Below are 72,089 nucleotides of genomic sequence, written 5' to 3' on the forward strand. Positions count from 1 at the left end.
CAGTATATATACAGTATTGAGAAAGCTACCTGAGAATTAGAACAAGATATGAGATAGATGTATCCGAAACTCGTCTTAAAAGGTGAAACTGTTTCAGTATTTATTCAACCCATGATATTGAAATTGAAATGTGATATCCTGAGCTAGGTCACTGAAGAGAGGTTGTTACTTCAGTCATTTATTCAGCCTATATCTGTTACAGGATGATTGCAAGCGATTTCGAGGACGAAATCATGTCTTAGAGGGGGAGAATTGTAAGGTCCCATAAATATTGAGTTATTAATTACGGGATTAGAGATTTAAATTTCAAATTTTGGAAAATATTAATTGGAGAAATTATGGAAATTAGAGATTTAATTTCGGAGCTGAAAATATTTAATTTGAGAATTTACGGATATGGAGATTTAAAGTCCGGGATTCTTAAATTAAAAGTTAGAAATATTTGAATTAAATATTTATGGGATTAATATTGAAATTACGAGTTTGAGAATTAAAGAGGATTTAATTTGAAGAAGAAACTCGAGCAGGGACCGAATTGCAAATATTGGACAATTCGGGGACCAAAGTGCAAATATCAGATTTTGAGTGGGGCACTTGTCATTTGGCTGTATATGAACATGTATTACTTGGATAATATCATATTTTCAGCAGCAAAAGCGTGCAGCAAGGAAGAAATCAGATTTCCAATTCAATTTTGATTTTTAAACTTCAATATCTCAAAATCCGGCTGTCCGATTTCAAAACCGAGCGTAGTTTTGGAATCCTTTCAAGAAGAGATATCCATTGATGTAAGTATCTCTAAGATTCAGTAGGTCTCGAAATTATGATGTTATGATGTTGGGAAAAATCAGAATTTGAGTATGTGTTAGTGTTCTTGATGATATAAGCTTTCCAATATCGAAGCCAGAACGAAGAACGGACAACGTATGCAATTGTTATGATTTTCAGAATATATTTCAAATGCTTGAACCTTCTGATATGCTGGTATATGTTGATATATAAGCTGATATGAAGTGGATATGAGTTGTTATGATTGATAGTTTTGATAGTTTTAAGTTTCGGTTACCGAATTTGTACCGTTACGCCGTCAGTTTACGTTTAATAAATTTCTGGAAATACATGCTGCTGGATTTAGAAATTAAGTGATGAAATGATATTGATATGAGTTATATATCAATGTTTAGATGATGTTTGAGTTGTTAGAATTATCGGTTTTGAACCGTTACGTCGTCGGTTTGAATTTCGATCAAATTAGAAAGCCTTGAGTTGTTGAGCTTTGGAATGAGTTGAATGCAATATTGAATGACTTGATATGAATTTCAGATTGTTCAAGAATATATCAAGTTCGAGTTTGCACCGATTCGAATCAATTGAAGATTGGTCAAGGTTTGAGTTGCTAGCTTTGATATTTCTATCATTCTATCTAGTGAGTTGATACAAGTTTGGTGTGTATTGCAGCTTGAGGATTGGAGCTACTTAGCTATCACGATTGGAAGGTATGATTCGACGATGACCAAAGCAGGGAATGAGCATCGAGATGTGTTTGATCTCTCGATCCCTTAAATCACACAATAATTTCTATTTTATGTGTTTATTTGTTTGCTATTCTTTATTGGAGTTATGATCTTGTGGCTTACTTGTTAGGCTATATTATGAGGTGATTGTGTATTGTGTCATCTCGTTGTGTTTCTTGCGCCTAACCTTTTTCTCCGATTTGTCCTGATGTCGTTGATGAGTTTTAAACATCGATATCGTGTATCAGTGATGAGATTCGAGCATTGATACCTAAAGCCGGGTTTATAACATCAATGAAGAGTTTTAGCATTGATGGTGAGTGATGTGTTTTAGCATCTAAACCGGTGTCGCATTTGAGCCTTATTCCTTCTTAGCCATTTAATTTATTCTGCATTTCATAAGGTGTTATTATGATTTGAAATGCATGCTATGGCTACTTGTGATTATTTATATGATTCGTCTTTCATACTAAGTTTTTAGACTTACCGGTTTTTCGGCTGTTGCTTTGTTTTTGTGTGTGCATTGCAACAGGTGTTTCAGGGCCAAGTTATAGGAGGCCATGAGCATTGGGAAGAGTTTAGAAGTGGTGCTCCGGGTTGTGTTTAGCTTCTTGTGGGAAACTTATTTTTAAACCATGTTGAGTTTGGATGATATCCAACTTTTGTATTGTATAGCTTTGCATAGTTTAGAGTTGTTTAGATTATGTGTTGTTGGAACATGGTTTTGGGTAAGTGTTTATAGCATTTGGTTGTTTGATATTCAAGTTGAGATTATCACCATTTCATATGAGCTTGGGTTCTTGTTAGCAACAAAAATCAAAACAAGAGCTGGACTGCAAAATTTTCGAGCAGACATGCCCGCTCGATCGGTTGAATTGCACCGATCAAGCGAGGCCAGTTTTGCTTCAACCCGAGAGCAGGGTTTTTCTTGGTCGCTCGATCGGTCAAGTTTAACCGATCGAGCGAGGCTCTCTTTAAAATTTTTTTTTTGTTTGGCTCTTGTGCTGCTTCTTTTAAATGCTGTAATTGTTTAATTATGGTATTTTTATTAGACGAGCCCCGGGGTACCACATCATCCAACATCAACTCACACCAAAAATTTGCGATTTTAAACGTCAAACCCTTGCATCTCCTTAAACTTTGACCAAGGACATCCAGAATGCTTCACGTATCACAATTTTATATCCTACTCATGGAAACATAGAAAATCATACAACAATAACATCAAAATAAATACCTAGATTTCATATCAAAATATTTATACTCTTGAATGATGGTTTCAAAACATTAAAACTTGTCTGTTCTTCGTGGGTTGGATTTTAACCTGTTCTTTGGGTCGTTTCTAGCCTCAAACAGACAAGATCGATCAAAACTTGGTGCAGTGCGTGAACGTGAAAAAGGTTTGGGAGAGGGAGAAAGACTATGCAATCAGTTTTGAAAAAGAATAGGAATTAATTAAACGCTTACTCTGCTTATGACTAATGGGCTTCCGAGCCGACCCATTAGACATCAAGCCTTAATTTTTAAATTTTTTCCACTCGCCATAAAAATAAAATTGCACCAACATAAACTTATGCACACATGATATATATATATATATATATATATATATATATATATATATATATATATATATATATATATATATATATATATATATATTTATCTCGTTCGAAGGCTAGCCCCGTCCCTTAGTCCAGAATTAAGTCCAACCTAAAAACATAATACTAGGTGCAAACATTAACCCTTGGCATAACATGTCATCAAAAATTACACATAATCATATATAAATTTCATGTATAAAATCATATAAATCAATTAAATCATTGTGATAAAACTAGTGGACTTTTGGACCTTACAAATCTACCCTCCTTAAGAGAATTTCGTTCTCGAAATTCGACTTACCAAACAGCTCAGAATAACGAGTTCGCATATCCTGCTCTGTCTCTCAAGTAGCTTCCTCAACTAGTTAGTTTCACCATAGAACTTTCACCATCAATATCTCTCTGTTTCTCAACCTATGGACTTATCTGTCCAAGATTTGAACAGGTATCTCCTCATAGGACAAATCTGGTGTCCACTCCACTGGCTCGTGACGAATCACATGGGAAGGATTCGCAACATACTTTCTTAACATGGATATATCAAAGACATTGTGTATACCTTCCAAGTTTGGAGGTAAATCTACTTGATAAGCTTGAGCCCCAAATTTTTCTAGGATCTCGAAAGGTCCTATGTATCTTGGACTCAATTTTTCTCTCTTCCCAAACCTCATAACACCCTTCCATTGTGACGCTTTTAAGAACACATGGTCACCTACTTCAAACTCCAAGTCTCTACGTCGTTGGTTGGCATAACTTTTCTGTCGACTTTGAGTTGTTAACATTTCGTCCCTGATCTTGACTAACAAATCCACTGTCTGAGCCACTATCTCTGGCCCCACCCAAACATAGCTCTCTTTCCAACTTCATCTTAATGCAAGGGAGTCCTACATCTCCTCCCATACAACGCATCATAAGGAGCCATGCCAATAGTTGTTTGATAACTATTGTTATAAGTGAACTCCACTAAAGGCAACTTCGACTCCCAATTACCTTCGAAGTCGATCATACAAGCTCTCAACATATCCTCAAGTATTTGAATCACTCGTTCTGACTGTCCATCTATCTGTGGGTGGAAAGATGTACTGAAGGCTAACTTCGTACCCAATCCATGGTGTAAGCTTCCCCAAAAAATCGAGGTAAATCTAGAATCTTTGTGTGATGTTCTGTATTTTTTAAATATTTATTAAGATAATTGCGAAAAAGGGTGGGAAATTTTTTCAAAATTTAAATAATGCAGGGAGTGCATTGCGCTAGTTCGATCAACCATTCATTATTTGAAACATGGATGCAACCCTACATTCAAGACCATCTAAAATACGGCACGTCAAAACCTACAACTAACATCTTAAGGGGATAGGGAAATGCGAGTTCAAATAAATATCTACGTACATAAAATACATTTAAAATAATAGAGGAACTCACTTAACATTTTCAAACTAAAATAAACATTAAAATATTAAATACTTGAAATCCTCAAAACTCATTAAAAAGACTGACAATAAAATAATCAAATATAAAATCTTTAAAAGCTAAACATAAATAATTTAACAATAATATATCATAAACATAGGAAAATATTTAAACCATTAAAAACATCGAAACTATGAAACTGCTGTGCCATGCAATGCCTTCGCCACTTGGACTCTTCCGCTGATCTACCAAAGCCTTTAAATCAAATCTGCTAATCCACCTGCACCATTCAAGTATAGTGAGTCTAAAGACTCAACAAGATTAAGAACATGCATATCGTAAACATCATGGTTTCAAAATACTTTAAACTTAAAAAGAACATAAATGTTCTTAACATGATACCTTGAACTTGAAAGTCTTTAACGTAACCATCATAAAACTTTAAACTCAAAATCGTAATCATGATTTCAAAACTCTTAAAAGATGCAAAGAACTTAATCATGGACACCTACATACGTAACTTTAAAAATTTTGGAATAACTTCATGCATATCTTAAAAACATTACGCCTTAACATATGAACTTAAAACCTCATGAATATCATGAACTTGACAATACCACATAACATGAACATAATCATAACAACTTAACATTTTTTTTGATAATGGGGGGGGGGGGGAGGGGGGGGGGGTTTGGGGGTTTACAAGGTCTTGAACACAAGACCTCTCCCAATTGTGGGAGATTGGTATAAGTAATTGGAAAGGCCCCTCCGGAGCTTATCCCGAAGTGCCAGTCCCGTGTCTTTCCATCGCTTAACTCATAATTGGAAAGGCCCCTCCGGAGCTTATCCGGAAGTGCCAGTCCCGTAGATTTGGAAAGGTCCCTCCGGCACCCATCCCAAAGTACCAATCCCGTATTTGCCACCACAAAGACACATACGACATAAAAATATTTTCATGCATCACATTTCATTAATCATGCTTCATCTTAATATCATTCATTCATGCTTCATCATCTTTCATTTCATCATAACTTATCATTTCATTCATTATGAAGCATCAACATCATTGTCTTATCATTTCATCCTTCTTTCATCATTCATACGTCGTAACTGTAACATTTCGTGATCGTTAAAACCTTACTCGATAACTTTATGCATGTCGTAGATGATAAAAATCATACTTTCATATTGAACATATGTTTCATGAATAAAAATTATACATGTACATGCATCACATAACGTAATCGGTCCGCATAAGTAATTCTTTTTGTTCTTGAACTTAAAACTTGAAACTTTTTGCATAGGAATTCTTGAACATACTTAAAATACCTTAGTACATCATAAAGATGCATTTAGAACTTAAAAAACATGCAAGGAAGGGTTTTGGGACAGAACCATCCTCGCTCGAGTGGCAAGATCTCGCGCTAGAGCGAGACCTGTTCTAAAATATCATATTGCAGGTGCTCAAACTATATTTTACATTCTGAATTTGGAAAAGTGGTAAACATGAAAGTTTTAGCTCATGATCTTGGCTTTCCAATGGCTTAAACCTCACCTTAATTGAATTTCTCAGTAAAAGGTTATGCTTATTACACCAAAATGTGTCACTGCCGAAAATACAAAACACTCGACACACTTCGGGGGAATTTTGGCCAATCTTTCAAAATGATTTAGACAAAACTCAAAACATTAAAGTTGTAGATATATGAGTTAAATTTCAAATAAAATTAACCTCATCTCATTTGGATTAGTACACTAGTCCTGATTTCCAAAATCGTGACGAGTGTCGCTAATATGAAACAACCCAGCACATGTAACATTTCAAAACTTTAACTCAAACTAACTCAACACTTCAAAATATGATATTTTCTACTACTATTGATATATAATTTAAATAAAACATCCCTTGAACCTCAAGAACACATCAAAACTTAAAAAAGAAACATGTATCTCTTGAATCAAACTCAAGAACTTGACAAGAACGACTTATACTTCACGATTTCATACCATCACATAACATGCTCTTCAAACCCTTAAAATCAAAACTTTATGCTCTTTAAATTCTTGAAAATCATGCATAAATATCTCAACATACATCTTTTCATATCAAAATAATTATATCTTGAATGGTGGTTTCAAAACCTTTAAAATTTGTACTTGCCTTTGTTCTTCGAAGAACGGAATCAACATGGACTTGTAGAGATCTAGCCTTACTCAGACGGAATCGAGACGTGCTAAAAAGGCAGTCAAAGGAAGATGACATCCAGGAATTTTTTTAGTTGTTCCTAAGCTCAAAATATAACTTTATATGGTGAGGAGACAACAAAAACCGAAGACAAAATCAAATAAGAAATGCATCAGAAAACAAGTGCAAAACCATCTTACAAGAAGACTTTGATCTAGGCTGAAACGTCCACCAAAAATAGCGATTATAGCTCAAATCGAAGGAACGGATGTAAGGAAAAGAACACTTTAAACGGATTGAAGTTTGGACATCGGATGAAAGAGATATGATCAAAATACAGCAGCTGCGCAGAGGGAGGCGAGCTTGAATGAAATTTGGAGATTGGGAAGAGGAAGGAAGAAGATATAGGAAATTTTTGGGATTCTTGAATCTTTGATGGAAGCTTACGAGAAGCTCTTGAAGTTGGGATTCAGAAATGAGAAGGAAGGAAGAAAGAAAGAAACGTGAAGAAGAAAGAAGAAGAAATGGAGAAGAGACAACCAAGTAAATGAGATGGGGTAGGGAAAGAAATAATAGGCGCTGGTTAGGAGGACTACATCAAACATAGTCTGTCTAGCACGCCTTAAATTCGACTAATAAGATTTTCTCCTCTCGATGATTAAAATAAAACCATAACAATATTATACTCAAAATAATCGTAGAATCATTTAACACAATAATAAACGTATATTTTTAACATTTGAATCATCAATATTTTACATCACATATAAATGAAATAAATTCATTTAACACTTAAAGTCTCTTTAATACTCGTGAATGGATTTATGGAATTTTCTGGGTATTACACTCTGTCAGACACAATTCTTGCTGAAACTCCATGCAATCTGACTATTTCTTGAATGTACAGCTCGACATACTGATTCATGGAAAAATTAGTCCTAACTGGTAGGAAATGAGCTTACTTCGTCAATCTGTCAACTATCACCCAAATGGAATTCATCTTTCGTGGTGTGACTGTCAATCTTAGAGAACAAAGTTGACACTTTAGCAGCAAATGTTCAATCTCTCCAGACATCTATAAGCACCAACTTTCAAGGGATTTCGAGACAGATTAAAACCTTGAAATAAATTTCAAGACAGATTTCCAGCACATTCCAATCAACCAGCAGCAGGGCATCAGGGACAGTATAGTCATCATCCTTCATCCAGTCGCATTCACTACAATCAAGGACCTCTCTATCGAAGATAAATTTTGTTCCGCTTGATTTATTTTATCTACACTTGTATGCGGACCCATTTGATTGAAGCACTCCATACTCTGTTAAATATTTTATCACGTGTGTTTATCAAAAAAGGGGGAAAATAGTTCAGTTTATCAGTTCAGTCAAATGTATTAGTTTATCAACATAATTCAGTTTATTACAATGAGTTCAGCATATCAAAATTGAGTTTTAACTGATGACAAGGTTGCGTAATCTAAGTTTTGACAAACACCAAAAAAGGAAAAATTGTTGGAAATTAATTTTTGGTGTTTTGCGAATAAAAAGCGCTAAACTGATTTGAAAATAAAAAGTGTTAAACTGATTTTGCGAAGAAAAAATGTTAAACTCGTTTTACGAGATAAAGTGCTAAACTGATGTTATGAGGAAAATCACTAAACTGATATCATAAAGTACCAAACTGATGTCGCGAAGAAAGGTATCAAACTGATATCGTGAAGATAAGTGCTAAGACTAATATGCTAAAAGCACTAGAGTGATATTACGAAAGAAGGAAGAATGGAAGTAAACTGATAACAAAGCACTACGCTAAACTGAAGAAGTGATAATACAATTGGAAGTGCCCAGGAAGTAGACTGGTCGATCGAATGCCTTACATATTACATCAGTCCACCATCGCGACTTGAAATAGATAAGTTCTTCTATACTCTGACACCACTACAACACAACGCGCAATTTCAGAGAATGTTGGGTGCAGATAATGCCAGTGATAACGAACAAAGCAACGGGAATAATTCAAAATTTATCTGAATCAATTCAAAATTATGACAGTTGGGATTTGAGCCTATAAATAGGCAAATTGATCAGTTGAAGAATAGATTGCTGCTCGCGCATTTTCAATTATCTTCACATTCAAAGTTCTACAAGCTAAACTGATCAAAGAACTCAAAGCACACTTTTACAGTTGTTATTCTGATCAATTGAGGATCAATTTGTGCAATTTGAATCGATTTGTAATACTTATTCATCTTATCAGTCTAGGATTGATATTGCATTGTAACTATAAGTTCTAAGATAGACAATTGAGTATATGTCCTAGTTTTGGAGTGGGGTTTTACAAGTCGAGTTGTAAAATTCAAAGTCTTCTAGTGATATCCTTCCAACTGAAAGAAGGGGTGACGTATGATTGATTGAAATATTCGAACATCCATAAACATCTCTCTGTGTCTTTCATCAGTTTACCTTCATCTCATCAGTTTTGCACAAATACTTAGATTAGATGTTTAGAATCTGCATTTTGACATATTTTCGCACATTCATTGTTTGTCAATTTGCATAAAACATCAAGATATGATAAGAATTCAATCACTAATATGATTGAATTCACATATAGTTTAAACCGAAAGTTTTGAAGTGTATTTAACCCCATTCTACACTCTCAAACCGATCTTATCAGAACCAATAATTGTATCTTGTAGGACTTATCTTGAAGATTTCGATATTTTGTCATGGTCGGCGGTATCTAGAGTTACGAATCACAATGATCTGAAAATGTTCAATCTTATGAATGAATATTAAAATTTCAATATGTTAACAAATAAAAAAAAGTCAATGACAAATGTGTAAAATGTTTCACAATTTTTAAGTTTTTTCTTCTTCTAAATGTATGGTCTATAATCAATTTAGGTTGTATCTGAATTGGGTCATTTGAAATTTATGAACTTCAAATTTATTTTCGTTGTTAAATAACTTCAATAATGAAAATTCAAATCAATCTCCTACTTATTTTCACTTACCACAATGAAGTTTAAATGATTTCGATATTATAAGAATTTAAAATCCATCGTGATTATCTCAATTATATTTTAAATAAATATGAAGTCGAATTTGATTTTTTTTTGTATGTAAGTTATTTAAATCATGAAGATATATGTAAATCCATATATTTCAAATCCTTTCATTCAAACTCAATTTTAATTTATTTGTATTTTAATTATTTATTATTCAAAAAATAATATTATTAATTTTTGGTATTAATTATATAAAAAATCTCATACATCGCACAAATAAAATAGTAGTATATTGTATACTTGAAAAATAAAAAAACCAAATCGAATAATAATTTTAAAAGATAAGTACAAAAGCAGTGATTTCCCTCAATAATTGGCATAGCTTTATTTTATTCAGTGAGAAAAGGGACATTTAGTAAATGAAGTATACTCCAGGGTTGTTTTTGCAAGGTATAATAACTCCCGCAACTTCCTGCGAATTTCCTCAATATTGAGAATTCAATCTCAACCGTTCCTTCCAAATCGCGAAACCCTAGGCCGCCCACTATAAATTTCACGTTCAAAATCAGAAAATACGTTAGAAATTAGAAAAGAAAAGGATTTCAATCAAAGAGCGTGAATTCCTCTCTCTAATCTTCATCCCCTCCCCGTTTCCAAATCTCCGGGTGTTTGTACTTCTTAATTGATGGGGGCGATGGCGAATGATTCAGCGGCTTCATATGTTGATTGGAAGGAGGTGGTGGTGTCGAGCGAGAAGGGGCGGCGGGAGGTCCATTACTACCTCAAGCGCTACGGTGGAGGAGCGGATCTGGTGGTGGTTGGAAAAGAGAAGAGCGTCAGGCATATGTCCTATTATTATGCGATGAAAGATAATAAGGCCTCGCTTTCGAATTTGAAGCGTTGTTCCATCTTGAAGCTGAGGTCCAGAAGAGAAGTTATTGATTGGCTTGAGACAATTCTTACAGGTAATTGTTAAATTTTAGGCTATGTTTTTTCGTTTTAGGGTTAATGGGGATAACAGTTTTTTTCACTTTTTCTTGTTTTCATGGTTCTTTCTGCGTTTCCGCTATTTATTGTGATTGTGAAATCTGAATTTCGTATTGGGGTGGTAAAATTTTTAATATGTTTTTTCCAAGATTCGATTTTTCGGTGTTTTTGGGTTTCTCTAACTAGATCTGTGCTGGAGACCGTGCACGTGTGGGAGTTTTTTTAAAATCACTTTGACGGGATGGATTTCGTTTTGGATTCGTAATGATCTACAAATGAAATTCTGTAAAAGTAGAAACGATATTCTTGTCTCAAGTCGGTTTTAAGCGTTATTCTTTTTCTGTGCGTGAACTAAATTTTTTGAGGATAAAAATGTTTTTTTTAGCATGGAGGGACTCGCTTTTAAGATGAGGAAAGAAACACACGGGAGAGTCGTCAGTTTTTTCACAGCCAGGTTTTCATATTTTTTCTCAAAACTTTAGAGCGTTATTTTCTTGGATCCAGCAAGCACTCGACGGATGAGACATTTTTTTTTGTATTTTGTGGAATTTTTTGGGTCCTTAATCATCTCGTTCCCGTAAAATTCTTTTTCTCAAGCTCGCAACTCGCTTTGGTATACTTTTGCTGATGTGGTTTTCTGATCTTTTTAAACTTGAACCGTCTATGAGATTGGGTTCGAATTTTAAATTTGCGATCTTCTTATCACTCCTGGAAATGAATTTTTTTTGTTAATTTGTTTCTGATTTTATATGGTGCTTAGCTTCTCTTAGTTGTTTCCCGACCCAGATATTTTTCTTCGGGGAGGCTGAATGTTGGCCAAAAAAACCATTTTCTTGTTTTAGAGGAGACTTTTTTAGCTTTCATTGTAGACACCAGTATCGCCCTGTTTCACGAAATGTTTTATTTTCCCATAGATTGATGTTAAGCTGCAGTCAAATGTACTTTCACCTGGAATTCATTTGTTATTTTTGCTCGATTAGTTGTATTGCATTTTTGCGAGGGTTATTCAATTTTAGTTTTATATTTGGATTTTTTTTGGTACTTCTGCTGGGCATGTTTGCCTTTTTCTCAACTCTTTTGATTTATCTGGCTCGAGGAATAGTGGAATACTTAGTCAACTTATAACGTCTACAAGGTTCTTTTTAGGAAAACCGTGTATTGTAATGTTTGATGGAGGTTTTTAATGAGAATCTTTTGCAACCTTTGGTCATTTTTCTTCTTTTTGTAAGGACTCGTACCATTTCTTGATTACTATGATTTGATTTGCTATTTTATATATCACTATATGCTTTCTTATGACGCTGTCAAATAGTGTTCCTCATGCTTCCATACCTTAGTGTTGATTTGGGTGTTGTTCTTTGTGTTTTTTGGGAAATCCAGTTTCAGGTGAGCGAGCTGATGGTTACTTTGGGCAGTTTGGAGATGACCTGGAATGCAAATTGGACCTTAACAATATTAAGGTTAGAAAAGATACTTTTCTTTATTTTCTTCAGGATTCAGTTACTTTCTCCTGTAACACGCCTGGATGAACAATACGTTTTATATCACCTTTCTTGTACAATCCATTCGATTACCTTTCTTATTCTGAAACATATGTAGGATGCCCGAACACACAGTCTGAGTCGGTATAGGACCGAGTTCATGTGGATAGGTTCCCCATGGACTTGCCGAAAAAGACGGAGTCACTATGAATCATTCTGTCGCAATGGTGTTCTGATATCTGTGAGTTTCTATCAGCGCTAATCCTCTTAATTGGTTTCTTTGTAGTTTTTGGCTTGAAATTATTTTATGTGTGCTTTCTTTGTATCTGTTTTCATGTTTATGTGACTTGCAGGTTCAAGACTTTGTATATGTATTGGCAGAAGAAGGCAAACGACTTGTTGCTTACTTGGATGATATGTATGAAGACCCTCGAGGCAACAAGATGGTTGTGGTACGATGGTTTCATCGAATTGATGAGGTTGGTTTTGTTTTGCCTCGTAATTATAATGACAGAGAGATTTTCTTTTCTCTTTGTCTTCAAGATCTCAGTGTTGAATGCGTAGATGGTCAAGCAACGGTCCTCAGTCCAGAGCATTATGAGAAATTTATGAACAAAGACTCGCGCATGGGGTTGGAGCCTTTTGTGTGTTATAGACAGTTTGATAACGATGATGTAAAGCCATTTGATGTAACAATCATTAAAGGCTATTGGAAACAGGAACTGTTGATGCAAATGTCTTCTCCTTCAGTACTTGAACCAATTGACGAGGATCGGGAAGTAAAATTTTCTCTTGATGATGACACTGTTGGATGTAGACCCAACAAGAGAATTCGCTTGTCTAAAGAGAGTGAAATATTTTCAAACCCTTCTAACAAAAGAGAGCAAGCTGAAATTCCAAAAGTTTGCCCTGGAGGTTCTGTTGATCATGAAGGAAACTTGAAAATTGACAGTTGGAAAGAAGGTTGCTCGCTTGCATCTTTGTCCAAGCTAGATGATGCTATGGTACCAAATTGTGGGCAATACTTGACTGTTGGTTCACGAGTCGAATTGCTCTCTCAGGATAGTGGGATCAGGGGTTGTTGGTTCAGGGCATTGATCATCAAGAAGCACAAAGATAAGGTGAAAGTGCAATATCAAGATGTAAAGGATGCAATCGATGACACAAAAAATGTTGAGGTGGGTATGATGTTTTTTGCTCCTCCGTTTATAGTAAAAGCACGGTTGCCTTATTTATTGCATTTTCTAATGTTTTGCTTTTGTCATTTTGTAGGAGTGGATCTTGGCGTCTCGACTAGCTACACCTGACGTTTTAGCTATCCGGATCTCTGGAAGGGCTATTGTTCGGCCGACCCGGTTGCCTGATGAGAGAAATGGTTCCTGTGTAATAAATGTTGGAAGCGTTGTTGATGCTTGGTGGCATGATGGATGGTGGGAAGGAATTGTTGTCAAGAACAATTCCGTGAACAAGTTCCATGTTTATTTCCCAGGTGCAGATCTTTGCTGTATTTCTAAAATTGTTCTCTCTCTCACATTTAATCTCGGACCATTCTTTTTGGACTTAACTGTTAAAACAAATCCTGATTAATTTGCAGGGGAAAAGAAAGAAGAGATTTTTAGTGTTTCTGACTTGCGGCTGTCACAGGAATGGATTGATAATGGGTGGAAAAGTATCAAGGACAGGCCAGAGATCATCTTAACATTGCTTAAGAGAGAAATGCTGTTAAGTTCAAACAAAGATGCTGACGTTAAACAGGAGGCTGGTTCATTTGGTAAAGGCGATTTTTGTCCTCCAGTGGATACCAATGATTTACCTAAACACGTTTCAAAATTTTGTGGCCCTACTATGGAGATCCATGATGTCAAGATGCCGAATGGTTTAGAAACTATACGGGATCTCTCAAAAGATCTTTTGCTTACTCAATTGAGATGGAAATCATCTGGTAAGAGAAGGCGTAGCCGGAGCCCAATTCATAAGTTGCGCGATGTTTCAAATTGTGATTACTCAGGAATGCATTCGTTTGAGAAATTCTTTGTCAATCCATCCTTGAAGTTCGATCCAGACAACTGCAAATATGCCAATGATTCTCACTTTAATTCATCAGTTGTCTCCCCCATGACAAGCTTGGTTATGTCTAGATGACTTTTGAAATCTCGTTACCTCATCCATCTGTACATTCTCGCAAATTACTTAGGATAGGAAGGTGAGGCGATGTACCAAGTCGCCCCATTTGTTTACCGTTAGCTGTGATGATCTTGGCCGGAGGAGCAGTTTTTGTAGTAGCTCTTAGATGAATTCATGTGTGTAGTTGAAAGTTTCTAGGATTGTATATATCCGATCTATTTGCTTAGAAGAACATTCATTTTTTAACATCCGTGTTTTTGTTTTTTTACTGGTGACTTGCGTGTATAGCTAAACTGATTTTTAGTATTGTATTGTTGTAGTTTGTCAATAAGTATGTTCCAGTTGGTTTTGATGGTGTCTGGTTATTTATATATATGTATAAAAGGACAGAAGTAAATGGAAGCTATCTCACAAGTGACAAGCTGTTCTTTTGATGCTTTTCATTACAAAAATACTACTCAATGCCATGTAAATTTTTTTTTTCCCGGGAGTAATATCATGTAATATTTATTAGGTGTCAAAGAGAGGATTTGTGGACATGTTGAAAAAATCCCTGAAATTCAAGGTTTTAGCGACTCGACTAAAATAGGCATATTTAGACCCGTTCGGTTAGAGAAACCGAAGACCAAAAGCATTTTTTTTAAAAATAAAAGCACTTTTTTGAAGTGTTGCATTTGGTTACAAAAGTCATTTAAAAAATGTTTTTTTAAAAGCTAGAATTTCTAGACTTTTGCTTCTAACTATGGGCCAGTTTAGATAAAAAAAAAACATTGGTTTAAAAAAGTATTTAAATAAATCCAGTTTTTAAAAGTGCTTTTATTAATAATAATAAAAAAATAGAAACGGTTTTAACGTTTGGATAAATGTTGAAAAAGTGGCTTTTAAATAAAAACAGAAGCAAAAGCTAAAAGGCCAAACACCTAAATTTGAAAGGAAAACATTTTTTTAAAAAAAAAAGTGCTTTTCTTTGGTTGACTTTCATAATTAAACACATTCTGTATTGAAAAACTTGATAAATATTTTAATCGACGATTATGGAGAAACTTGATAAAACCAATACTGATAACAAGTTGGGACACCAGCTTTTCTCGGTTAGATTTCATCATTCGCCGAATAAGGATAATCATTCCCAAAACCTTGAGAAACTTGAAAAATCATATTTTTGTTTCTGTGACTAGTATATTTTTATTTGGGGAAATTGCATAAGCTACCCTCGTGATATTCTAAGTTAGCTTAAACCTGTTGGAAAAAATGTTGAATGAATTGTTGGAATAAAATGACATGAAATGAGCTTGAATTACTTGTCCATTAAGCTTGTATACTTGTCCAAAAAGCTTGTCCCAATTGATCCAAAAATTTGAATTTGGTGAAATAATTTGGAGGAAAAGTTGTCCCACATTGAAACATGTTCAATGTATTGTTCACCTTATATAATCCAACATTGGATTATGGGATTGTACCCTTAGGGCATCGATATTTTGTAAGGGGGCAAGACGCTAATCGATGCAACAAACACACACGCGCGCGCGGCCGGCGGGGCGAGGCGAGGTCTTGTGTTCAATTATTTTTTTTGGATAAAATTTGGTCAACCGACCGAGCGCAACCCTCGTCTGCCGAGACAGTAAGTTTCATAAAAGTGGGTGCTCAGTCCGCTAAATTTTACTGACCGAGCGCACCATGGATTGAGCGAGACAGAATGTTTACCAGAAGAGGGGCGCTCGATCGGTCAAAAATAACTGACCGAGCGCGCCTCCTACAGTCTGAAAAGCTGCGTCTCTTTCTGGGCTTTTTTTGTCATGGGTTGCATCCTTACGCCATAAAACGTGTTTTTTTGGAATCATAGTATAAATATATGACTGTTATAACGCAGAGAATGATCTGAAAAAAAAATCTGATAACGTATACATCAGATTTCTGCAAAATCTCTTCCTTACTTTCTCAAAAGAAAAGTTGAAACTTATTTTAGTTCGACGAAGATCGAGATATTTGTTGTGCTGCTATATCTCGATTGTATATTCGTTGTATCTTAGAGACGATTTCCGCCAACGTTGAGCATTGTTAACGGGCAATTTCGTCTTGCGGATAGAGAGATTCTCTCGCCTCGACTTTGTTCATTTTTGTTGCTGCTGTTGTTGTTGTTGACGCACTAATTTTCAGAATTCGGAGTACTCCCTCATAACAATCGCAAAACGAAATTTCTTTGTATTTCTTGGATTCTGAAGATGTCTACTGTTTCATTCACTCCGCTTGCTTCCGCCCCTGCACATGGAGAAAAGCCGCCAAAGTTTTCTGGTGCCGACTTCAAACGTTGGCAGCAGAAGATGTTGTTCTATCTGACAACACTCAATCTGTCTAGATTCCTGAAGGAGGATCCCCCTATCGTCGTTGAAGGCGATTCTGACACCCAAAGGAGGACCGCTGTTGATGCATGGAACCACATCGATTTCCTATGCAGAAACTACATTTTGAATGGCCTTGATGACACTCTTTATAGTGCATATTCATCAGTCAAGACGGCCAAAGAACTCTGGGATTCCTTGGAAAAGAAATACAAAACTGAAGATGCCGGCATAAAGAAGTTCGTGGTTGGCAAATTTCTGGACTTCAAAATGGTAGACTCTAAAACTGTGATGAGTCAAGTGCAAGAGATACAAATCATCTTGCATGACTTATTGGCCGAAGGAATGGAAATCAATGAACCATTTCAAGTCGCGTCTATCATTGAGAAGTTGCCTCCGATGTGGAAGAACTTCAAAAACTACCTTAAGCACAAACGTAAGGAGTTGAAACTTAAAGATCTGATTGTGAGACTTCGCATCGAGGAGGACAACAGGAATACCGAGGCCAAGTCACATAAAAAGATGTTGGAAACCGAGGCCAAAGCAAATCTGGCGGAGTCTAGTACAAGTCAAAAGAGGAAGCGCTCCCATGATGGAAAGAAAAAGGGGAAAGCGAAGAAATTCCAAGGAAGTTGCTACAACTGTGGCAAACCAAATCATATGGCAAGGGACTGCCGACTTCCTAAGCAAAACAACAAAAATCTGAAACCAAGGCAAGTGAACATGGTTCACGAAAGGTATGTTCCTTTACAAATTTATGATATTGATTTAAGTGCCGTTATTTGTGAGACCAACATGGTGGATGATCCAAGAGGATGGTGGATCGATACCGGCTCTACGAGCCACGTTTGTGCCGATAGAGATATGTATTCCACCTATGCCACCGTTGGGGATCGAAAGTTGTTCATGGGAAACTCCGCAACATCTGAAGTTGTTGGAATGGGAAACGTGGTGTTAAAAATGACCTCGGGCAAAGAGGTAACGCTCAAGAATGTGCTGCATGTTCCAGAGATTAGAAAGAACTTGATTTCTGGTTTACTCTTGAGCAAGGCTGGATTTAGAATGGTATTTGAGTCTGATAAGTTTGTGTTGACAAAATCCGGTGTATTTGTTGGTAAAGGGTACTAAGATAGTGGTCTCTTTAAATTGAATGTAATGAATGTTATCCGCCCTGAGGCGAAGAATAAAGTTGTTGGTTTTGCTTACTTGCTTGAAAGCTATGAATTATGGCATGAACGATTAGGACATGTTAACTTCAATACGTTGCAACGACTTGCAAATTTAAATGTAATACATACGTTTAAAATAAATCCACAAAACAAGTGTGAGATTTGTGTTGAAGCGAAAATGGTTAAAGCTCCATTTCAAAATGTCACGAGAAGTACTACGCCAATTAAATTAATACATACTGATGTATGTAATTTAAAAATGGTACAAACACGATATGGAAATAAGTATTTTATAACATTCATTGATGATTGCACCAGATTTTGTTATGTATATTTATTGAAAAGCAAAGATCAAGCAATTGAAGCTTTCAAGAAATATACGACTGAGATTGGAAATCAACGAAGTTCAAAGATAAAAATGATTCGAAGTGATAGAGGTGGAGAGTATGTGGCTCCTTTTGAAGAATTTTGCTCAACTTCGGGCATCATTCATCAAACGACAACCCCTTACTCACCTCAATCCAATGGCATTGCAGAACGCAAAAATCGAACATTAAAGGAAATGATGAATGCGTTGTTAATAAATTCTGGATTACCTCAAAATATGTGGGGTAAAGCAATTCTCTCAGCAACTCACATTCTAAACAAGATTCCAATCAAAGAAAAAGATGAAACACCATATGAACAGTGGAAAGGTCGCAAACCTTCTTACCAATACCTCAAAGTGTGGGGGTGTTTGGCTAAAGTAGAAGTACCTAAGCCAAAACAAATAAAAATTTGGCCTAAAACGGTTGACTGCATATTTATTGGTTATGCATACAATAATAGTGCATATCGATTCATAGTGCATAATCAACAATTCCTGATGTAAATGAAGGCACAATCATGGAATCAAGGAATGCTGTATTCTTTGAAAATATTTTTCCATGTAAATAAAGGAAAGAAATAAGTTCGAATAAGCGAACTTATGAAAATACAATTGAAACTCCACAAATCAAAGAAGAACCAAGACGCAACAAGCGTGTAAGAGTTGAAAAATCGTTTGGTCCTGATTTTCTAACATACATGTTAGATAATGAACCAAGAACTATTCAAGAGGCTTTATCGAATCCTGAGGCTCCTTTTTGGAAGGAAGCCATACAAAATGAAATAGATTCCATCATGCATAATCATACATGGGAGTTGGTTGATCTCCCACCGGGATGTAAACCTTTGGGATCCAAGTGGATTCTTAAAAGAAAATACAAAGAATATGGATCTATAGATAAATATAAAGCTTGACTAGTAGTTCAAGGTTTTCGACAAAAAGAGGGATATGATTTCTTCGATACCTACTCTCTGGTTTCTAGAATAACATCCATCTGTGTTCTCATAGCTATTGCAGCATTGCATGATCTTGAGATACACCAAATGGATGTTAAAACAGCGTTTTTGAATGGAGAGTTGGAAGAAGAAATATATATAAAACAACCAGAAGGGTTTATTGTACCCGGAAAAGAAGGAAAGGTGTGTAAACTTGTCAAGTCGTTGTATGAACTCAAACAAGCACCTAAACAGTGGCATCAAAAGTTTGACACTACAATGTCGTCAAATGGTTTCAGAATAAATGAGTGTGACAAATGTGTCTATATTAAAGGTACTACAAATGCATATGTAATTGTTTGCCTTTATGTAGATGACATGTTAATCATGGGAAGCAACCATGAATTAATTGTGAAAACCAAGAAAATGTTGAGAAAACATTTTGATATGAAGGATTTAGGATTGTGTGATATAATTCTAGGGATTAAAGTCTCTAGACTTCCTGCTGGAATTATGTTATCCCAAACTCATTATGTAGAAAAGGTTCTTGAACGATTTAATGCCACAAATCGTCCTCCGGCTAGAACACCTATGGAGTTGGGTACACATTTAGCCAAAAATAGAGGAGAACCTGTTTCACAAGTGGAATATGCAAGGGTGATAGGAAGTTTAATGTACTTAACTAATTGTACCCGTCCTGATCTTGCATATACTGTAAACAAACTTAGTCGGTTCATAAGTAATCCAAGTGAGGATCATTGGACAACGCTAATGAGAGTGCTTGGATATTTGAAATATACTTCAAGTTATGGAATAGTGTATACAAAATATCCTGCGGTCCTAGAAGGATATTGCGATGCAAATTGGATTTCTGACACGAAAGACTCCAAGTCTACAAGTGGATATGTGTTCACTATCGGTGGAGGAGCGGTGTCATGGAGATCTTCTAAACAAACTTGTATAGCTCGGTCGACTATGGAGTCCGAGTTCATTGCTCTAGATAAAGCTGGAGAAGAAGCCGAGTGGCTTCGAAACTTTCTAGAAGATATTCCATGTTGGAATAAACCGGTGTCTTCCATTACGATTCATTGTGGCAGTCAGTCAGCAATAGAAAGCTCACAAAGTAGTATGTACAATGGTAAATCTCGACATATTCGTCGGATACATAATACCATAAGACAATTGATCTCGAATGAGGTTATTTCGGTTGACTATGTGAAGTCAAAGGAAAACCTTAAGGACCCGCATACAAAAAGTATAAATAGAGATCAAATGTACAAACTACTTAGAGGAATAAGTTTAAAATCCACAAATTAAAATATTTATAGCGGTAACCCAACCTTGAGAATTGGAGATCCCAAAACCTTGGTTCAATGGGACAACTAAGTTATAAATATTAGTTTGAGTGCTTGGAATTGTTACTTGCTCATTCCTGAAATATCCAAGTATAAATGACCTGCAAAATGTGGTGAGGTTAAGTTTTCTTTTAATGATTCCTATACCTATGAGGTGGAGTAACGCATTATACTCTTGATAGTAGATCACCTATATAAGTGCAAAGTATTGGCCGCTTTGATTGCAACACTTATGAATCTAAGATATGGTCCAGGGCCGAAATGGACACAACGTGAGAACAAAATATGTTAGAGTATTGTTATGTAAGTATTATTGTCTTGGTTTACATAAACGTTTGATTAGTTCAAGATATCGCGTCACTATGCAACTAGTAAATTCGATAGTATTTTACTAACAATAACTCAAAATGACTTTTTAGTGAGAATGCTAATATACGTTAAATTCATTCATGTGGTGGATTGTTGGAAAAAATGTTGAATGAATTGTTGGAATAAAATGACATGAAATGGGCTTGAATTACTTGTCCAAAAGGCTTGTATACTTGTCCAAAAAGCTTGTCCCAATTGATGCAAAAATTTGAATTTGGTGAAATAATTTGGAAGAAAAGTTGTCCCACATTAGAATATGTTCAATGTATTGTTCACCTTATATAATCCAACATTGGATTATGGGATTGGGCCCTTAGGGCACCGATGTTTTGTAAAGGGACAAGACGCTAATCGATGCAACAAACACACGCGCGCGCGGCCGCCGGCTCGGCTCGGCTCGGTCTTGTGATCAATTATTCTTTTTGAATAAAATTTGGTTCAAGAATAATATTTTATTATTTTTGTGAGTGCGATCGATCGGTTAAAAACAACCGACCGAGCGCAGCCCTCGTCTGCCGAGACAGTGAGTTTCATAAAAGTGGGCGCTTGGTCCACTAAATTTTACCAACCGAGTGCACCATGGTTTGAGCGAGACAGAATGTTTACCAGAAGAGGGGCGCTCGATCGGTAAAAAATAACCGACCGAGTGCGCCTTCTACAGTGTGAAAAGCTGCGTCTCTTTCTGGGAGTTTTTTGTCATGGGTTGCATCCTTATGCCATAAAACGTGTTTTTTGGAGTCATAGTATAAATATATGACTGATATAACGCAGAGAATGATCTGAAAAAAAAAATCTGATAACGTATACATCAGAATTCTGCAAAATCTCTTCCTCACTTTCTCAAAAGAAAAGTTGAAACTTATTTTAGTTCGACGAAGATCGAGATATTTGTTGTGCTGCTATATCTCGATTGTATAGTCGTTGTATCTTAGAGACGATTGCCGCCAACGTTGAACACTGTTAACGGGCAATTTCGTCTTGTGGATAGAGAGATTCTCTCGCCTCAACTTTGTTCATCTTTGTTGCTGCTGTTGTTGCTGTTGACGCACTAATTTTCAAAATTCGGAGTACTCCCTCATAACAAAATCCCCCCGTGAAAAAAAGTATTACCAAACACCTCCCTGTGTTTTCTTATTCCCAGCTCACGCACCCTCGCCAATATGTTTGTACACCACGCGCGGATTCTTGGGAGTTTTCATGGTTTTTTATGTGTATTTTGTCTAAAATGCCCCCTCGTTTAATATACAAATACAAGACTTCTTTTTCATTCTGCAGATCTGATTCCACCTTTCTAAAACCCTAGATTGATTGAATCCAAAAACCATGAATCCAGATGTTGATGTAAGATATCCCCGGACTCCACCTTGTAAGTGCAATGTTAGGGCAGAGATAAGAGTTGTTCAAACTGAAACCAGACCATCCAAGGGACGCCTATATTATTGTTGTTCTTTTAAAAAATATGGCTATTTTCGATGGTGTTTGCCTGAAAGTGTTCGAAGTGCTGGTGTTGAAGCTTCCTCCGAAGTGAAGTCTGAGATGGACAGTGGGAATGCATCGGCCTCGATGCCAAGGCCAACAACCGAGGTGAATTCTGAGACGGGAAGTGGGAATACATCGACCTCAACGCCAGGGGCAGGGCTAGCAACCGATAGATCACCCGATAATGGAAATGATGAAGTGATACTTCAATTCAAGATTTTAAAAGTCCGATCCAGTACCGAATGCAAATGCAAGCATTGATGAATTTGTGTAATGGGTGCTACTTATTTACTATTAAGGTTCCTTGTGGTAGCTTGTTTGTAATTTGCATTTATTGTACCTTGTGTTAAGTTGCTGGGATTTGGGATATTTCGAAAGTTATGTATTTTTGATTATGGAAGATTTGAATTTGATGTAATCTGGAACCTAAGTATTTGTATGTTATTTCCTTTTTAGTTAAGTAATTTGCATCTTTTATAAGTATTCTCAATTTGAAATGCAACTTAGTATTGTGTGCTTTAGTTTAGTGTTTTTTCCATTGAAAGTGCACTGGTTCATTATCACAAAGTAACATAATAATCTGGAATGCAATAAAAGGTGCACTGGTTCATTATCATTATGAATGCAATAAAAGGTGCAGTGGTTCAGTGGTTCATTATCATTATTACAAAATAACATAACAATCTGGAATGCAATAAAAGGTGCACTGGTTCATTATCTCAAAATAACACAATACACTTTGTTTGGTTCATTATCACAAAATAACACACTACATTAACTTGCAAGTTTTGACATTAAAGTGTTACAGCAACGACAAAATGAATTGCATCTGATGTTCCCTGATTCAATCCTTTCTGAAAATGAAATGCCCACCCCTTTCTTTTGCTCTCTTTCTTATCTTTTCCAATGCTTTTGATACACTTAGTTTCTTTGCAGGTGTATTTTGCAAGTTCCCTCGACATGATGCATTTGCCATTGCACTCACATTAGCACTTCCCATTGCACTTGCTGTTGCAATTGCTCTTTCATTTCCCAGTGTTCTTGCACTTGCGGTTGCACTTGAATTTTCATTTTTCTTTGCACTAGCACTAGCATGAGAAATAGTATGATTCGATGGTTGTGCTATGCCGGAGGACTGTTCTTGTTCTTGTTAAGATGATGTAGGTGGTTGTGAGACTAAATTGGATCGTGACTGAAATGGATCTGAAGAAAGTGATTGATGTCTTGACACTGGGGTTGAAGTTGCTCCTATCTGACTCCCAGTAGAAGTTGTGCCCTATAAATATTTTGGAAAATGAGAGTTATGAGATTTGTAAATCCATAATTTACAATATAAGTACCTGAGTAAAAACTATTCTGGGATGCTTGGATGCATTTTTCTTTCTTCCCCTGCTTTGAATTCTCGATGACAAAAAATGAAGAAAAATTAAATCAGCAACTTATTCATTACTCAAGTGTCAACAAACACAGACACAATCTCATACCTGATTACACCTAGACCTTTCATGCGTTGGATTTGTACAGCTAGCTTTATTATGGCCTGTTTTCAAGCAATTAGAGCATGTGTGTGTCAAACCTTGTCTTGTAGAAGTCTTTTGTACCTCATCTATTCCATTTTTTCCTTTTTTTCTTAGGCCTTCCAGCTCTTTTCTTTACCTCAGGTGGCCCGAGAGGCTCATATTCTGTATTACAGTAATCATCTTCACCTGGTACTGCATGAATCATGTAAGAATATGTCCTTAAATATGCCTCTTTTTGTAGTATTGGTGAACAAATTCTGAAATCTGCATCCGATGTTCTCTGATTGCTGCACAGGAATGTGCACATGGATAGCCACATAGTTGAAACCTTCCACAACTGCATTCTTTTTTGGCTAAATCAACAACATTTTGTCCATTTGGAGTCTGAATCTGGTACTCCATCATTCCACAGAAGACAACAACACAATTTCTGCCTTTTTTTCTCATTCTCATTTAATCTTTTCACAATGTTAGGACAGATATCACTTACGTAGTTCTTTATTCCCGTCCTCTTCATTTGAATTCTTGACATTAATTTTGTTCTAATCCATTCAAACATAGAGATTATGGGCATATCTCTTGCCTCCAAAATATAAATATTAAAAGATTCAGTCATGTTATTAACAATGACATCAGAAAATGAAGAAATAAGAAAATGAGACCTGGCCCAATGAGCAGGTGGGATTTTGTTCAACCATTCAGCCGCAGTCTCGTAATACGGAGAAGTCTTTCTATCAGCTGCTTCTATTCTTTTTATCCGCATTGAGAACTCATTTTTATTTGATGTGCTTGCCGCTGCCCGCAACATTCCTTTCAATTCTACACCAGGATGCTTTCTTGCAAAATTCTGGTACAAATGGCGTACACAAAATCTATGTTCACACTCTGGTGCAAGCTCATTAAGCGCCTCTAACAGCCCCTTTTGTTTGTCACTCATGAATGTCCATCTTCCAAATCCAATGTCTTCCAACAACTCACTAATGAACCATCTCCAATTATCAAAATTCTCCACTTGCACCACTGCCATTGAGATTGGGAAAATATTATCATTTCCATCTCTGCCAATAGCTACTAGAAGCTGTCCACCATAGTTTGTTTTCAAAAAACATCAATCAAGACCTATAATAGGCCAAAAACCAGCTAAAAACCCAGACTTTAATGCTTGAAGACCAAAATACATTCTCTGAAATGTAGACACAGTAAATGAATGATCCATTTTCACTAAAATCTTGCTACCTGAATTATATTTTCTAACAGTCTCATAGTAATCCCAAAGTTTTAGATATTGATCCTTGAACTTTCCTTTAAGTTTTTCTAAAGCAGCTTTCTTGGCCCTGTATGCTTTATATTTTGTGACCTCTACATTACATTTTTTTCCGGATAATTATTTTCAGTTTATCTACTGGAATTGTAGGATTTTCGCACACAATCATTTCAATCCTTCTAGCCAAATACTTATAGGTTGCCAACTTATTGCTACTGGCCCTAACACATGTATGTTTCCCAGTAAGAGTTTTTATTTGAAATGTTGGTCCTCCCATCACCAAACTGGCATGTAATCTCCATTCACATCCTTCTTTGCACACTGCAGTAACCCTTCTTTTCTCATTCTTTCTAAATACTAACTCCACTCCTGATCTCATAGTCCAATCGCAAGAACACTTCTAAATTCATGCACATCTTTGAATTTCATACCCACTACCAGTTCAAAACTTTTCATGTTCATTCTCTCAGAAAAAATGTGATGTTTTGGACAAGAATCATCATCAGAACTTGCCAAACTAATAAGTTCATCATCTAATTCAGTTTTACTATACCAACACTCTGTGGCCACTTTATTATGTGGATCCGATTGTCTTCTTCTAGCATCTCCTACTTCAATCTCTATAGAAGACTTTGAACCAACATCATCATCAGATTCATGAAAGCTACCATCTAATGAATCTTCATTATCTCCAATGGAAAAATCATCAAGTCCAATGTCATCATCATCTACTGGGTCACTCCCAAATGACTCACTTCTCCCCCCTTCATTGTTATCACTTGCATTTTTTACCTGTGCTCCAGACTTAGCATGATCACTTGGATTACATCCAACACCAATAATTGCATCTTTCAGTGGGGCACAATTATTCTCTTATGACCACAATGTTATAGAAACATGATTCTTAAAACAATTACACATCATACGAATCTCTGCATCACCAATAATCTTCACTATTTCAGAAGTACATGCATTTATGGGTAATCGAAAGAAAAAAACCACATTCATTTGTTGCCCTCCAGCCGCTTTTAACATATCAAACAAGTCATCGAGGCAAAACCTATCAAGATCAACATTTGGAATCACAAAGTTCTTACCACCTCTATATGAGTTATTATTCTGCCCATCAAATCTTCCACCATGCCACAACTCAATCCTAACTGTCGAATCCATGATATCCCTATACTGTAAAGAAAAGAAAAAAATATTAGCTTACGAAGGAGACCTACGATAAACAGTCGCAAAAGATCATTCCCAACTCAATCGAGGGAAAATGTTTAAATTACAACACAAATTTTATAGGAGAAACAATAACTTATTGAGACAATATACGAAAACCTACCTAGCACAGGTCGCTAAGAGAATTCAGTTAACATGCGACCCGGAATTTACTTTACCAGCTTCGATGCTAAGTTTCAAGAAGCTTAGGGCAAAAACTTTTGCAGCCGAGAGATTCTAACATAATGAAAATGAAATAATTGAGCTTGTTATTTATGAGGGATATTTTAGACAACACATTTTTTTTGACTAAAATAATGATTGGGGTGCGTGCAAGGGGTGGTTCTACTAAGGAGCAAGGGGGGGGGGGGGGGGGGGGCAAGCTGCCCCCCCCCTCCCCCCTCCCCCTCCCCTCCCCTTGATTTTTTTTAAAAAATTATTAATATATTTTAAAAATATTAATATATGATCATAAATTAGAAACCAAACACAAAAATATAAAAGAGGGTCAAAAAATGTAAGTTAATTTTTATTGTTTAATGTGTGCAAAGTGACCTAAAAATTTGTGGTTCATAGTTTTTAAAAAATTGTAGCTCAATCACTAAGTTTTTAAACCTAAACACAATGAGTTTTAAGATTTTAAACCTAAAAAAAAATTTGTTGAAGCAAAAATTGTTAGCTTACAAGCTTCTAAGTTTGTCTTTTATTTTACCAATCGCAACAACTGCATTGAAGAGAAAATTTTTTGCTGAAAATATTTTTACGAATATTAATTAATTATATTGAAATATATATATATATATATATATATATATAATATTAGTTTATCGAATGAAGTATTATTAGTTATTTTCAGTATATATCATGTCGTAAGGGTAAATTGTAAATAAAATTTGAAATATAAAAATATTATTAAATTTACTATATTTAACTTTTTTTATGTGATGATTAATTATGTGTGTGTATATATATATATATATATATGTGTGATAATTTATTATGTCCGGCTGCCCCCCCTTAAAAAAATTCCTAGATCCGTCCCTGGGTGCGTGAGCTGGGAATAAGAAAACACAGGGAGGTGTTTGGTAATACTTTTTTCACAGGGGGGTTTAAGCTAACTTGGGATATCATGAAGGTAGCTGATGCAATTTTCCCTTTTTATTTTTTGTTTTGCTTTATGTGTCAATTATCGAATATTGTAGTCCATTAAGTTGTACTTATTTTAAAATTGTTTAGTAAGTTTTTATCGAAATTCTGATATGATATCAGACATGCTAGAATTGTCGATCAGCATTTTGCGGTGCATGACATTTCATCCTTCCTCAACGTCACATCGACAACTTAACAAAAATGATTGAAATAAAATAAAAGTGTAAATACATAAATTGAAACTTTAAATTGGACGATAATAAGATCAAAATAATAAATATAGAAGTTAGGTGATAAAAATACAATTCCTCCAACAACAAAAAAAAAAAAGTAGGGGCAGTGTTTTGGCTTCATTTGTCACTGCTCGTATATTTCAAAAGTTGGATTGGATAGATGGCTAGTATTTGTTTCAAACTAGCTTTTATTTTATTTTTATTTTATTTTTCTAGCACAACCTAAAGACGTGTTTGGAATAGTCAACCGAAATTTATTCTTTTAAATTTATTCTCGAGATATATGTCACGGTTGCTCTATCCATGCTCGATATTTATGAATCAACTATAAAATTGTTGTGACCTATAATGTCAAATAACGCTTACATGTTTAAAATTCATTGTACAAATTTCATTAATTCTATTATAAATATTGAATACTACCTTCAAAGCAACAATTTTGATTCGTTGATGTTATTTTATTATTAAAATAAAATATGTTATAGGATAACTATTCTTGATAATTTAGTATAGAAACACTTGTGTGGGCTACTAGAACACTAAGCCTGATTGGATGAATCCAACAAGTCAGTCTAGCAATCGAGGGTTTTAGTCTTAGAAGCAACATTAATACAATAATTGTCTGTCAAGCATGTCTAAACTGAGGGGCCTGCCTCCACAAATTGTAATTAAAACATCTTAATTTGTCAACTTCGAAGTTTCCAATTTATTGACAATTTTTTGTTCTTTCAAACTTCTCCGTTTTCTCTTAACGTAGCAAGGATTGGTTTTCTATATATGTCCCTTCATGGTGGAGTATATATATCATAGATATGCATGTATTAAAATTAGTAGGTATTTTTGTGAGCGGTAGTATAAAAAGTAATAATGTTTTATGGCTCGAATCGAGAAAAACATTTTTTTAACAAAATTGATTGATAAAACCGTCTCACAAAAATTTTCGTGTATATATATATAATAAATAACGTTCCGATCGTATATATGGGAAGAATGTAATATATATATATATATAGTCCCTTGTGTCATTTTGGTGGGCATGTCGGGTATCAAATCCTTTTCATACAGAAGTGCCAAAAGTCTTGGATATAATTCATGCGCGCAACGATCACAAGATGAATATGGTGAGCCTTTTGGCTTTTTAACTTTATAGTTTTGTGATATTTCTGCTGAAGTTTTAACAATGTTTGGATGGCTAAAGAATGATGATCAGCTCGTTCCCGCCGCCGCGTTAGTCGGTGTGGCGTCTTCTCCGCAACCTACCGCTACCAGCCTTGCAGCTATTGAATCATTAGCCATACCTCGAGTGAGTTTTGTTTTCCTCTCCATTTTTCATTCCCGTTTTCTGAGTTATTCATCAAACGATCGATTCGTCGCCGAAAAGATAAAATTAAAATTTGCTTCCCACTTGATTAAGTATATCAAAATATTGATTGTGGCTTGAAATTAGGTTCAAGAAGTGGTGTTCTTTGTTGATTTCCGGTGCGAAAGTTGCCGACGGAAGGTGGCTAAAATCATGTCCAAAATAAATGGCAAGTATTGCTTTTTTTAACCTGTGCATCGATATATATATATACTTCAATCCAAGGCTCTGTGCATGAATTCTTCAGCCATTTTCCCTCACGAATCAAGTGTTGGAAACTTATGTTGGCAAAATTAATGAATACGGCAGAGTTCTATGAAAATTAATTTTGTTTCCCCTTCTTAGTTTAGAAGCCCACTACGTTTTGGGGATGAAATATTCAAAATTTGATATTTTCTCTTTGCTCATTTTATAATTAAGTTTATTAGAATATATTTATTTTCGCTCCCTATTGGATTTTCTCGCTGCGTCCTAGATTGTTAATTTGTATCTTAATAATTATTTTTTAAAATCTATTGCTCAAAGTTAAAAGAAGAAATAAGGAATTTTGTCTTCTGATGTATTTCTAGTATTTAGGTCATTTTCAACCACAAACACCATTTTAGTACAAGTTCTGCAGTAAAATAGTATAATTTTTGCACTAAACACAACAGTCAACATACATCTTCAACTCATTTACATCAAATCTTACACAAAAAGAATATTCTCGGAATATTCTCTTTATTTTACATATAACAATTCTTATAATTTATTTAATATCTTTTTACAAATTTAACAAAATAATTAATATTTTTATTATATAAATAATATTTTATTATTAATAAATTTAAATAATATACTAAGACACCGTTCTTTTCAACGTATTACTAATATATATATATAAGTAATGTCATCTCATCTCACGTTATTCTCATCATATTATTTATCCATATATTAACTATTTATTTTACATAAATCAAATCATTAATTATTTATCTCACATCAATCAAATCATTGCATTTAAATTACTATATTACCCTTTATAAATAATATAAATTTTATTTTATTTATTATTAAAATGACAAAATAGTCATTTAATATTTTTATATAAAATTTAATCAATCAAATCAAATAAATCATAATCTATCAATCAAATTCAATATTATTTTAACTATAATTTCTTATTTATTTTTATTGCATTATACTACTTATATATATATTAGTTATACCATACCTCAAACCAAACGGTGCCTAAAATTATTAAAATTTAAATTGTTTAATATTTATTTAGATAAATAAATATTAAATATTTATTGATTAAACTAACTGAATTATTATAATAAAAATTTTTGTTCTAATATTTAATTATTCAAACAATAACATAAATATTAAATTATTAAAAAACAAATAATTAAAAAAGTAATAAAATAATTTTAAAAATTTTAAAAAAAAAATAAAAGGGGCTGCGCCAAATTTGGCGCAGGAAAGGAGGGGGCGCTATTTTGTGCAACAAAATAGCGCCCCCATTGGAGCAACTCCTGCTGCGCCAAAATGGTGCAAAGTTGGAGTTGTTCTTAGAGATCAAACATTTCCCCACGAATAAATTCACCAGTAGCTTTATTCTCACGTGAAAGGTAGCCATAATTAATATATATGTATGTATGTATGTATACCGGCTTAAAACATAGAAGATATAACATGCAAATAAAGCGAATTACGTCTGTGTAACCTTAGCACCTCAAATTAGACAAGCACGTTAATCAATCAAATTAAGTAATGTAATATTCTAATTTAATTTTCTCATTTTTCAGCAGATATTCAATCTGTGGTTATTAATGTGTTGGAGACGAAGGTGACACTCGTGTGTACTTACTCAACTAGTGCCAAACATATAGCTAAATCTGCCCAACAAAGGTCGTCATGGATGCGGCTGTTTCGTTATTCGTGTACTGCCTAGTTAATATATATGTATGAATGTATATATGTAACCACGGTTTCACGATTCAGGTGCATGCATGTAAATACAATAAATGAAAGGCGCGTTAGGAATGGCATTCATGTTGTTGGGAATTCAAACATGTTTCCGTCCCGATCTTGCTTCCGTAGACTCTCTTAAATCTGCACTAACCTGTGGAACACAAAAACACAAAGAAACACAGGCAATAACGTGAATAACAAAGATTCCGGGGCTCAGACGCTACGGCTCTCCGATCTACCGGCAATCCATGGCGAAGACCAAAAAGGTTCTCTCACGCCTATACCACGCCCACTGCCCCTGCAGATAGTAGGAACGCCCGAACGCCCCAAACGCACACGAATGAGAGAGAGGGCAGCAACACGCACAAAGCAAGGAAAGAGGGAAGAAGACATTCAGTCACTAAAGAGGAAGCTCACAAAGAAACCTTCACTTTATCTTGCTCTCACCCAATCTCTCGGCCGCCTCACTCTCTCTCGGTGGCTTTCTCACTCAGCAGAACGCAAGGAACACACTCAGCAGAAGGAGGCGCACTCTTAGCAGATTAGGGAGAGGGGAACAAATAAGGGGCCAAGGTAGTGGGCTGGGGTAAATTATAATGAAGTTGGGCCAAAGCCCAACAATCTCCACCTTTTGGCTCAACACCGGTTCACTGGTTCGTAGAGTCACCTATAGCCATCATCATCGCCCCACACAGAAAACATAAAGTCAGTACAAGACATAATATACAGCAAACACAAAGTAAGCTACACGAAAGCACTAAAACAAAACACATTTGTTAAAAAAAATCAAAGTTTAACAAATGCTCCACCTTGTTTGGAGCTGAAGCAAGTTCTGGAAAAAATATCCAATCATAACTATTTCACACAGAAATATAGGAAAAACAAGCTCGCAGATTTCACCCAAAAAAAAGCAGCTAATCATCACAAACACAGGTGAATCACACAGAAACACAAACACAAAGCAACAGATTTTCACACAGAAAACTGGTAACACAGCGGAAATTAATATAGCCTCAAGCATGGAAACACAACAGTAACCAAAAAAGCCACAAGGATGGAAACACGACAGTAACCAAACAAGGTCACAGAGATAGAGACACAACAGTAACCAAACAAACAAGGCCAAGGAGATGAAAACACAAAGTATCCAACATGCAAGGCCAACAAGATGGAAACACAACAGTAACCAATCACACAGAATAAATCCTAGGATTCTACCAACACATAATCACAGAACATAACATCCGCACCAAGCGGGTACGCTGCCAGGGACGGACCCACCATAGGGAGAAGGTGGGCCACGGCAAACCCCCCCCCCCCCCCCCCCCCCCCAATCTCCACCTTTTGGCTCAACACCGGTTCACTGGTTCGAAGAGTCACCTATAGCCATCATCATCGCCCCACACAGAAAACATAAAGTCAGTACAAGACAGAATATACAGCAAACACAAAGTAAGCTACACGAAAGCACTAAAACAGGACACATCTGTTAAAAAAAATCAAAGTTTAACAAATGCTCCACCTTGTTTGGAGCTGAAGCAAGTTCTGGAAAAAATATCCAGTCATAACTATTTCACACAGAAATATAGGAAAAACAAGCTCGCAGATTTCACCCAAAAAAAAGCAGCTAATCATCACAAACACAGGTGAATCACACAGAAACACAAACACAAAGCAACAGATTTTCACACAGAAAACTGGTAACACAGCGGAAATTAATATAGCCTCAAGCATGGAAACACAACAGTAACCAAAAAAGCCACAAGGATGGAAACACGACAGTAACCAAACAAGGTCACAGAGATAGAGACACAACAGTAACCAAACAAACAAGGCCAAGGAGATGAAAACACAAAGTATCCAACATGCAAGGCCAACAAGATGGAAACACAACAGTAACCAATCACACAGAATAAATCCTAGGATTCTACCAACACATAATCCCCCCCCCCCCCCAAAAAAAAATTTGAATTTTTTTTTTGGTATATATGTTTATATATATTTATTTTTAAAAACATCATATATATAAATATTTGGCCGCATTTTTAAATGAATATTCTGTATGGCTTATTGGTAAGCCGCTTTTTGAAATTCAAACCTGAAATGAAATGTCCAAGTTCGAGTCTCGATCCCAACCTTTCCTTTCCCTTTTACCTTTTTTATATTAAAATATTTTTTTATTGAAATATGTAAATTATTGTTTGTTTTCTATATATATATTTATATATTTTTTTTTCATTTTCAATCTAATAAAAAAAATTGAGCTATTCATCGTGAAAAGTGAAAATTTATATTCTTTTAATAAATGATTTAAATTATTTAATTATTTAAATCTTTTAAACTCTTTCTCTAAAATTATATAAAATAAAAATTTGTAATTATGAGGTTGAAGATATCAAGAAACCAAATATTTAAGGTGCTCTTCTTTAATACATAGTATAAATAAGTAAATTTGATTTTATTTATATATTTTTTCATATTTTTTTCAACTAACCATTATAGCCAGAATAAAATGATAAATAACTTTTAAATTTTTGGTTTTATATAATTTTAGAAATGACAAATAAAAATGTTAAAAATTATTGAAAATAAAAAATATAATATTTATATATATACTAAATATATTATATTATTTTGTACTCACGCAGTACATGTGTATGATTATCCTAGTTATGTATAATATTTGAGCACTTTATAGTGATGACACAAATTTTTTTTTTCTTTAAAATTTATCTTTACACTACATAAAGAAGAAGATTTAATTTTATTCATATATATTTCCATATTTTTTTAACTAACCATAATAGATAGGATAAAATGATTAATGAATTTTAAATTTATGTAATTTTTATCTTTTCTGTTTTTTTCTTTGTTTATATTTTGTAGCGGCCCTCCCAAAGGCGAGATCCTAGATCCGCCCCTGTACGCTGCTAAAGCAGTAAAAGAGGTTCCAGTCAATATACCAGAGCGAAACTCTACGTTAGAGTTTCAGTTCCCAGGAACTAGAGAAGAAGACACACGTCGGACAGCACCCAGCGACAGCAGCACACGATGGCTCGGGACGGCGGACGGCTTCAACCCGTAGCTCTAATACCACTGTTGGGAATTCAAACACGTCTCCGTCCTGATCTTGCTTCCGATTCCGATCGCCTACTTCCTCTTAAATTTGCAATAACCTGTGGAACACAAAAACACAAAGAAACACATGCAATAACGTGAATAACAAAGATTCCGGGGCTCAGACGCTACGACTCTCCGATCCACCGGCAATCCACGACGAAGACCACAAAGGTTCTCTCACGCCTATACCACGCCCACTGCCCCTACACATAGTAGGAATGCCCGAACACCCCAAAGGCACACGAATGAGAGAGAGGGCAGCAACACGCACAAAGCAAGGAAAGAAGGAAGAAGACATTCAGTCACTAAAGAGGAAGCTCACAAAGAAACCTTCACTTTATCTTGCTCTCACCCAATCTCTCGGCTGCCTCACTCTCTCTCGGTGGCTTTCTCACTCAGCAGAACGCAAGGAACACACTCAGCAAAAGGAGGCGCACTCTTAGCAGATTAGGGAAAGGGGAATAAATAAGGTGCCAAGGTAGTGGGCTGGGGTAAATTATAATGAAGTTGGGCCAAAGCCCAACACATGTTACTATTGATATTGATGTAGTCGCGCAAATGATACCTCGATTGGGTAAGAAGTGACCGGGAAGCATAATTAGGGGCAAGGACCGGAAGATAAGGGCGAAAAGATATCTGATCCACTTGAAATGGGGCCGAGGACGTACTTGGATATTTTGATTCGACCCGGATCACCTACATACTAATCAAAATTTAAGCGTGCAATTAACATAATCAGATAACCATGATCAGAATAAACTGCGTGGAATCTTCAACAAATACCAACCCGACAGTATGTACAACCGAAACAAAACTGAAAACCCAAGTAAATATCAATTATACAACTCAATCGAATAAATAAATACCGACATTATATTTCTACCAAACTATCGGTAACCTCTATGATCCCAGGCCCGGGTCACCGACCTGCCACTGATCTATCTCTTGGTCAACCTGCAAACTGTCATGTCAAATGGGGTATCCAAGATAAAATTAGGGACGTGAGTGCTAACGTCCAGTACGTAAATATGAGTATACAGGTTCATGCAATGCATGCAACATGAAAAATGAATAATCTGGTAAAAATGGATCAAACTCTGGAATATCAATGCTTAGAACGTATGCGCCACTAGTGTGACGTCCCGTATTTTAAAATATTTACAAAACTAGATGCGGAAAAAGAGTGGGAAAAATTTTCAGAACTTTAAACTATGCAGGGAGTGCATCACGCTACCTCAATCAACTACTCAATATTTGAAACATGGATGCAACCTTAATTGCATTCAAATACCATCTAAAATACGACACGTCAAAACCTCCTACTAACATCTTAAAAGGATAGGGGAATGTGAGCGACAGTAAACAAACTACTTATATAAAATACATTTGAAAATAATCGAGGAATCCTCACAACAATATCAAACTGAAATAAACATTAAAAAAATTTAATACTTGAAATCCTTAAAACCCATCAATAAAGACTAAGAATAAAATAATCAAATCCTGAATCTTTAAAGACTGAACATAAAGTAATGTAACACCATAATATAATTTAAACATATGAAAAACTTCTTCCTTTAAAAACGTCAGATCTGGAGAACTATCGTGCCATGCAATGTCTTCGACTCTTGGAATCTTCATCCATTCTATCAAAGCCTTTAATTCAAAACTTCTCAATCCAGCTGCACCATTCAAGTACAATGAGTCTAAAGACTCAACAAGCTTAAACATGCATATCGTTAACATAATAACATCAAAATATTTTAAACTTAAAGACTTGAACATAACCTTCAAAATTCTTTAAAATGAAAAGAACTTAAACATGGAAATCTTGATACTTAACTTAAATAACTTGAAAATAAACTTCATGCATTATTACATAACATTACTACTCTGTTCCTTGATGAAATATATGCAATTAAAATTATATGAAAATCATGAGACGTGAAATGGCATCTTAACATGAACATAACATAAAAACTTATCATTTTGGAGTGATGAAATATGTGTATTGTGGTAACCGTCATAATGAGTCATTCATAGTTTTCTGTTGTACAACAAGCATATGGAATTACGCCTGTAAAATTACATTCTTTGGATAGCCGCTCCGGGGCTCATCCCGAATTTCATACCCCGTGTAACCATCCCGTGAGCCATGTTTTGATAGCCGCTCCGGAGCTCATCTCGAAGTGCATACCCCGTGTAATCACCACAAGAGCATAAATCATCAAAATATTTTTCATGTACCATATCATATCATCATGCTTCATCATAACATTATTCATTCATGCTTCATCATCTTTCATTTCATCATAACTTATCATTTCATCATATCATTTCATTCATTATGAAACATCATTGAAACATCGTAATTCCGTCTTAACTTTCATTTCATGAACATAAATCTTTACACGATAAATTCATGCATATCGTAAATAATAAAAATCGTACTTTTATATTGAACATAGGTTTCATGAATGAAACTTAGACATGTACATGCATCACATAACGTAAGCGGTTCACGTAAGTCGTTATTTTCGTTCTTGACCTTAAAACTTGAAATTTTTACATAGGAACTCTTAAACATACTTAAAATACCTTAGTTTATCACAAACATGCATTTAGAACTTAAAAACATGCAAGCAAGGTGTTAGGGGAAGAATTATTCTCGCTCGAGCGGAAGAAATTCGTGCTCGCGCACGCCTTGTTCTACCACAACATATTGCAAGCGCTGAAACTCTATTTTGCCGTCGGAATTTGAAAAAGTGGTAAACATAAAAGTTGTTGCTCTTTGTATTATATTTAAAATTCCGCTGGTTTCATCCCAATTGAATTTTTCAGTAAACAGTTATACCCAATCTACCAAAATGTGTCACCGCAAAAAATACGGTACACTCGACACATTTTGGGACACTTTTGGCCATACTTCCAGATGGATTTTGAGAAAACTCAAAACATAAAAGTTGTAGATATATAAATTATATTTCAAATAAAGTTGGCCTCAAGTCATTTGGATTAGTACACCAGTCGTGATTTTCAAAATTGTAACAGGTGTCGCTAATCCGGTGCCACCGAACACATGTCACATTTCAAAGATTTATCTTAAAAGCTATCTCAACACTTCAAAATCATGAAAATCATACATTTTTATACTATAATACTTGATTTAACTTTCATCAAAGCTACAATAACACTTCAAAACTAAAAAGAAACATGAATCTCTTGAATCAAAGTCAAGAACTTGACAAGAACGACTTACGCGTCACGATTTCATACTATCACATAACATGCTCTTTAAAACCTTAAAATCATGAAAATAAAAACATCAACATGCATTTTATATTAAAATATTTATACTCTTTAATGAGTTTAAAAATAGTAAAAACTTTCACTTGCCTTTGTTCTTCGAATAATGGAATCAATTTGGACTTGTAGAGATCTAGCCTTACTAAAACGGAATCGAGACATGCCAAAAAGGCAGCCGAAGGAAGAAGAAATCCAGGAAATTGTTGAGTTGTTCCTAAGCTCAAAATAACACCTTTACATGGTGAGGAGACACCAAAAACCGAAGACAAAATCAAGGAAGAAATGTAGCAGAAACCAAGTGCAGAAAAAGCTTACAAGAAGGCTTTGATCTAGGTAGAAACATCCACCAAAAATAGTGATTCATAGTTCAAATCGAAGCTACGGATGTAAAGAAGAAAACACATCAAACGGATCGAAGTTTGGACTCCGGACGAAGGAGATATGATCAAAATACAGCAGCTGCGCAGAAGGAGGCGAGCTTGAATGAAATTCGGATATTGGGAAGAGGAGAGGCGGCTGCTAGGGTAAGGAGAGAAGAAATTTTGAGGAATAATAGTTACACGCTCAATTAATTTGTACCTAATGGGCTTTGAAGCCGGTCCATTAGTTGCGGCCACAAAATTTTAAATCATTAAAACATCACCTCAAAGCATTTAATTAAAAATAACCTTTAAATCATAAATAAATAAAATAAAACCATTTAAATTTCATTTAAAATCTTATTAATACTCGTTACTGGATTTATATATTTTTCGGGCGTTACAGCTAGTATGCACACTCTGCCCCCGAAGGATCCAGGTGGGGCCACACATACTAACTCCGATCTTGGACTATTACCGTCTTGGGTAAATGTAACACCCCAAATTAGCCTAATCAAGATTTTATGAGATTAATAATGATGATCGAAGATTAGGAAATTCGAGGATTTAATTGGTATTCGATAAGGGACTGAATTTCAAATTGGGATTTTTCAAGGACTAAAATGCAATTTTTAGATTTTGACTTGGTCAATGGATTTAAAGGTTAACTAAGCCATTTTCCTTCCATTATTTTTTCTCCCATTCTCCTCCAAATCGATCCCTCCTCCATTGAAGACGATAAAGCGCCCCTTTAAGCTTTGTTATTTCTTTCCGAGCTCGATCCGTCCGTTAGAAATTCAATATGAAGACAGATTAGCGATCACGGTTGCGAGAGCTTCGTTCTACCGTAAGTTTTTCTACGATCAACATTACTTCGATTTTTGGATGCCGTTAGAATTGGATGATTTTTGGATATGTCGTTCTTGTGCTAAGATAGATCGTATATTCGAAGTCGAATCGAAAAAAGAACGTCGTTCGGATTTGTTATGATTTTTGGAGTTTTAATTCGAAAAGTTGGGTTTTTATATTTGTTGGATTTTGTTGTTTTAGAGGAATTATTGATGTTGGGAGTATTATTGGATCGTTCTATTGCTGTCTGTGATTTCAGATAGTTGAATTTATAGTCGTTATGCCGTCGGTTTGAGATTTTCGGATTTTAGGAATTGGAATTAAGTTTTTGAATGGTTTTGAATTGAACGGATTGATATTTGAATTGTTTATATCTCCGTTGATATTTGATTGAAGATCGTGGAGTTCAGAATTGGCAGATTTCGAATCGTCGCAGAACTGATCGAGGTTTGGTATCGAGTCGATCTCATTCTTGGAGTTGAGTTGTATGTATTTTTATTGGAATTCTTGTTATTGTAGCTTGATCGAGACTTGTCGGATTTCAGCTACATCAAATCGTGGAAAGAGGTATAAGATGACATTGGATGGAATGGGATGATTAACTCGAATCCGGATTGATTCGAGTGTCTTAAAGGAATCACATACTTGCATGTTTTGATGAATTATTTGAAATTTATAATTGAATGCATTACGATTTGATATGCATTCATATTGATCCAATCGATTTGTTTCATGATTGATTAGATGTTCTGGGGGTTATAGTCGAGTGGCACTAGAAGGCGATGTACTACATTGGACGATCAACTCTCTATTGAATGCTCCAGAGTCTGGAGGATTAAAGTATACATCATCCACCTCGGAAGGGAAAGTGGGTGAGATGGTTGTGATATTGTATATCCTCGGGATCCCAATTTGAGAAAGAAATTCCTTTGATTACCTGATTGGATAACCTTGGAAACCAAAGACATGCATTGCATTTTATTGCATATCGAAATGAGTTATTGTTATTCATGTTATTGATACACTATGTGAAAGTGCATGTTATGTTGTTGATGTATTTTTTGATATTGCCTGGTTTGTCTCTTTTACTGAGAATTATATTCTCACCGGATTTATCCGGTTGTTGTCTTGTCTTTATATGTGTGCTTGACAACAGGTGGAACAGTTTCGAGTCAGAGGCAGCATGACTAGACTGGGATTGTGACGATAGAAGTGAGGGCTTGGTTTAGAAGTTTAACTTTGTTTTCAAACGTGTTGTACTTGTTGTATTTTGGTTGTAGAACTTAGAGTTGATGCATGTTCTACTAGATTGGTTTTTATACAACCTTAGAACTATCATGTATTGGATTTATGCATGTTGTATGTTGATATTTATGATTTGAGGTTGGAATTGGAATGTATGTTCTGCTGCTGAAGTTTTATTTTTCTGGAAAATAGCAGGGCACTGACCCCGTGCCTAGGTCCGGGTGAGGGTCCGTGTACCTGCGCATTTTTGAAATGTTCTGGACTTGTTCATGCACGGACCCAGTGCCTAGTTCCGTGCATGTGTCCGTGTGAGTTCGAACTAAGGCAATAACCTGGTGGTTTTGAAATGTTGGGCACGGACCCGGGCACGGAGTCTGTGCATTTTTATTTTCCGAAATTGGTTCTTGTGAAGTTTAATGCACGGACCCGGACACGGAGGGTGCACGGGATCCGTGCATGCCTTTTTATAAAAAAAAATTTACTTTACCTTTTGGTCTGGGCTTTCATTCGATTATTGTTTGTTTAGTACTTGATTAGATGATTAGAATCGGGTCCTCACAATAAGTGGTATCAGAGCGATAAGATCTTGGACTGAATTTAGAAGTGAGCGGGGTAGATCGAGTCCGCATGAATTTAATTCTCGCATGTGATTGAATTATTTAATTGATTATTTAAATTTCATGTGAGCATGCTTTATTATTCGGAAATTATTTGAATTACATGAGTATGTGATTTAAATTATAAAGCATGACTTACATGAGATACAAACTGTATTATTCCTGTTTAAATCCGGATTCCATCGAATTGCTTGAGTAATCAGAGCAGATGTTTTTGGACACCGAATGTTTGAAGAATGAGGTATTTGTGTCCTAATTTTCTTGAGTATCGGATTTGTCCCCTGGAAGAATTTTTGAACAGGAACCTACCAGCATCGAACCTCGATTGGATAGAGTAGTGCTGAGACTGATTAGGTAGATGTCACTTTGATCGATGGAATCTTTACTGATGAGGATTCAATCTTTTAACCCACCGACTCTGAAGAGTACTGAGAATGTCGTTGAATGTGTAAGATGATTAGAAGAAAGCGAGCAGATGTTTTGATTTTCGGGGATTCACCGATGACCGTCGAATTCGGTTAGCGATGTAACAACTTTAGGAGTTTGTTTAAGTTGGTGGATTTTGAAAGAAAGAGTTAGAGAATCAAGAGATCCTTTTCAGCCGAGGAGAAAGCAATTCAAGAAGTAGGGGAGCAGTTCTTTTAACTCCAACGGATCAAAACAGTTTGGTTCAGGACAGAGTTCTGAATTTTTCTTTCCGGAATGTTTTGCAACAATTGTGGAGGTCGACACCTCACTGAGCATTGTCTGGGAATTTATGGTAGTTGCTATATCTGCCATAAGACAGGACACTATGCTAGGAGATGTCCTCAACGAGGTACTGAGCAATCTTTGAATGTTCACTCTTTTCAGCCACATCAACAACAGAATCTAATGGGAGGTAATCAGAACTTGAATCAACCTCCGAGGCAGCAGGCCTCAGTCTTTGCTCTTATCGGAGATCAGACTCAGGCTGCACCTGACAACGATATAGCAGGTAACCGTTGATTTTGGTTTTCTGCTCTTATTCTGATAGGTTCTGTTTTGTTCCTTACTTCTTATTGAGGAATTTATTTTGATGCATCTCTGCCTGTTGAGCTTTTGGTTATTGTAGTTGATACTCTTCGTTTGAGAGTAGGAATGGTTTTCTTTGAGGTTAGTCAGGAATTTTGAACTTCGAATTGATGGGAATAAGATTGAATTGGGCAGTATGATACTTTTGTTATCAAATTTTTATTGTATTGTTTGTTTAGCTGCTTTAATTAGTACAGGGCAACCGTGTAAAATTTTCAGAAAGTTGTCAGAATCAGATCTTAGATGATAGAAGAGTGGGAATCCTTTGGTTAAAATTCTCGATTCTAGGATTTATTTGATATTTGTTCTGTCGAATGACCGTTTGTTACAGAAATATGCGGAGGAATTCTAGATGTTTACAATTGATGTCCTGAATTGTAACCCGATCTGGTTGATACACCAGTGGTTATAGATTGTTGGCGTTGTTCAAGATGAACTTGATTCCGATTCAACATTGAATTGAGCTCAGAATATCATCAACTGAGAATTCGTGAAGAAATATTACTTGGACCGCCTTCAGAATGAGGTTTGGCCGTTTTGATGTTGTCATGCCTTTTGAATTGACAAACGTTTCAGCAGTGTTCATGAATTTCAAAACCAAATCTTTCAGAGTTAGTTAGTTGAATTCATAACTGTTCTTATCGATGATTTCTTATCCATTCGGATCGAGAGTTGTACTGATCATGCAGAGCCTTGAGAATCGTTTTACAGATTGGCGTGCCGAGCAATTTTATGCTATTCTTTCGACGTCCTTATCGGAGATTTGAAGATTTATGAGTTCTAATCCGGATTCTTCGAGGAATTTGTATCATTTGTGGAACCGAGTACTCAGCAGAATATGTTCTTCTATCTGGACTTCATCTTAAGAGACCAGTTCTTATTGATCTGAAGAAGAGATTGATCAGCGCTTCAGTATTATTTATTCTTTTGTATTGATAACCTTATGGTGCTTTGCACTTCTTCTTATTGAGATTTGGGCATATTCTTGTTCAGAAGAATCATTTATTAGCTTGAGTGCCGAGACAGCTGAAGACGCTTGAGACTCAATGTCTGATTCTGGATTTTGAGCTCGCAGCGATCTTATTGATTGGAAGATCTGTCATCGTTTCTTTCTTATAAGGAGATTTTTGTAATATTTTTGATCTTGAAGAATAGAGTATTTGTTTCGCTGACTGAACCGTTGGTAGGAGAAAAAAGATGAGGATTAGATATACGGAGGAACTTCTGATTTGTAACCTGATTCTATCTGAGGAAATTGAATGCAACAGTCGATACTCTGAGCCGAAAGGTCTGTTCTTATTTTATCTACTATCGGTATTTCCCCTTGATTGATGATTGCTGCACTTTCGAATTAGAATTCGAAGCTGATAGGAGGTCTCTCAGCATTTTTCTTTCAAGCCAATTCAGAGTTGTTTGAAGAGGTCAAGATCGGACAGAAATTTGTTGGGATTTATCAGAGTTCGAGGAAAGAAAGTCAGAACTGAACCAGTCTAAGATTTAGTTGGTGTTAGTGCTTTATTTGATATCAAGCTTATTGTTGTGCCAGATGTTTCTGATGGAGACAGCTTAACTTGAGATTGACACAATGTAATCTATTTCAACATTCTTTCAGATGATCGAAAGGTATACGATAATTGCAGAGTCAGTTCTGGTAGAAGCAGAGGAAGAACGATGTTCGAAGTGTATCCCTATGTTCTAAACTGTCTGCAGTTGATAGCGGAAAGAGAAAGACCCGATGGTCTGTAGTACAGTGTATTCTGGTTCAGAATGGGATAGAGATCGTGTTTCGATGTATTCATCACGAGATTACTATGATCAGTCTGAGTTTGAGTTGCTATCCGAATATGATTGGACGATTGATGAAATATATTACTGTTTTTCTTACAGTATGATCCTCAGACATGTTCAGATGATAGATATTCTGCCATAACCTTGTCAGATTGTTCGGTTTGCCGAATTTGGATCATTTTTAGACAGAGATCCTTGATTTACTCTTCCTTTTGGCATAGTCTTCGAAGTTACTTTTGTCATTCGATTCATCTGAGTACAGTTTATCATCCTCAAAACAACGGACAGTCAGAACAGACGATTTGGATTTATGCTGAGCTGTAGTGCTGGGCCGGCCCAATATCTGAATAGCCTGATTGGGCTAGGTGAGGGTGAGCGGTTCATGCCATCTCTTAAGATCAATTATTACCAGACTTGGTAAATCATGGTACCGATCCTGAAGGTTCATGGTTCGAATTAGAGGAAGATTTGAAACTCCCTGATTCCGGGAGGAGAAGATCTTGAGTATGGTGTTTGATTCTTGTACTAGCTAATGAGTGTCGCTAACTCCTATGAGTTCTTGTACAACAACAGCTAATAGATGATTTTCTGGATGGCATCCTTTGATGAGTTGTACGAACAGAAATGAAAAATCTCAATCGAATTGAGATGATTTTTTTTCTGAGTCACCTGATTTGGGACCAGATTTGTTTCGAGGTTGAATGGACAGATGAAGATTGTCTGTCGAGAATGAAGACGATTTGGATGGAACAAGTCGAAGTATTCGAATTTTAGATGCAGACTTCCGTATTTTGATCGGAAAGATCGAATATTTCTGAAGATTTCGACTTTCAGAGGATTCGTCAGATATGAGGAGAGATAGAGAAATCATCTTCGAGATGGACCGATTCTTAGGGGATTTTGAAGAAGATGGGCATTCTTGCCTTTAGACGTGCGTTTGTTCCGTCTCTTTCTCAATCATGCTCAATTCTCAATCATTAACACATCATAAAAATATTTCATGTATGCATGCACTTAAAATATGTCCGTAATTTATATTTAATTAATTTTCATAATAAATATATTTATACTTAAAATAAACTTCAAGCATAAAATAAATTAAATATATATTCCGGACTTAGTTATTTTCCATGGGATTTTCCAGACTGCTTACTTAAACTTAAGCCCATAAATTCCTAGACTGGCTCATTAACTTAATTTAAGCTCAAACATTATAATTAAACCCAAATAACAAATTTAAGCCCAATATTAAACTCTTGGCATATTAACTAGCCGAAGCCCAATTAATCACTGATTGACCTAAATAATCACAGACTGACCCAATAATTCTCATTGGCTCCCAAGCCCATGAAGATTATTGAACTCACTTAAATAAATATTTATGCCCCAAAATAAATTAATTAAGAGCCCAATAAATTTATAATAATCAATTTAGCTCATTAAAACTCTTAAACTAATAAATGACTTCAAATAAAAATACTCGAGCCCGACTAATACAACCCGGACCCGGACTCGAACCCAACTAACTTGACCCAACATATTTTAGACCCAACCCGGACCCAAGACACAATCCCGGACCGCCTAATAATCTCATACCCGTAACCCTAACCATGAATTCTATCTTCTTTCTTCTCTAAACCTGTGCACAGCTGAGTGGCTCCACCAAAAATGTTTGTGCCGCCTACTCAGGCCACCTATGTCCGTCAAACCACCACCCAAACTTAGCCAACATCAATATGGTTCTAACCCAACAAATTTGACCTCAAACCAAGTCTTGTAGTTGGAGAACGAACAAAAACATTACAAGCCTTGTTTCTGCTCGCGCGCAGAACGCAAGAACAGATTTCCGGCCGTTCGGCCTGCTAGCTCCGGCCACCACCAGCCGTAAAAATACCTGTAATACCTTTCGCAATGTCTTAGGGTTCTAAACCAACTAGAATCAACCTAAAACTCGCCTTGAGGAGCAAGAACGAGCCAATCTCCCAAGACTGCTCATTTTGCTTCCACCTGCGACCAGCTAGCTTTTTTGCCCAAACCAGCAACCAAGCCACTGAACCAGCAACACTAACATGACCCTAAGGACCCTAATACACGCCCCTACCCGCATGACAGCAGCTGGAACCGTCCCCTTGCATGAAAACGTGACCATGCACATGTAATTCAAGCAAAAGCATGAGATATGCATGTTCTAACCATGGATCTTTAAGATTTTTTTTTAAAAAAATATTAGCAACCATCAATGAAATCTGACATAAACAAAATTACATAGCTTATATGGTGTCAAATAAGAGAATTCAACATGTCTTTCACCAAGTTTCGATCAAAAACGGAATTTTTGATGCGTATGCGACGCTCCGGGACGAACGACAACAACTAAATCAAAAACCTCAAAGTTGCGTTAATGGAGGATGATGAAGATGGGGAAAATCGGATAAATGGGATGGGAGTGGCGGCTGGGAAGTTTAGGCGTGGGGTTGGGGTAAATTTTAGGTTTAATTTTTCATATAATTATACTTAGGATAATAATTAGTTAATGTATTAATAAAATACAACTTAAAACTCTTAAATACAAGAAATAATTTGATATGTAACCTTAAATCTCGAAATAATAATTTAAGGGATTTTTAAAAGTCCTAAAAAGTCATTAAAATGGCTTATTTTGGAGAAAAATAGAATACTATATAACTATAAATATTAATAACATTATTTTCATGAAATAATACCTTAAAATAATATTTTAAGGCCCATAAAAATCTCATAAAATATTTTATATGAAAATCCAACATCTCGTTCGTCCATGGTCCCGTCTACGCGATCAAATAAATCATTTACTCAAAAATCTAAAAATTTCATAATTGCTGGTTAAATGCTAAAATAAACTTTAAATCATGCATATAATTCACATAATATCACATAAAATTATTTAACCCAAATTTTTAATTTTTTAAAATAATTATTTTCTTAATAATGCATGCGGATTTATGTAATCGAATTTCCGGGCGTTACAATTCTCCTTCCCTTAAATGGAATTTCGTCTTCAAAATTTCACTGATCAAATTCTAATAACGAAGTCTCTCAAAATTCTAGTTTACTAAATTCACATTTACATAACTAGATCTCAAGTTTCAGTATCTCCAAGAGTCATGTTTTCGCTGCGAACTCTCATAAACAACATATTTTTATTCTTCTCATGCATCCTCTTTACCTCAATCAAGCCTAAATTTATAAATTTTTGCCACTAAACACCTCGTAAAGAGAAATGTTATAACTTATTTATATCCCACTGTCAACCAAATTTGACATTTTATATAATTCTTAGTACTATAATAAAATTAAAGCACATGCTTACCTCAGCTTATACATAAAAGCCCAAGCATCTCCCCAAGCACAACAATCGTATTATACCAAAACTTTATTGATTACATATGTTTATACACTCCACTTATCTATCTTTTAACATTCATGAACCGAACTTTTGAATCTTGTCATTTAAACATGACACTTAAAATATCAACTCCTATATTAAACTTATCTTAGCAAAACTTTATCATGAAAACTCAAAATAACCTTGCATATCAACCATGTTTCTCGTCAAAACTAAATCCTAAAAGTCATAACCTATACGCGTAAACCATTGTTCCCACATAATTCCACTTTCGATCCACTAGACTTATTCATGCTTCTAAAATTATTTAAATTCTCTTCCAAAATTTCATATGTCCGACCCTCTACCACAACTTATTTGCGAGTCCTAAACTCTGACTTATACCCAATAATCAAATATCAGACCTTAAACCCTAAAAAGACAGCAACTTAAACAGCCGATACCTCAACTTACGACAAGTTACTGTAACTAGGCTATCTGCATCCGTCAACCATGTAGTAGCAACTTAAAGAAGCAAAAACTTAAATTTTTTTTTACAGCCACTGGAAAAACCACAACAACCCCTGGATTGGACAATAATAATTTTCTTAGTTATAGCAGTCTAACAGAACCGATTGGCAATTTCGTATACTGTTGATTGCAAGAACACACTTCTCAAGTGTTACCTATCATACTAGCATGCATCTTAAAAACTAAAATCAAGTCCTGGCTATACTTCCGACTCAAAACCGAACCCAATCCAAAAGCAACATGACAACAAGTGAAAGAATAAAAAAAAATTGTATCATAGCTTGCTTAATCTAATGGTTTGCTTAACTCGACTTCTAGACTCTTCTCTACTCAAACTAATGTTTCTCCAACATTTTAACTTACGTCTCAATTCACCCCACTTAATCCTTAACTTCTCATACTAGGCAACAAGTCCTAACAACGCAAAACACAATCACAAGTTATAACCAACAACCACCGAAATAAGATCAAGTAGCAAAATCAAAATCCATCGTCGACAAACATTTTAAAGAAACAAAAATCAAAATATTAAGGAAATGTTTTAAACTGTATTTAAAACTTTATTTTTCAAACACACCCATAATCAATACCAATACTATGACCTCCTTATGTGGTACAGAAAATAGAAACATAAATCTTTAGATAGATAGGTTTGAAGCTATCAATTAGAGCTATAATTGTATTCTAAACTCTTTGCTCTATTTCTAGCACGCAACATTACCAATTCGATGTTCACGCAGCTTGCAATAATACTTTAAACTTATCCACAGTCCTTGCATGAGTTAAGACTCATTAATTAACTGGCAAAACTTACGTCTATCAATCTCTAGACAAGCTAGTCACTTAGTTAACTTCGACTAACATTCATTATAAGAAAATAACTTACAATAGTAACAATACAATTAATATCTCATAATACCCAAGTTAATATTCTTAGACAGACTCCTACCTTCTCATCAAAATTGTTAATGTCACTTAGTATCTTAAAAAAATCCCACGAGTTAGATATTAAATTTATAAAACAACTCTAAGTGTTAATCCCATAATATATTTAATAACTCACCCATGAAATCATTTTAACTTAAAATCAATAAGTTCAAAATTTCAAATGTTAAACTTAAATCCCAAATTTCGAAATTCCTTGAGGTCATCATGTCGTAAAACACGATTCAGAGAGATACTGTAATTTCCATAAATCCCTTACGTGACCGCAATGTATAACTAAGAATTTTATTTTAAAACTTTCATACTTCAAATTTTCATAACATAAAATTCTCATAACATGATTCATGTGTCACCTACATAAAATATAACTTAAAACATTTAAACTTACAGACCGGTAGTGTGACTTCTGAGCTCCACGTAGCAGGCTAGTCACCCTCTAAGGATCGTGCTCTGATACCAAATGAAACGACTCTGACTAATAAAATGCTAGAATTTTTTTAAATAATAATAATAATAATAATAATAATAATAATAATAATAATAATAATACATATATGCCCATACATATATGCATAACATTTAAAATAAACATTTAATTTAAAATTTTACTACTAACTTAAATAAATATTAAGGAAATATTTCAACCGTCAAAATATATAGTAAAACCCTTGCAATATGCAATACTAAAAATAAAATCCCAAAAACAATAATCCATACGCCATGCATACATAATAAAAATAATAATAATATTTTGATATCACCATAAATATGTAAATTCGGAAAACTTGTTTAAAAAACTAATAAAATCTCATGACATAAAAACACTAATAGCATCGGTCACGGGTGTCGTCTGCGTGTGAACTCATAGGCCCTCACCGCCGGTCGGAGCAACCATGTCATCAACAAAATCATCATACTCACCAGCTTCATATAAGCCTAGTGAGCCTAGAGACCCAACATGTTTTATCCCATAATAACAAGGTTTAAAATCATATAACCACATAATCATACTAATACATATAATTTACATGAACATGCATGCATGATCTTAAAAATAATGCATCATAAACATCTGTCATCATCATTCCATACATAAATCATAAATAATCATATGTAGCATAATTGAGCATGTCATAATCATAAAAACTGGGTATGGTCATATCCATGAATGTGACTAATACTGTGCCGACTGATCAGTCTAAAAGAACCAATGTACGTGGCGGTGAATAAATCACATCTATGCCGGTAGTAAACTATCTCTGTGCAGTGGTAAAACCACATCTATGCCGGTAGTAAAACTACCTCTGTGTCGGTGGTAAACCACCTCTGTGTCGCCACATTACTTCAATTTCCATAAAAATATTTTTCATGCTCAATTCTCAATCATTAACACATCATAAAAATATTTCATGTATGCATGCACTTAAAATATGTCCGTAATATATATTTAATTAATTTTCATAATAAATATACTTATACTTCAAATAAATTTCATGCATAAAATAAATTAAATATATATTCCGGACTTAGTTATTTTCAATGGGATTTTCCAGACTGCTGCTCACTTAAACTTAAGCCCATAAATTCCTAGACTGGCCCATTAACTTAATTTAAGCTCAAACATCATAATTAAACTCAAATAACAAATTTAAACCCAATATTAAACTCTTGGCATATTAACTAGCCGAATCCCAATTAATCACTGATGGACCCAAATAATCACAGACTGGCCCAATAATTTCCATGGGCTCTCAAGCCCATGAAGATTATTGAACTCACTTAAATAAATATTTATGCCCCAAAATAAATTAATTAAGAGCCCAATAAATTTATAATAATCAATTTAGCCCATTAAAACTCTTAAACTAATAAATGACTTAAAAATAAAAATATCCGAGTTCGACTAATACAACCCGGACCCGAACCCATCTAACTTGACCCAACATATTTTAGACCCAACCCAGACCCAAGACACAATCCCGGCCCGCCTAATAATCCCATACCCGTAACCCTAACCATGAATTCTATCTTACTTCTTCTTTAAACCTGCGCACAGCTGAGCGGCTCCACCAAAAATGTTCGTGCTGCCTACTCCGGCCACCTATGGCCATGAAACTACCGCCCAAACTTAGCCAACATCAAGACGGTTCTAACTCAACAAATTTGACCTCAAACCAAGTCCTGTAGTAGGAGAACGAACAAAAACATTACAAGCCTTGTTTCTGCTCGCGAGCAGAACGCAAGCACAGACTTCCGGCCGTTCGGCCAGATATCTCCGGCCACCACCGGCCGGAAAAATACCTGTAATACCTTCCCCAATGTCTTAGGGTTCTAACCCAACTAAAATCATCCTAAAACTCGCCCTGAGGAGGAAGAACGAGCCAATCTCCCAAGACTGCTCATTTTGCTTCCACCTGCGACCAGCTAGCTTTTCTGCCCAAACCAGCAACCAAGCCACTGAACCAGCAACACTAACACGACCCTAAGGACCCTAATACACGACCCTACCCGCATGACAGCAGCTGGAACCGTCTCCTTGCATCAAAACGTGACAATGCACATGTAATTCAAGCAAAAGCATGAGATATGCATGTTCTAACCATGGATATTCAAGATTTGTTTTTTAAAATATTAGCAACCATCAATGAAATCTGACATAAACAAAATTACATAGCTTATATCGTGTCAAATAAGAGAATTCAACATGTCTTTCACCAAGTTTCGATCGAAAACGGAATTCTTGATGCGTATGCGACGCTCCGGGATGAACGACACAAACTAAATCAAAAACCTCGAAGTTGCATCAATGGAGGCTGATGAAGATGGGGAAAATCGGATAAATGGGATGGGAATGGCGGCTGGGAAGTTTAGGCGTAGGGTTGGGGTAGATTTTAGGTTTAATTTTTCATATAATTATACTTAGGATAATAATTAGTTAATGTATTAATAAAATACAACTTAAAACTCTTAAATACAAGAAATAATTTAATATGTAACCTTAAATCTCGAAATAATAATTTAAGTGATTTTTAAAAGTCCTAAAAAGTCATTAAAATGACTTATTTTGGAGAAAAATAGAATACTATATAACTATAAATATTAATAACATTATTTTCATGAAATAATACCTTAAAATAATATTTTAAGGCCCATAAAAATCTCATAAAATATTTTATATGAAAATCCAACATCTCGTTCGTCCACGGTCCCGTCTATGCGATCAAATAAATCATTTACTCAAAAATCTAAAAATTTCATAATTGCTGGTTAAATGCTAAAATAAATTTTAAATCATGCATATAATTAACATAATATCACATAAAATCATTTAACACAAATTTTTAATTTTTTAAAATAATTATATTCTTAATAATGCATGCGAATTTACGTAATCGAATTTCCGAGCGTTATAGTATTAGTTCAGTTGAACTGTTGCAAATTTGGAGAAGAGATCTGGGAGACAGAGTCCGATTTGAGACAGCTTTTTCTGGACTTATTCTGTAAGATGAATTCTTTTGCAGTTTTGGATTTTATCCCTTATCTGTTGAGATTGAACCGTATTCGATTTCGAGGACGAAATCAGTTCTTAGAGGGGGAGAATTGTAACACTCCAAAATTAGCCTAATCGAGATTTTAGGAGATTAAGATTGATGATCGGAGATTAAGAAATTCGAGGATTTAATTGGTATTCGATAAGGTACTGAATTTCAAATTGGGATTTTTCAATGACTAAAATGCAATTTTTAGATTTTGACTTGGTCAATGGATTTAAAGGTTGACTAAGCCATTTCCCTTCCATTATTTTTTCTCCCCTTCTCCTCCAAATCGATCCCTCCTCCATTGAAGACGATAAAGCGCCCCTTTAAGCTTTGTGATTTCTTTTCGAGCTCGATCCGTCTGTTAGAAATTCAATCTGAAGACAGATTAGCGATCACGACTGTGAGAGCTTCGTTCTACCGTAAGTTTTTCTTCGATCAACATTACTTCGATTTTTGGATGCCGTTAGAATTGGATGATTTTTGGATATGTCGTTCTTGAGTTAAGATAGATCGTATATTCGAAGTCGAATCGGAAAAAAAACGTCGTTCGGATTTGTTATGATTTTTGGAGTTTAATTCGAAAAGTTGGGTTTTTAGATTTGTTGGATTTTGTTGTTTTAAAGAAATTATTGATGTTGGGAGTAGTATTGGATCGTTCTATTGCTGTCTGTGATTTCAGATAGTTGAATTTATAGTCGTTACGCCGTCGGTTTGAGATTTTCGGATTTTAGTAATTGGAATTAAGTTTTTGAATGGTTTTGAATTGAATGGATTGATATTTGAATTGGTTGTATCTCCGTTCAGATTTTATTGAAGATCTTGGAGTTCAGAATTGGCAGATTTCAAATCGTCGAAGAACTGATCGAGGTTTGGTATCGAGTCGATCTCATTCTTGGAGTTGAGTTGTATGTCTTTTGATTGGAATTCTTGTTATTGTAGCTTGATCGAGACTTGCCGGATTTCAGCTACATCGAATCGTTGAAAGAGGTATAAGATGACATTGGATCGAATGAGACGATTAACTCGAATCCGGATTGATTCGAGTGTCCTAAAGGAATCACATACTTGCATGTTTCGATGAATTATTTGAAATTTATAATTGAATGCATTACGATTTGATATGCATTCGTATTGAGCCAATCGATTCGTTTCATGATTGATTAGATGTTCTGGGGTTATTGTAAGGCCCTGAAATTAATTATTTCATGATTAGCAGAGTTGATCATTATTTATTTTGGAATTAATGGGGATTAATTGAGCCGGGATTGAACCGATTTAAATTGGAAATTCAGGGACCGAGTTGCAATTATGGGGTGGACCAAGTCAAAGCAAGACTATTATTATTATTATTATTATCATCTCATCACCATCCCTCCTTCATTCTTCCTCCCTTCTTCACGCCAACCGAGATCGAGAAAGCCATGGCCAACGATTCTCCAAGCTTTTTCTTCTTCCGATTCGCACGATCCGACCGTCAGATTTTCGTTTCAAGTTGAGATTCACGATCACTGCAACGAGGGCGTCGTTTTGACGTAAGTTTTGCTACGATCCATGAACTTTGATTTTTGTCGGATTGTCAGAATTTGATAATTTGCGAGTATGTTGTTCTTGAGCTAGCATTGACCGTGTATTCGAAGTCGGTTCGGAAAAATATCGAAGCTTGGATTTTTTTTGGGGAATTTTCTTTGGGAATTTCGAAAATGGGGTTTTTGTATATTGTTGGATTTGGTTGTTCTTGATTATTTGGAGGATGATATGAGTTGTTTGAAGTGTTGATAATGGTTTATTGATTTTGGTTTGATCCGTTTATAGCCGTTATGCCGTCGAAATCGAGTTTTGAATTATCGGTTGTATTGCTTCGATTTGATTTCCGGGTTTGTTTGAATTAGTAGATTGATATCGAATCCGTATGTTCAACATTTTCAGATTTGGGTTGACGATTCGGGTTTGGAACAAACTTGGGAGTTTGAACCGATTCGAGAATTGAAGATGGTATAGTATTGAACTTTTTGTATTGATTCGTTTGAGTCGATTCGATATTGATTGAGTTCGTTGTTATTTTCAGATTTGAATCCTCGACGAACTTGAAAGGTAAGAAGACGACAATTTAATGAATGAGACGATTAACTCGAATTTGAATTAATTCGAGTGCCCAAAAGAAATCACATACTTGTATGCTATTTCAATTATTTGATTTTAAATTGAATGAGTTTAATTTCACTTGCATACATCTTGAGCCGAAGATTCGATTCATTTTGAACTTAGACGATTTAGGGAGCTATATTGAAGTGGCATTGGATTTCGAGTTTTTTCAAGAGCTAGAATACTTCTTATAGTTGCTCTAAAGTCTAGGGGATTGAGTTGTGCAACATCCACCCCGAATGGGAGTGTCGGAGGGTTGTTCGTGATGACTTGACCCTGGGATCCCAACCGAGTACCGATTGATATTCGATTATCCGATTAGATAATCCTGAATTTTGAAGTCATGCATTGCATTTTAATGCATTTCGAGTTGAGTGCTGATATGCCTTTTTGAATTGATTGACTCGTTGTTTTATATAACATGATTTGATATATTATTTGGAATTGCTTGATTTGTCTCTTTTACTGGGACTTATATTCTCACCGGATTTTCCGGCTGTCGTTTTGTTTGTATGTGTACTTGACGGCAGGTGGGGTAGGATCGAGTCAGAAGCTGCATGACTAGATTGAGTTGGAAGTGATAGAGTGAGACATCGTCTAGAAGTTTGTTCTTTTAGCAATCTTGCATTATAAGGTTGATGAAATTTCATGTCTTGAATCATGTTTAGGAAACTCGAATTTATTTGATTTGTCGAATAACCCTATCGTCGAACTTGTTATTGTATTTTGGGCAGAACTTAGAATATTGTATGTTCTAAATATTGATATGTATGTGCATGGGTTTTGAATTGATTGGAGATGGCTTTGTTTGATTTTTTTTTCGGAACCCTGCCCTTTTCTGCCCGCTTGGCCTGCGCGCGAGCGAGGCTTGAACTCGTGCGCGCGCGAGGAGCCTTGAGGGGCTCGGGTTGTTTTGCTTGCACGTGCGCGAGCACTTCCCCTCGCGCGGGCGCGAGCATCCCGCGAGGCCCTGGCCTCTTTGCCTGCGCGTGCGCGAGGCGATAGCTCGCGTGGGCGCGAGGCTTTTAAAAAAAAAAAAAAAATTTCGATTCGTTTCCTCGGTTCTTTGTGTTCGATTGTAGTTATTTATTCGAGATTAGAAGAATAGAAAACGGGGTCTCACATTAAGTGGTATCAGAGCGATAAGATTCATGGAATTGAATTAGAGTGAGCGGGGTAGATCGAGTCTTCATGAATTGAATTCTCGCATGTGATTGATTTATTTAAATGATTTATTTAAGATACATGCGAGCATGCTTTATTGATTGAGAATTATTTGAATTACATGGCTATGTGATTTAAATTTTAAAGCATGAATTACTTGAAATATGAACTGTATTTTTAATTTCGGATCCGAGTTCCACCATGTGAGACCCCGTTTCTAATCCACTAATCTCGATTAATTAAACACAATCGAACACGAGAAGCCGCGGAAAAACGAATCAAATTTTTTTTTAAAAGAACACGCGCGCCCGCGCCAACCTCAGGCGCGCCCGCGCATGACACTCTGCCAGCCACGCGCGCCCGGGCAAGGATCCTCGCGCGCCCGCGCACAGCCCTCGGGCAGAAATCTCTTGCTGCACAATGAGGCGCGCCCGCGCGTGCCCCTCGGGTTGCTGAAACCTGGACCAGAAATATTCACTCCATAAGCTCAAAACAACACTCCAAACAACCAAGGTTTCAAATCAAAGCTTAAACATGAAATCATGAGCTTGAAACACCAACAAAAGAGATTAACAATACAAGTTCGACGACATAATTCGATTGACTAATCAAAACAATACAAGTCCAAAAGGCACAGCCCTATGACACATGGTGTCTCACTTCTATCATTCTCACCCCGAGTTAACCCAAACGACTCGGTCCTGCTCCTGATCCTCCTGTTGCCAAGTACACATACAAACAAAGACAACAGCCGAATAAACCGGTTAAAAATATAATTTCTAAGTAAAAGAGACAGGCATGCAATGTCAGATAAACATCTCATAACGAAAAATATCAATCAATAACAATTCAAAATGAGAATGAATGTATGCATGAATTAAAAACTCGGGACTATCAAATCAGATAATCGAAATATCAATCGGTATTCGGTTGGGATCCCGGGGCCAAGTCTTCACAACAACTCACCGACACACTCATTCGGGGTGGATGTCGTTCAACTCAACCCCTAGACTTCAGAGCAACTATAAGAAGTATTCTGGCACTTGAAAAAACTCAAAATTCAAAGCCACTTCAATATAGCTCCCTAAAACGTCTATCTTCAAAACGAATCGAATAATCGGCTCAATATGAATGCAAGTGTAAACAATTAATCAATCAAGTTCACACAAGCAATTAACATGCAGTATGTGATTTTCGGGGCTCGAGAATCAATCGAACTCGAGTATTCAACCCCATTCAAGTCAATGTCGTCTTTTACCTTTCAAGTCCGTCAAGGATTCAAATCTGAAAATAACAACGAACTCAAATAAATAATCAATCGAATCACAACAAATCAAAACAAGGAAAACTCAATCAATATACCGTCTTCGATTCTCAATTCGATCAACTCCCAAGTTCAATCCAAACCCGAAACTCCAATCCAAATTTGAAAATGAAGATTATACGGATTCGGTGTCAATCCAACAACTCAAACAAACCCGAAATTGAACCAAACAAACAACGGATAAACCAAAACTCGATTTCGACGGCATAACAGCTATAATCGTTCAAACCAAAAATCATCAACATCATCAAACCATTCTATACCATCCATATCAACTTCTCAACCAACAAATCAATCAAAATCCAACCAAAATCCAACACCCCATTTTCGAAATATACCTCAAAAATCATATAAAATCCAAACTTAGTTATTTTTCCGAACCGACTTCGAATACACGATCTAAGCTAACTCAATAACAACATACTCGAAGATTATCAAATTCTGACAACCCAACAAAAATCAAAGTTCAAAGATCGTAGCAAAACTTACGTCAGAACGAAGCCCTCGTTGTGGTGATCGTGAAACTCAACTCGGAACCAAAATCTGACGGTCGGATCGTGCGAATCAGACGGAAGAAAATCTTGAGAAATCGTTGGCTATGGCTTCCTGTTTGGTACGCACGGATGGAGAGGGAGGAAGGAGAGGGAAATGAGTGATGGAAAAGGCAACTTGCCTTAGGATAATATATAAAATCCACATTTTGCATTTCGGTCTCTGAAACTCCCAATTTAATTTGATTCAATCCCGGCTCAAAGAATCTCCAAAATAAATAATAATCAATTCCAATAATCATGAAAAGTAATTAATTTCAGGGCCTTACAATTTTCCCCCTCTAAGATTCGATTTCGTCCTCGAAATCTGACAGATCACAAACTGAACAAGAAAGAATCACACCGAAGACGAACTCACCTCAATCGAACAATTCTGGAAATCGCTGCCTCATATCAGATTCGGTCTCCCAAGTTGCTTCTTTAACTCCGTGATGACTCCACTGAATCTTCACCAACGGAATCGACTTGTTTCTGAGCTGCTTCTCTTTTCTGTCTAGAATCTGAATCGGTCGCTCGAAGTAACTCAGAGTCTCATCAAGTTCAGCCTCATCTAGTTGAAGAACATGCGATGGTTCCGGATGATATTTCCGCAACATCGAGACGTGAAACACATCGTGGATGCCTGAAAGAGACGGAGGAAGAGCAATCCTATAGGCAAGATCGCTTATATTCTCTAGAATCTCATACGGACCAAGGAATCTCGGAGACAACTTTCCTCTCTTTTCGAATCTGACAGTGCCTCTGAATGGAGAAATCTTCAGAAACACACGGTCTCCCTGATCAAAAGACAGTGTTCTGCGTCTGACATTTGCGTACTTGGCCTGTCGATCTTGGGCTGTCTTCATCCTGATTCGAATCAACTTCACTTGCTCGGCCATATCGCGAATCATATTTGGACCCAACTCAGGTGATTCTGAAATCTCATCCCAAAATAACGGAGATCTGAACTTCCTCCCGTACAAAGCTTCAAAAGGAGTCATGCCAATACTCGCTTGGAAGCTGTTATTGTACGAAAACTCCACTAGAGGCAAAGAATCCTGCCAACCTGAGCCAAAGTCAAGCACTACCGTGCGAAGCATATCCTCCAAAGTCTGGATCGTACGCTCGGACTGACCGTCGGTCTGAGGGTGATACGCTGTGCTCAAGTGCAAACGAGTACCCAATGACCCCTGAAGACTATGCCAAAAGTAAGAAGTAAACCTCGGATCTCTGTCTGATACTATCGACTTCGGCACGCCGTGCAATCTCACAACCTCTCTGACATACAACTCGGCCATCTGATCGTGACGGTATGTCATATGGTATGGAATGAAACAAGCATATTTCGTCAACCGGTCAATCACTACCCAAATCGCATCACAACCTCTGACTGAACGCGGTAGCTTCGTGACAAAATCCATAGAGATATGATCCCACTTTCATTCCGGGACAGGTAAACTGTGCAATAATCCACCTGGTTTCTTCCTTTCGGTTTTCACTTGTTGACAATTCAGACAACGGGACACAAAACTCGTGACATCTCCTTTCAACTGCTTCCACCAAAACTGAGTCTTCAAGTCGTTATACATCTTTCGCCCTCCAGGATGAACACTGAACCGACTGCAATGCGCCTCTCGAAGAATACGCTGTCTCAACTCAGAAACATCGGGCACAACAATACGGTTATTCACGAATAGCACATCATCCCTGACCTGAAACTTTGACTGATGACCTGATCTAACCTTCCCAATCGAACTCTGACTGCTCGGATTGGATTTCTGAGCCTCTCTGATCGACTGAAACAACTCTGGCTCTGCCTGAATCGCAAAAACTCTGATGGATCTTCTATCGGTCTCAAACTCCAAACCAGAAGTACAACAGTCTTCAATCAACTGAGAGACACCAATCGTAGCAAGAGATAATGAACAAAGCTTCCGACTAAGAGCGTCTGCAGCTGCATTCAACTTTCCAGGATAATACTTGATCTCACAGTCAAAGTCCTTAAGCAAATCCATCCATCTCCTCTGTCTCATGTTAAGCTCGGACTGGGAAAACAAGTATTTCAGGATCTTATGGTCAGAAATTATCTCAAACGACTCGCCATAAAGATAATGGCGCCAGGTCTTCAAAGCAAACACAATCGCCGCAAGCTCAAGGTCATGGATCGGATAACGAGTCTCGTGCGGCTTCAGCTGCCTCGAAGCATAAGCTATGACATGCTTCCTCTGCATAAGAAGGCATCCAAGACCACGGTGAGAAGCATCACAGTAAACGGAATAACCTCCCGTACCTGATGGAATAGACAAGATCGGAGCGCTGGTCAATCTCTTCTTCAACTCAACAAAACTGGCCTCGCACTCCTCGGACCAAACAAACGGTGCATTCTTCTGGGTCAACTGGGTAATCGGCTTTGCAATGGAAGAGAAACCCTCGATAAAATGGCGATAATACCCCGCCAAACCCATGAAGCTTCGGATTTCTGGCACTGATGTCGGTCTCGGCCAATTCATAACTGCCTCGATCTTACTGGGGTCAACAGAAATTCCATCTCCTGATACAATGTGGCCTAGAAAAACAACTCGGTCCAACCAAAACTCGCACTTCGATAGCTTAGCATACAACTGTTCGGCTTGCAAAACCTGCAATACAATCCTCAAATGCTCTGCATGATCTGAACGGTTCGTCGACTAGATCATAATGTCGTCAATAAAGATAATGACGAACTCATCCAAATACTGCTGAAAGATACGATTCATCAGATCCATAAAAACTGCTGGAGCATTTGTCAAACCAAACGGCATGACTACGAACTCAAAATGCTCATATCTGGTTCTGAAAGCTGTCTTAGGCACATCCTTGTCGCGAACTCTCAGCTGATGATACCCTGATCTCAGATCTATCTTCGAATACACTAAAGAACCCTGTATTTGATCAAAAAGATCGTCGATCCTAGGTAGAAGATACTTGTTCTTGACCGTCGCTTGATTCAACTGGCGATAGTCGATGCAGAGTCGCATAGAACTGTAAGAGTGGGTGCCCAGTGAGCCAACTGTGTGGCTATGGGCTTTGATGACTCTTTGTATGAACAATCTTTTGTTTAATATTATTTACACTTTTATGGCAATGACTTTATATTACTTCATATTGTTATATTGTGATATACTATTGTTGTTTTGATAAAGACCTTGAATATACTATAGTGTATGTAAGATGTGGTAGAACATGGAGATGTCTATCATGAAATACATCTTATAGTCACTGTATGTTCTAAAACCGTTCCTAGTCGATTGAGCCGTCCGATAATAAGGATAAGGATCGCTCGAGTTTGAGACTAGCATTTGCGATGCGGAGTACCACGTTTCATTGGTAGGGAACATGGAGATGTTCGAAGCATGCAAATGGATATTCATAGGATGAATAATCGAACTACCCTATCCGGACTTTCCAAGTGGTTATCACTTATCGAGTGGATTAAGTCCGCGGTTTTGGTTGTACACCATTAGTCCTTACGACTTGAAACATCATGGAGACTCTATATGCTAGTGCTGTGCTTTGACTCGTTTACCGACTCTATGGGGGTCATCAGGTGTCGAGATTGGGTACAGTTACGACACATATAGGAGTCAATGCATTGTTGTCAAGGATTCACCACATACTTGCGAGTATGGATATCCTATGCGATCTGAGGAGATATTAGTGTGACAAATCTCTGGCCAGAGTACTTGATGTGATTTAAGAAATGGTTTCTTAGTAGCACATGCGATGTCACTAATTTGATCTTCAAGATGTATTGCATAGTTATCGAATCTTGAGCGACTCTCGATATACCAATGGTTGTTGATTCGATCGGGATATTTGGATGAAGGGACCGTACTGTACGCTAACCAAAATCTACTGGTTCTTGTAGGCACTATCAGTGATACCTAGGGAATCATGGGGCGATGTTGCTAGGCGCTTTACCATGATTCGTTGGGCAAGTCGGAAAGTGTTGTTCCGAGTCACAAGGAGTTGTGAGCCCACGGCTAGCTGTATCCCTGAACCATTGAGGGTCACACAGTGTAATGGAGTTTTAATCCCCGTTGAGATAGTTAAATTTAAAGAGTTAAATTTAATGAACTAAGGAGTTGGACTTCTTAAATAAGAGTAAGGGAGTAGGATTTCCTAAAATGACATAGGGATGGACATTTTTGGAAACCACTGAATTCGGATTCAGGAAAATTTATTTTGACTTTAAAATGTGCAGAAATGGTTTCTGTGCACATTGGTGAAATCAGTTCATCAATCGGAGTCACGATGAATTTTATATTAATTTCTGAACGAGCGGGCTTTGCTTGTCAGGCCCCAGCTTATGACTAATGGGCCCTAAGGTGTTAGTAGCCTGCATTATAAATAAGTTATTTCAGTACAGAAATTACGCACAACAAGTCATTATTTTTGAGACAGAAATTTCGAACCCTCCTCTCTCTCAAAAAGCAATCGGCCGACCCCTCCCTACCTCTGCCCGAGAAATTTCGGTCTGTGATTTTGAATCGCAGTCAGGAATAACGAATCAGATTCGTTTAATCTCTTCGCAGAAAAACTTCTGATAGATTTTCTAGTGCAATCTATCAGAGGGATTTAAACCTCATTCGTGGACCTGATTGAAGGAGTTCATCGGTTCCAGGGAGAGACAACAAGAGCAGATAAAATCTGTTGGTGTCCAGTAATCTCGTTGCGAGATTGAAGGTAAAATTTAATTAATTGTTATTTGAATTTTACACACACAATAATTTAATCGTTAAACGGTTGATACCCACACCATGGAATTGTTCCATGATAAAATTTTTAAACTTCCGCTGCACCGGGTATCAATCGTGATTGATCTGACCGCCAGTTTTTTCCAACAGTGGTATCAGAGCCAGGTTGCTCAGATCAAACGATTAAATTAATCAATTGTACAAAATTTTTGAGTCTCGGTTTTTGAAACAAAATAAATATTTTTAAATAAAAAAAAAAAATTTTTCGGGGCAAAACCCGGGCAGCGATTGGATCGCTGCCCGGTGGGGCAGCAATTGTTGCTGCCCCGGGCGGCGCACGGCGCCGCCCAAAGGGGGCGCACGGCGCCGCCCAAGGCGGCGACCGTCGCCGCCCAGGGCGGCGCACGGCGCCGCCCAGGGCAGCGCTGTGCGCTGCCCAGCGCAGCGCTGGGCGCTGCGCAGGGCAGCGCTCGGCGCTGCGCAGGGCAGCGCTCGGCGCTGCCCAGGGGCGGCGCTCGGCGCCGCCCAGGGCAGCGCACGGCGCTGCCCTAAGGGGGCAGCCGGGCTGCCCCCGGCCCGCGCCCTGGGTGCGGGCCGGCCCGGGAGTGTCCCGGGCGGCCCGCGGGAAAAATTATATTTTTATTTAAAATTAATTTTAATATTTAAAATTTTATTTTTGGTCCGGTCAAAAATTGTTTTTGATTGGTTCACGAGATTTCGGATCGAATTGTTCGAGTCCGTAAATTTTAAAATTGATTTTGGATAAATTTGAATTTTTGGAAAATTTTAATATTTTATCCGTAAATTGAATTTTGAAATCAATTATTTTGGTACAATTGATGATAAGATATGATCTTATGATATATTAAGTAAAATATGATTTTATTTGTAAAATTGGATTTTATAGATAAAATATGATTTTATTTGATATAGAGATAAAATATGATTTTATATGTGAAATGAGATTTTATATATAAAATATGATTTTATCTTGTTTAAATTTGAATTGCCACAGCATGTTATCCAATAAATTAATTTTGAATTAAATGTTATTGGATAAGGATGATCGATTGCCATGACCAATTTTGTAGGTGTATGTTAGGAATTTACATTTTGTTTTTATTGTTGTTGGTTTTATTAATGGGCCTGGTTTATGGCCTGATATGAATGTCATATGTAATAAAAGTGGGCTTGGTTTATAGCCCGTTCCCACCCCCTAAAAATGTATCCCCTACTTGTCATTGTTATTTATTGTAAATACATTAGATTTAGTGGGAGATCAAGATTTGAAGATGGTGGGCCCAGCAGACAATGAAGACTGAAAAAATGTAAATTGGAAGCATATGTAATAGGATTGCATTTGCATACTGCATATTACCTAGGATTGGACTAAGACCCGTGATTGGCAACCACGGGTCAATTAGAAATGGAATCGATCATCCTATATAATATGTGATATTATGATTGTATGCATGTTTAGACATAAATTGCGTGAATCCGGCAATGCATGCAATAAATTAAATATGATGAGACAAATAATTTTATAAATAAAATCCCTCATTTTAAATATGATTTAAAATTTATATCAAGATAAATAAAGGAAATTTAAATATTGTTTAAATGTTCCTACCTTCCATCAACGGTCAATGTATGTGATGCTACCCGCGGATACGGTCCGGCTCATATTATTGGGGGGGCCCGTCCGTCGGAAAGCTGTACATTGGATCGACAAATGTTGTAAGTTGGGTGGAACTCCCATGGGATCGGCTCATATTATTGGGGGATCCACATGGCGACCGTCCATCACAACTTAATATTGATGGGTCATCTTGACATGTCACTTTAAACGGCGTCATATTATTGGGCCCTTATTGGACATGAGGTAAACACATGGGGGTTGCTTTGGAAGCAATTGGGCTCTACCTTTTGAGAATTATGGTTGGCTGATATTATTCGGGACCATAAGTTTGTCAATTGGACTCCATGTTCTCACTAAGGAAAAAGTTTCCCGTTTTCACTAGAGGGTGGTGAAATCGTTAAAATAGTGGGAGTGAGATTCATAAAATTAAATTCGCCTATTTTATGTCTTAGTAAATTGTTAAACAATCATTGATATATGTCTGTTTTCCTTTTCAGTATTTCATACAATGAATTCGCGAAATCCATTATTCTCGATCCTCGAACAAAACAAGTTGACTGGCGCCAACTATACGGAATGGTTCCGGAAGTTGAAGATTGTCTTAACTTCGGAGAAAATGCTCTACGTGTTAGAGAAAGCACCTCCGAAGGAAGCACCAGCTGACATAAGTCCGGAGGAATTGGCCAAACTTGATGCATGGTGTGACCATGACATCAAGACCAAATGCTATATGCAAGCCTCGATGTCTGATGAACTCCAGAGGCGATTTGAGGACACGGTGAATGCTGCTGACATTCACGCGCAACTCAAGGAACTTTTTGGGGCTCAGTCGAGGGCTGAAAGGTTCTCTACTGTTAAGGAGTTGATGACGTGCCGCATGCGTGAAGGGACTTCGGTCCGTGATCATGGGGTACGAGTGATTTGGCTCATACAGAAGTTAGCGACCCTTGATTTGGTGTTGGAGCATGAACTCAATGTGGACTTGCTGCTTCTATCTCTTCCTTCTTCATTTGATGGATTCGTGATAAATTTTAATATGAACAAGATAGAGGCCACCCTTGAAGAGATGGTCAATATGCTCGTTACATATGAATCCACACTTAAGAAGGATAAGCCAGCTTTCTTGGTGGGCTCCTCATCTTCTGCTAAGAAGGGGCCAAGTATGAAGGGCAAGAAACGTTCTGCCCCACCCAAGAAAGTGGAACCCGAGAAGAAGCAAAAGACAAAGGCTTCAAACAATGGAAAATCCAAGGATGTTTGTCATTACTGCAAGAAGCCGGGTCATTGGAAGCGCAACTGCAAGGAGTATCTTGAGCAGTTAGGAACTGCAAAGGGTATGTTCTATATCGAAATAAACATGTCACTTAATACAACTTCTTGGGTATTGGATACCGGATGTGGATCTCACATTTGCAATGATTTGCAGGTGATGACAAGAAGTCGCAGGCTTAGAATGGGTGAGACCCAGCTGAGGCTCGGGAATGGTTCCAGAGTTGAAGCTACGGCCATTGGAGATGTTTGTTTGATTTTGCAGAATGGTTTTAAATTATTGTTGAGAGATGTTTTATTTGTGCCAGATTTAATTAAAAACATTATTTCTATTTCTATGCTTGATAGAGATGGTTATTCTTGTAATTTTGTGAATGGGATTTGCAATATTTACAAGAATGAATGTTTAATTGGAAATGGACAACTTGAAAACGATCTATACAATTTAAAACTAAAAGACGTTCCAGTGAATTGTATTGACAAACCGGCGACAACAAACAAAAGGAAAATCGATAGTCAAAACCCGGCAAACCTTTGGCACGCTAGACTAGGTCATATTTCCTCAAGGAGGATGAACAAGCTAGTGGGAGAGGGCATGTTTGATATGTCTGATATTAACTCTCTACCTACTTGTGAATCCTGCCTAAAAGGAAAAATGACTAAATCTCCTTTTAAGGGGAAACCTGAGCGTAGTCAGAATCTGTTGGATTTGATCCATACAGATGTTTGTGGTCCATTTAGAGTAGGGACTCAACATGGCCACACCTACTTCATTACCTTTACTGATGATTATTCAAGGTATGGGTATTTATATTTAATGAAATATAAGTCTGAAGCATTTGAAAAGTTCAAAGAATTCAAGGCTGAAGTAGAAAACAAGCTAGGTAAAAGTATTAAAGCACTTCGATCGGATCGAGGTGGAGAATACTTGAGTACCGAGTTTTTGGACTATCTAAAAGAGAATGGGATTCTCTCTCAGTGGACTCCTCCTATGACACCACAGCTTAATGGTGTATCGGAGCGTCGTAATCGAACTTTGTTGGACATGGTTCGATCTATGATGAGCTTCACTGAGCTTCCACCTTCGTTTTGGGGCTATGCGCTTGAAACGGCGGTATTGTTGTTGAACAACGTCCACACTAAAGCAATGGACAAAACACCATACGAGTTATGGAATGGCAAAGCTCCTAAGTATTCGTACTTGAGGATTTGGGGATGTCCTGCTTACGTGAAGCGGACAGTGGGAGATAAGTTGGATAGTCGATCCAGCTTATGTTATTTTGTAGGGTATCCGAAGAATTCAATCGGATATTATTTCTATTATCCTGCTGAAACAAAGGTGTTTGTTTCTAGGAATGCCACCTTCTTGGAGAAGGAGTTCTTATTGGATAAGAAAGGCGAGATGATGGAACTCGAAGAAGTTCGAGAAGAACCCAAAATACAAAATAACGATCCTACACCTCAGGAACCATTGCTGGACACGCCTGCACCTAGAAGATCCGAAAGGACTTCTAGACCTCCAGTTCGATATGGTCTTCTTCTTGAAGGGGATCAAGATGAACCCGACATTGGATGTGATCCAAGAAACTTCAAGGAAGCAATTTCTGATGCGGATTCGAATTTATGGCTTGAAGCTATGCAGTCAGAATTGGATTCGATGCATACAAACCAAGTTTGGTCTTTAGTAGATCCTCCCGATGGAATTGTTCCGATAGGGTGTAAATGGATCTACAAAAGAAAGCTTGGGCCTGATGGTAAGGTATTGACCTACAAGGCGCGATTGGTGGCTAAAGGTTATACTCAAAGGCAAGGAGTTGACTATGACGAAACCTTTTCACCAGTTGCAATGTTCAAGTCCATAAGAATCCTAATTGCCATAGCTGCATGGTATGACTATGAGATATGGCAGATGGATGTGAAGACTGCTTTTCTTAATGGAGACATTAAGGAAGAAATCTATATGAGGCAGCCTGAGGGGTTCACATCCATGGGAAGCGAGCATAAGGTATGCAAGCTTCAGAGATCAATTTATGGTCTAAAACAAGCATCAAGAAGTTGGAACCAGAAATTTGATGAAACAATAAAAGATTTTGGTTTCATCAAGAACCCGGAGGAACCTTGCGTGTACAAGAAAGTAGTTAAGGATGCGGTGACATTCTTAGTACTTTATGTTGATGACATCCTACTCATTGGGAATGATGTAGGGATGTTGCAGTCAACAAAGATATGGTTATCAGGTAGATTTTCGATGAAAGATTTGGGAGAGGCATCCTACATTCTTGGGATACAGATCTATAGAGATAGGTCTAAGAGAATGATAGGACTCACTCAATCAACCTACATCGATACCATATTGAAACGGTTTTCAATGGATGGGTCCAAAAGAGGACATCTACCCATGTGTCATGGAGTTTCTCTATCCAAGTCTATGTGTCCCAAGACTGATGAAGAGATAGAGAATATGACACATGTACCATATGCGTCAGCTATAGGTAGTATCATGTATGGGATGATATCTACCAGACCGGATGTAGCATTTGCTCTGAGTGTCACGAGCAGATATCAGTCTAATCCTGGTCAAATGCATTGGAAAGCCGTGAAGGACATTCTTAAGTACTTGCGAAGGACTAAGAATATGTTCATGGTTTATGGAGGACGAGAACTCAAATTGGAAGGCTATACCGACTCTAGCTTCCAAAGTGATGTGGATGACTCGAAGTCAACCTCTGGATTTGTGTTCATGCTCAATGGCGGTGCTGTCTCTTGGAAGAGTTCCAAGCAGGACACCACAGCGGATTCCACCACTGAGGCTGAATACATTGCAGCATCAGCTGCTGCTAAAGAGGCCGTTTGGATGAGGAATTTCGTCCAAGAGTTGGGCGTCATTCCTGAATTTGTTGGTCCAGTCCCGGTGTACTGCGACAACACGGGTGCCGTTGCTCAAGCAAAGGAACCAAGGTCTCATCAAAGATCCAAACACGTACTGAGGAAATACCACATAATCCGGGAGATTGTGGAAAGAGGAGACATCATTGTCGAACGAGTGGCCTCTGCAGACAATATCGCTGATCCGCTTACTAAGCCCTTGCCAGGACCATTGTTTGACAAACATCGCGAAGCAATGGGTCTACGTAGTATGACTAGTTGGCTATAGGGCAAGTGGGAGATTGTAAGAGTGGGTGCCCAGTGAGCCAACTGTGTGGCTATGGGCTTTGATGACTCTTTGTATGAACAATCTTTTGTTTAATATTATTTACACTTTTATGGCAATGACTTTATATTACTTCATATTGTTATATTGTGATATACTATTGTTGTTTTGATAAAGACCTTGAATATACTATAGTGTATGTAAGATGTGGTAGAACATGGAGATGTCTATCATGAAATACATCTTATAGTCACTGTATGTTCTAAAACCGTTCCTAGTCGATTGAGCCGTCCGATAATAAGGATAAGGATCGCTCGAGTTTGAGACTAGCATTTGCGATGCGGAGTACCACGTTTCATTGGTAGGGAACATGGAGATGTTCGAAGCATGCAAATGGATATTCATAGGATGAATAATCGAACTACCCTATCCGGACTTTCCAAGTGGTTATCACTTATCGAGTGGATTAAGTCCGCGGTTTTGGTTGTACACCATTAGTCCTTACGACTTGAAACATCATGGAGACTCTATATGCTAGTGCTGTGCTTTGACTCGTTTACCGACTCTATGGGGGTCATCAGGTGTCGAGATTGGGTACAGTTACGACACATATAGGAGTCAATGCATTGTTGTCAAGGATTCACCACATACTTGCGAGTATGGATATCCTATGCGATCTGAGGAGATATTAGTGTGACAAATCTCTGGCCAGAGTACTTGATGTGATTTAAGAAATGGTTTCTTAGTAGCACATGCGATGTCACTAATTTGATCTTCAAGATGTATTGCATAGTTATCGAATCTTGAGCGACTCTCGATATACCAATGGTTGTTGATTCGATCGGGATATTTGGATGAAGGGACCGTACTGTACGCTAACCAAAATCTACTGGTTCTTGTAGGCACTATCAGTGATACCTAGGGAATCATGGGGCGATGTTGCTAGGCGCTTTACCATGATTCGTTGGGCAAGTCGGAAAGTGTTGTTCCGAGTCACAAGGAGTTGTGAGCCCACGGCTAGCTGTATCCCTGAACCATTGAGGGTCACACAGTGTAATGGAGTTTTAATCCCGTTGAGATAGTTAAATTTAAAGAGTTAAATTTAATGAACTAAGGAGTTGGACTTCTTAAATAAGAGTAAGGGAGTAGGATTTCCTAAAATGACATAGGGATGGACATTTTTGGAAACCACTGAATTCGGATTCAGGAAAATTTATTTTGACTTTAAAATGTGCAGAAATGGTTTCTGTGCACATTGGTGAAATCAGTTCATCAATCGGAGTCACGATGAATTTTATATTAATTTCTGAACGAGCGGGCTTTGCTTGTCAGGCCCCAGCTTATGACTAATGGGCCCTAAGGTGTTAGTGGCCTGCATTATAAATAAGTTATTTCAGTACAGAAATTACACACAACAGGTCATTATTTTTTAGACAGAAATTTCGAACCCTCCTCTCTCTCAAAAAGCAATCGGCCGACCCCTCCCTACCTCTGCCCGAGAAATTTCGGTCTGTGATTTTGAATCGCAGTCAGGAATAACGAATCAGATTCGTTTAATCTCTTCGCAGAAAAACTTCTGATAGATTTTCTAGTGCAATCTATCAGAGGGATTTAAACCTCATTCGTGGACCTGATTGAAGGAGTTCATCGGTTCCAGGGAGAGACAACAAGAGCAGATAAAATCTGTTGGTGTCCAGTAATCTCGTTGCGAGATTGAAGGTAAAATTTAATTAATTGTTATTTGAATTTTACACACACAATAATTTAATCGTTAAACGGTTGATACCCACACCATGGAATTGTTCCATGATAAAATTTTTAAACTTCCGCTGCACCGGGTATCAATCGTGATTGATCTGACCGCCAGTTTTTTCCAACAGGAACCATCCTTCTTCCTTACAAAAATCACTGGAGCACCCCAAGGCGATACGCTAGGTCGGATGTATCCCTTGGCAATCAAATCTTCTAACTGCTCCTTCAACTCCTTCAATTCTAACGGAGCCATTCGATAAGGTGCTTTCGAAATGGGTTGAGTACCTAGTGCAAGTTCGATGTTGAATTCTATCTCTCGAATCGGCGGCAAACCAGGAATCTCATCTGGAAACACATTCGGAAACTCGCTAACCACCGGTATCTCAGTCAACTCAGGACTGGACCTCTGCACATCTACTGCATAAATCAGGAATCCTTCTGCTCCTCTCTGAAGCAAACTAGACATGGACAATGCAGAAATCAAAGGAATCCTGGATCGAGAACCCTTACCGAAAAACTTCCAATCATCTGCCATCTCAGGTCTGAAACGAACCACTTTCTAAAAGCAACCTACTGTCACCCTATACTTGGTCAGAGCATCAATTCCGATAATACAGTCAAAGTCAGATAATCCAAGTACAATGCAGTCAATCTCAATCGAATTTCCTTCGGATTCTAATACACAGTTACTGACCATTCTCACCGAAATAATTCCTCCACCCAAAGGTGAAGTGATAGAAACGACATCAGATAATGTCTCAGCAAATAAATCATGCATCACGACAAATCGTTCAGAAATAAAACAGTGAGAACCACCCGTATCAATCAAAACAAATGCAGGATAACCAAAGATCGAACAGTTACCTGCTATCACGTCATTCGGAGCTGCATTGGCCTGATCCTCTGTCAGGGCAAACACCCTCGCCTGTTGTCGAGGAGGTTGGTTCTGATTCTGGTTACCTCCCTGACGAGACTACTGCTGGGGCTGAAAATAATGGACTGCAGAAGCTGATCTCTCGGGCTGAGCTGGCGGTCTAGAAGAACTGCCGCTATGAGCTCTATCGGATCCCCGCTGAGGATAGACTCTAGCAAAGTGACCCGACTGCTGGCAGATATTGCAACTACCAAACACGCCTCGACACTGATCACTTGGGTGGCGTCCTCCACACTTGCTACACGATGCTCCTGAAAACCCAGAATTCTGTCCGAAACTGAACTGCCTAAAGCCACTGGATCTCGATGAACTGCTTCCAGACTTCTTGAACTGTTTCCCCTTCGGTCTATACTGATCTCGCCTGTTTCTGCCACCGCTGCCTCCCTCAACCCTCTGAGACTGATTCGGCTGCTGAGAAGGTTGTTACTGATACTGGGACTGCTGAGGTTGAAACTGAACAGGCTGATTCTGAAAAGATCTCTGCTGCTGTTGAGGAGCTATCTGATTTCCTCGTTGCATCAACAATCCAGCTTTGGCTCCCTTTGCCTGATCCATTGCATCTGCAAAGTTGTTGGATATCCCAGTATTGACCAAGGTAAAGATCTCAAGATTCAAGCCATTGATGAAATGATCGGCTTTGGCTTCCTCGTGATCTGCAATGTAAGGTGCAAACCTCAAGAAACTGTCAAACTTACGCACGTACTCCTCGATACTCAGATTCCCTTGCTTCAGATTCGCAAATTCTGCACCCTTTTCCTTTCGATACGAGAACGGAAAGAACCGCTTGTAGAACTCAGTCTTGAACAAACTCCAAGTGATAACGGTGCCTCAATTCTCATTGGCCCTCTTGGTCGTGGTCCACCAATTCTTGGCAATACCCTGAAGCTGGTGAATGACTAACCTGATCCTGCGGTCATCGGTATGGTCGAGAGAATCAAAGAGCTGATCAATATCCTCTAGACAACTCTCACAGTCAACGGAGGTCTCGGTGCCAGTCAAGGTAGGCGGTCGGAAAGATCGAAATCTCTTCAATAGAGTCTCCATCGGGGTCGCAGTTGCATCAAACTGATCCACTCCAGTACTATCCTGATCATTCGGAAGAGTTATAACTGGCGGCGGATTCTCAGTAGAAGGAGGAGTCAAAGGTGGTGGATTCCTTCTCAAAGATCGACGAGGTGTCATCTGATATCAAAGGTTAGGACACAATATCTCAAACTCAATCTCAATCTCAAAACCTCGATGTCTAAACTCTGCTCTGAGTACTCATGAATCTCAATGATATCCAATGACAGATAATAGCACATTTACAGATATATATCACGTAATTCATGCTTTATAAATTAAATCACAATTCATGTAATTCAATTAATTCAAGAATCAATAAAGCATGCTCGCACGTATTTAAAATAAGCATTTAAATAAATCAATCACATGCGAGAATTCAATTCATACGAACTTGATCTACCCCGCTCGCTCTAGTTCAAATCCAAGAATCTTATCGCTCTGATACCACTTAATGTGAGACCCCGTTTTTAATCCACTAATCTCGATTAATTAAACACAATCGAACACGAGGAGCCGCGGAAAAATGAATCAAATTTTTTTTTTTAAAGAACATGCGCGCCCGCGCCAACCTCAGGCGTGCCCGCGCATGACACTCTACCGGCCACGCGCGCCCGCGCACAGCCCTCGGGCAGAAATCTC

At 37.1% G+C, this 72,089-nt stretch overlaps 3 protein-coding genes across 6 annotated transcripts; 2 read left to right on the forward strand and 1 right to left on the reverse strand.

Moving 5' to 3' along the window:
- Nucleotides 1–10,298: 10,298 nt before the first annotated feature.
- Nucleotides 10,299–14,561, forward strand: LOC140890683 (uncharacterized). Of its 2 annotated transcripts, none has more exons than XM_073298661.1 (6): nt 10,299–10,688; nt 12,091–12,170; nt 12,310–12,432; nt 12,545–13,369; nt 13,464–13,680; nt 13,786–14,561. In XM_073298661.1, exons 1-6 carry the CDS (start codon nt 10,409–10,411, stop codon nt 14,331–14,333), a joined length of 2,073 nt encoding a protein of 690 aa, XP_073154762.1. In that variant the 5' UTR covers nt 10,299–10,408; the 3' UTR covers nt 14,334–14,561. The 2 variants fall into 2 exon arrangements, with proteins under 2 accessions (XP_073154762.1, XP_073154770.1); XM_073298669.1 differs by having other exon boundaries at nt 12,097–12,170.
- Nucleotides 14,562–23,930: 9,369 nt separating this feature from the next.
- On the reverse strand, nt 23,931–24,875 carry LOC140873769 (uncharacterized). The gene is made up of 3 exons (XM_073277015.1): nt 24,339–24,875; nt 24,177–24,238; nt 23,931–24,135 (listed from the first exon to the last, which is right to left on the reverse strand). The coding sequence occupies exons 1-3, from the start codon at nt 24,873–24,875 to the stop codon at nt 23,931–23,933; spliced, it is 804 nt and encodes a 267-aa protein (XP_073133116.1).
- Nucleotides 24,876–28,544: 3,669 nt separating this feature from the next.
- LOC140876282 (uncharacterized) lies at nt 28,545–31,103 on the forward strand. 3 transcript variants are annotated; one of them, XM_073280202.1, is made up of 4 exons: nt 28,545–28,833; nt 28,911–29,015; nt 29,160–29,241; nt 30,863–31,103. In XM_073280202.1, the coding sequence occupies exons 1-4, from the start codon at nt 28,825–28,827 to the stop codon at nt 31,006–31,008; spliced, it is 342 nt and encodes a 113-aa protein (XP_073136303.1). In that variant the 5' UTR covers nt 28,545–28,824; the 3' UTR covers nt 31,009–31,103. The 3 variants fall into 3 exon arrangements, with proteins under 3 accessions (XP_073136303.1, XP_073136301.1, XP_073136302.1); XM_073280200.1 differs by lacking the exon at nt 28,545–28,833 and having other exon boundaries at nt 28,843–29,015; XM_073280201.1 differs by lacking the exon at nt 28,545–28,833 and having other exon boundaries at nt 28,843–29,015; nt 30,866–31,103.
- The last annotated feature ends 40,986 nt before the right edge of the window (nt 31,104–72,089 follow it).

The sequence above is a fragment of the Henckelia pumila genome, chromosome 1, assembly GCF_033568475.1.
Source record: "Henckelia pumila isolate YLH828 chromosome 1, ASM3356847v2, whole genome shotgun sequence".
Taxonomy (NCBI): Eukaryota; Viridiplantae; Streptophyta; class Magnoliopsida; order Lamiales; family Gesneriaceae; genus Henckelia; species Henckelia pumila.

Excerpts from the sequence above, each read along its gene's own strand:
- LOC140890683 (XM_073298661.1), top strand. The coding sequence starts at position 10,409 with ATGGGGGCGATGGCGAATGATTCAGCGGCTTCATATGTTGATTGGAAG. Across the intron at positions 12,433-12,544 it reads GCAATGGTGTTCTGATATCT|GTTCAAGACTTTGTATATGT; the intron begins GTGAGTTTCTAT and ends TGTGACTTGCAG. Across the intron at positions 13,370-13,463 it reads ATGACACAAAAAATGTTGAG|GAGTGGATCTTGGCGTCTCG; the intron begins GTGGGTATGATG and ends GTCATTTTGTAG.
- LOC140873769 (XM_073277015.1), bottom strand. The coding sequence starts at position 24,875 with ATGGCAGTGGTGCAAGTGGAGAATTTTGATAATTGGAGATGGTTCATT. Across the intron at positions 24,239-24,338 it reads GGACGGGAATAAAGAACTAC|ATTCAGACTCCAAATGGACA; the intron begins GTAAGTGATATC and ends ATGGAGTACCAG. Across the intron at positions 24,136-24,176 it reads AAAGAATGCAGTTGTGGAAG|CAATCAGAGAACATCGGATG; the intron begins GTTTCAACTATG and ends ATTCCTGTGCAG.
- LOC140876282 (XM_073280200.1), top strand. The coding sequence starts at position 28,893 with ATGTTTGGATGGCTAAAGAATGATGATCAGCTCGTTCCCGCCGCCGCG. Across the intron at positions 29,016-29,159 it reads AATCATTAGCCATACCTCGA|GTTCAAGAAGTGGTGTTCTT; the intron begins GTGAGTTTTGTT and ends GCTTGAAATTAG. Across the intron at positions 29,242-30,862 it reads AATCATGTCCAAAATAAATG|CAGATATTCAATCTGTGGTT; the intron begins GCAAGTATTGCT and ends CTCATTTTTCAG.